The sequence below is a fragment of the Uranotaenia lowii genome, chromosome 1 (genome assembly GCF_029784155.1).
Source record: "Uranotaenia lowii strain MFRU-FL chromosome 1, ASM2978415v1, whole genome shotgun sequence".
NCBI classification, from domain to species: Eukaryota; Metazoa; Arthropoda; class Insecta; order Diptera; family Culicidae; genus Uranotaenia; species Uranotaenia lowii.
The window spans coordinates 68,782,935-68,854,028 of NC_073691.1; the positions used below are offsets into that span (position 1 = coordinate 68,782,935).

General features: G+C 39.8%; 8 protein-coding genes across 8 annotated transcripts; 3 read left to right on the plus strand and 5 right to left on the minus strand.

Moving 5' to 3' along the window:
• Window positions 1–21,543: 21,543 nt before the first annotated feature.
• LOC129740514 (histone H3) lies at window positions 21,544–22,304 on the minus strand. The gene has a single exon (XM_055732211.1). It carries the CDS (start codon window positions 22,281–22,283, stop codon window positions 21,873–21,875), a length of 411 nt encoding a protein of 136 aa, XP_055588186.1. The 5' UTR covers window positions 22,284–22,304; the 3' UTR covers window positions 21,544–21,872.
• Window positions 22,305–22,504: 200 nt separating this feature from the next.
• On the plus strand, window positions 22,505–23,178 carry LOC129740519 (histone H4). Its single transcript, XM_055732217.1, has one exon. It carries the CDS (start codon window positions 22,543–22,545, stop codon window positions 22,852–22,854), a length of 312 nt encoding a protein of 103 aa, XP_055588192.1. The 5' UTR covers window positions 22,505–22,542; the 3' UTR covers window positions 22,855–23,178.
• Window positions 23,179–23,840: 662 nt separating this feature from the next.
• LOC129740515 (histone H2B) lies at window positions 23,841–24,369 on the minus strand. The gene has a single exon (XM_055732212.1). It carries the CDS (start codon window positions 24,317–24,319, stop codon window positions 23,945–23,947), a length of 375 nt encoding a protein of 124 aa, XP_055588187.1. The 5' UTR covers window positions 24,320–24,369; the 3' UTR covers window positions 23,841–23,944.
• A 185-nt stretch (window positions 24,370–24,554) lies between these two features.
• Window positions 24,555–25,135, plus strand: LOC129740517 (histone H2A). The gene has a single exon (XM_055732215.1). It carries the CDS (start codon window positions 24,594–24,596, stop codon window positions 24,966–24,968), a length of 375 nt encoding a protein of 124 aa, XP_055588190.1. The 5' UTR covers window positions 24,555–24,593; the 3' UTR covers window positions 24,969–25,135.
• Window positions 25,136–25,315: 180 nt separating this feature from the next.
• Window positions 25,316–26,166, minus strand: LOC129740520 (histone H4). Its single transcript, XM_055732218.1, has one exon. It carries the CDS (start codon window positions 26,129–26,131, stop codon window positions 25,820–25,822), a length of 312 nt encoding a protein of 103 aa, XP_055588193.1. The 5' UTR covers window positions 26,132–26,166; the 3' UTR covers window positions 25,316–25,819.
• A 1,953-nt stretch (window positions 26,167–28,119) lies between these two features.
• LOC129740518 (histone H2A) lies at window positions 28,120–28,788 on the minus strand. Its single transcript, XM_055732216.1, has one exon. The coding sequence runs from the start codon at window positions 28,750–28,752 to the stop codon at window positions 28,378–28,380; it is 375 nt and encodes a 124-aa protein (XP_055588191.1). The 5' UTR covers window positions 28,753–28,788; the 3' UTR covers window positions 28,120–28,377.
• Window positions 28,789–28,969: 181 nt separating this feature from the next.
• Window positions 28,970–29,476, plus strand: LOC129740516 (histone H2B). The gene has a single exon (XM_055732214.1). It carries the CDS (start codon window positions 29,027–29,029, stop codon window positions 29,399–29,401), a length of 375 nt encoding a protein of 124 aa, XP_055588189.1. The 5' UTR covers window positions 28,970–29,026; the 3' UTR covers window positions 29,402–29,476.
• A 794-nt stretch (window positions 29,477–30,270) lies between these two features.
• Window positions 30,271–30,763, minus strand: LOC129740521 (histone H4). The gene has a single exon (XM_055732219.1). It carries the CDS (start codon window positions 30,728–30,730, stop codon window positions 30,419–30,421), a length of 312 nt encoding a protein of 103 aa, XP_055588194.1. The 5' UTR covers window positions 30,731–30,763; the 3' UTR covers window positions 30,271–30,418.
• Between the last annotated feature and the right edge of the window lie 40,331 nt (window positions 30,764–71,094).

The following is a 71,094-nucleotide window of genomic DNA, read 5'->3' on the forward strand; positions in this document are numbered from 1 at the left end:
GTCGAGAAGTCATGGGACTTTCAGACGAGGAAATTCAAGAAAATCTCGCCGATCAAAAAGTGGTCAAGGTATACCGCTTCATCAAGAAGACCGACGGTAAATCGGTACCCACAAACTCAATGGTCCTCACATTCAGCGGAACTGTGGCCCCGGATTTTGTTTATTTCGGCTATATACGCACCCCCACTCGACCATATTACCCTCGGCCCCTCATCTGCCTCAAGTGCGGAAAATATGGGCATACAAAGGTTAGATGTCAACACTCCGAAGTATGTCTGAACTGCGGTGAATCTCCTGCACACCCAAAATGCGACAAAGACCCTCTTTGCCTCAACTGCGACGGCACCCATCCCGCTATGAGCCGTTTGTGTCCAGTCCAGAGGGAGGAACAGGAGATAGTGAAGATCCGGGTGGACCAAGGAATCTCCCAAGGAGCCGCTGCAAAGGAATACCGTAGTCGTCAAGCCACTTCCCAACAAACAAGCAAAATTCAACAACGCCTCACTATGGCCTCAGCAGAAAATACGAAGGACCAAAGAATTCGACAGCTGGAAGAACAGGTAGCGCAGCTCATTGCCCAACTTCAACTTCTCCAAGCAAACCACGAAACCAATTCAACATCCGAAACCGAGACGGACAACTCAGACACCACCATGGTCACCGAAAGTAGCCATTCCAGCACCACCTCCAAAGCATCGAAACGAAATCGCCGCAACCGAAGGTCCAAAGATGACAAGAAAACAGGTACTCCCAAGAAACAGTGTGTCAATCCGATCAACATTGCGGAACCCTCCAAAGCCAACAACAGCCGTCCCCACCCACAACCACCAATCGGTAAGTCAAAACCAAACCAATCCTAAAATGGCTTCAAGTCCAAACGAAAGCTTTTCCCCGCAAATAGATCTCCCTACAAGCAACATATCCTCAAACCCTAGCTCCCAACTCCCCCCCAACCTCCCCCATCAAAGGAACCCTCCGACTCGCAGAAGCAAAGTCCCCTTAGCCATTCAGTGGAATCTCAACGGCCTAAGAGCGCGCGGCCCGGAACTACAGCTTCTTTCCACCAGATTTTCCCCCATTCTCATCGCACTACAAGAAACGCTAGCACCTCCTCAACTCATCCCTAAAACCTTCATTAAAGATTACAATCTCCACCTCCATCAGACAGGACAAGGCGCCGGCCTTGCTATTAAACTTGGTTTCCCTTACACAACTCTACCCATAAATTCTTCACTTGACGTAATTGCCATTCGCCTTGAATCCCCCGTAAAAATCTCAGCCGTCTCTATCTATATCTCTCCAAAACTATCCTATCAAGTGTACTCTGAAGAACTGGAAAATATTATTGAGCAACTACCCAAGCCAGTCCTTATTATGGGAGATTTTAATGCCCACTCAACAGAATGGGGGGCAAATAAAACCGACAAGAAAGGTTCGTTTTTGGAGAATTTTTCCAACAACAACAGTCTCACCATCTTGAACAACCTCCTCCCCACCAGAATTTGCCCTTCCACTGGTAATCTGTCCGCAATTGATCTCAGTCTTGCGTCCTGGGACATAAGCCCTAAATTGAGTTGGAAAGTAATGGACGACTCCCATGGTAGTGATCATTTCCCCGTCCTAATCACGTTAGAGCACTCCACTCCATCATCCGCCATCAGACCTAGATGGAAATACGAAGAGGCTGATTGGGCTGGATATCAGATAGATATCGAACTCTGCATGCGCAACGATCCACCACAAAACATTGAGTATTTTTCGAAACTGCTGTATAATACAGCGAAAAAGAATATTCCTCGAACAAGTGGCATGCCAGGTAAACCCTCAGTTCCCTGGTGGAATTCCGAGGTTCGCGACATTATCAAATTACGCCGCAAAAAACTACGGCTACTAAGGCGCTTACAAAATGATGACCCCCACAAAGAAGTTGCCCTTAAAGAGTATAAAATAGCACACTCAGCTTCCCGCTCGGCAATAAAAAAGGCCAAAAAAGATAGCTGGAATAAGTTCGTGGAGGAAATAAATCCTTCTACCCCGTCCTCCCTACTATGGGACAAGATAAAACGTCTTAACGGGACAAATAGGCATAGCCGTTTCCACCTGCTCCTTAACCAGGATTACTCAAATGATCCTTCCCTACTAGCTGACTCTTTCTGCCAATTTTTCTCTACAGTCTCATCCCCCGATTCAAACCCCCCTGAAACCCTACCTATAGACTTCTCCACCCAACTCAACCTAGACTATAACAATGACTTTTCCCTCAAAGAACTTGAGAGGGCTCTAGAAAAAGTAAAAGGGCGTTCCGCCGGCTTGGACGAAATAGGCTATCCCTTATTGAAAAACCTCCCTCCGATCGGTAAAACAATCTTTCTCAACATCCTGAACAGAATATGGGATAGCGGTAACATCCCCAGCCAGTGGAAGGAAGGACTTATCATTCCCATCCCTAAACCCCAGCAAAACTTACACCACCTCAACAGTTATCGGCCTATCACGCTCCTGGATTGTTCAGGGAAAATCCTTGAACGGATGGTGAAGCGAAGGTTGGTTTCTATTTTAGAGTCAACAAATCGGCTCAACTGTCGGCAGTTCGGTTTCCGCCCAGGTCTCTCCACCGACGACCGTTTAACTACCTTTGAAGGCATCTTAGATAAAGCTCTATCCCGAAACTGGCACGCAGAAAGTCTCACACTTGATCTATCTAAGGCCTTCGATCGGGTCAGCCGTCACAAAATTTTAGACTCAATTAAAAACTGGGGAATAACGGGTAGAATGGGAAAGTTCATTCAGAGCTTTCTAACTGGCAGAACAGCTAGAGTTTACATTGACGGAGCTTACTCATCTCCCAACGAAATACCTAATGGGGTCCCGCAAGGGTCAGTGATTGCCCCTACTCTCTTTCTGATAGGCCTCCAATCAATGTTTGACATTCTCCCCGATGATATCGACACACTAGCCTACGCTGATGACATTACCCTAATATCCACATCCCCTTTTACTCGTCTCGCCCGCAAAAAGCCCCAAACTGCTGTAAACAAAATTGCTCAATGGGCTCCCACTGTTGGTTTTTCTTTTGCACCGGAAAAGTCAAAATTAATGCACTTTGGTCCCCACAGAAAAAAGCTATTTAAAATGCCCCCACTAATCATGCAGAACAAAACAATCCCCTTAGTACGAAATTCTCGGCTCTTGGGTGTCTGGGTGGACGATCAGCTTAGGTTCTCTTATCATGTTAATCAAACCCGAAAGGCAGCCACCAGAAAGCTCAACATTCTCAAGAAGATCTGCAGCTCCAACGGAGCGGGATCTCGCACATCTCTTTTCCTCTTTCTCCACGGTTGGTTATTGCCAACGATGCTGCACGGCTGTGGACTGTTTAGTCGCGGTTATGAATATACCATCAAAAAACTCGAACCCGCCTATAATCAGGCCGTACGTATCATTAGCGGGGCATTTAAAAGTAGCCCCATAACATCGCTTATGTCGGAAAGTGGCCAATTGCCCTTCAGGTACGTGCTATTCAAAAACATTGCCACAAAAACAGTACGGTGGTTATCCTACGATCGATCCCATGATGTACCTTTAGTTCTACGCACCGAAAGGTTTCTTGAGCAAATCCACGTGTCCTTACCACAAATTGCCACTCGTAACGAACCCAGAATACGAAAATGGAACGAAAGAATTCCCGATATTGATCTTTCCTTGCTTTCCAAATTAAGAGCTGGAGATAATCCATCCAAGGTCCTATCATTATTCCATCACCTAGTCAATAGGAAATACAAGGACATTCCTAAATTCTATACTGACGGTTCTAGAACTCTCGACGGACACGTTGGCTGCGGGATATATAGTAATCACCACAACATATCACTACCCCTTCCCACTATCTGTTCAGTTTTTAGCTCAGAGGCTTTCGCCCTCTTGATAGCAACTCGTGACCACTGTCCCTCGACTCCTTCGGTCATTTTCTCTGATTCCGCCAGCGTCCTAAAAGCGGTCGCTGCCGGAAATGCCAAGCACCCTTGGGTCTCTGAACTCTCTTTAGCATCCCTCAGAAAAAACACCACTTTGTGCTGGATCCCTGGGCACTCAGGAATCCCTGGCAACGAAAGGGCCGATCGCCTTGCTGCGGCTGGCGGACTACGCAATCCCTCAAACCAAGCAGTACCATCCCCCGACGTCACAAAATGGCTAAAAAAGCAAATCATGTTGGCATGGTTCCATGAGTGGAATAATTTACAGAACAATAAGCTGAAAGAAATTAAAAACACCACCGAAGCCTGGAAGGATCGTCCAACATTCCACGAAAGGCGAATACTAACACGCCTGCGTATTGGCCATACCAGGCTTACTCATGGTCACCTAATGGACAGCGAAGACCCACCCATATGTGTATCTTGCAATACCCCCCTAACTATCAAACACATAATTTTATTCTGCCCACAATACCACCTAGCTCGAACAAATTGTGAGATTGCAGACAGCCTTCGTCAGGCCCTTTCAAATTGCCCCTTGGAAGAGGAGAAAATATTTAAGTTCCTCAAGGAAACCAAACTCACAGAACATATTTGAATTACATTAAAAAAAAAAAAAAAGAAAAAATACAAAAAAATACAAAAAAAAAAATACAAAAAAAAATATTAAAAAAAAAAGAAAAAAAAAATTGAAAACATCATACAGTTGAAACGTAGGAAAAGGATGAATTACTCAAAAGAGTAAAAATCCTTGGAAAAAAAAAAAAAAAAAAAAAGCGCGAGCATTATTTGTTACTGGAGCGTCATATCGTTTGGTCGCAGTAAGCGACGGCGGTTGTTCGTGATGTGAAGAAAACTAGCAGCAAAGAAGCAGAGTTTACGAGTTAACCACTATGGAAAACGGAACTAACGCTCTGAAACATCCAGCGCTTTGATAAGTCGGCTTCCTGATACTAAATGGTCTTTTTAAGGGCCACTAATTGTTCCATAAAGAGTCTAGATCAACTGAAGTTTGTCTAAGTACAAAATGCAGGGAATCGTTGTAGAAAATGACTAATATGAGATAAGTGACAAAAATTACAAAAATGAAATGCATAACATAAAGGAAAAAATTACAAACATGGCTGATAAATCCTGAAAAGCTAATTTAAAACATTCTGTTGAAAAAAATAAGAGACCAACCTATCCAACTTAAATTGCCTAGTGTGGATTAGGCTCTGTGCCGAAAAATATAGTACCAACAAATTCTGAGATATTATTTTAAATTTGATACTCTAATTTTGAGTTTTTGAAGTTTTAAGAAAAACTGTTCAAGATTATGGTTGGGTGGACAACATGGCTTAGGAGAAGCAGTATCAGCTTTCGTATCTATGTCAGTCACTTTTTTGGTTGTTTGCCCTCAGACTGCGAGTTTTCTGCGTCAATCAACTATCTGATGGATCTGGATTTCTTTCCATCATATATTCTAGCTTTGCTGCGGCCTCATTCTGGGTTGCTTGGTGTTGGCTGGGGGAGCGGCAGCTGAAGCCGGGACTGCACACACGAAAGACAAGGATCACAGAAATTCTCAATAAAACTGAAGCACGGCTACTTGAAAACTGAAGCTCAGCTACAGCTCCGCTGCTATATTTATAAATTTCCAAACACAAATTCAAATACGAACTCCATTGGTATTGGTGTACCAACACACAGTCGATACAAAATGTTATCTGGTTAAGATGTCTCTGAAAGAGGCGTTTTTCGTGACGCGAGAACCGTTCGCGAATTTCAATTTGCACCCCTATAGTGTTGCCGTAAGACGTAATTCTACGTCAAAATGGGGCTTCAATTTATCATAGAAACATTGCTCGTATCCAAATACCCTCACACGCCAAATATGGTTCCATTTGCTCGATCAGCTCCCCAGTTATACTCAAAATTGTAAGGGAGACCCTTCCCCCTCCTCTTTTCATCCATCTCTTTGAAGGAGTGAGGGTTACCAAATATTCATAGAAGCATTTCTCGTACCCAAATTTCGTTCCATGCCAAATTAGGTTCCATTTGATGTTGTAGTTCTCGAGTTATGTTGTAAAAATTGTATGAAACTCCCCTCCCTCCTTCCTTTCTCCCTGCTGGAAGAAGTAAGGGGTCTCAAACAATCATTAGAACATGTCACGTTCCCAAATACCCACCCATGCGAAGTTTGAATCCATTTGCTTGATTAGTTTTTGTGTTATGTCAAAAATATAAAAGAGGCCCCCTCCCCCTTGATATCTCCCTATTGGAAAGAGGGAGGGGTCTCAAATAATCATAGAAATATTTTTCGTATCCAAATACCTTCCCATGGCAAATTTGGCTCCATTTGCTTTATTAGTTTTTGAACTATGTAAAAAAATATGAAATAGGCCCCCTCCCCCTTTCTAATGGAAAGAGGAAGGGGTCTCAAATAATCATTGAAATATTTTTTGTATCCAAATACCTTCCCATGCCAAATTTGGTTCCAATACCTTGATTAGTTTTCGAGTTATATAAAAAATTGTAAGATAGCCCCCCTCCCCCCTTCCTATCACCTCACTGAGAGGAGGGAGGGGTACCTAATAATCCTAGAAATATTCCTCGTTCCCAAATACCACCCCATGCCAAATTTGATACCATTTACTTGATTGGTTCTCGAGTTATGGAAAAAAATGTATTTTGTTTGTTAGGCCCCTCCCTCCCTTCATGAAAGAGGGAGGGGTCTCAAACCATAATAGAAACCTTCCCCGGCCTCCAATACCCCCACCTGCCAAGTTTCACGCATATCGGCTCAGTAGTTTCCGAGTCTATAGGGAACAGACAGACAGACAGACAGACAGACAGACAGACAGAAATTCATTTTTATATATATAGATAGAAGATAGAAGGTTAGATGAAATGAAAGATGTTGAAAATGAACGGGTAGAATTTATTTAGAAGCATATCATCACATTTTTGTTCCTCATGGGCCTACTACTATGAAGCGGTAGATACAGAGAGAGTTGCATCTACCACCACACATTAGTAGGCCAAGCGTGGTCCGCCCCACAAGGGAAAACTTGCAATGCGGACGAACAAAAAGATGATATGTGATCGCTCAGATATACTCCCTTTAACTCAGAAACGCATCTATCGATGTTTAGTCTTCTCAGTTTGTTATCATCGCACTTTTGTTACATCCGGGGTTTGAATGCGAAACAGTACGGTCGATAGTCTGATAGTGACCTATCATCGATGCTATGATGTCGTGTTTTTTTTTAATTTCTTTTGGCCAAAGTTATTTTAATTTTATGAAGGATTAATCACCGTAATTTATACTTGTAGATTTAATTTATCGGCCTAGTGGTGAAAAGTGATGTCGTTTTTAGTAGGAACATCTAAAGATTATGAAGTGTTTTTATATAGGTTATTAGCTGACCCGGTGTGCTTTGCTACACCTTCCAAAATTCATTGAAATTTGTGGTGCCTAGTTATTTAACTTATCATTTTTTTGCACAAAATTAAATTTAAAAATCATTTAAATGTTTCTTCGAAATAAACTTGCAACTTTTTTATGTTGAAAACTTAATTAATTTTTTTAAATCCGTGTTTTAATCCTTTCTATGACTCTGGATCTCTTTGCTTCAAAAGTCTAAAACGTATGCCAAAATATTTTGTTTATATTTGGAATCTTCGCTGTACTTTTTAATATGGAGTGGGTCTCAAACTATCATAGAACATTTTATGTTTCCAAAAACGTAAATAGACATTTATTTTACCTATTCGTTCTCAAATTATTATACAAATTGTGAGAGTGACCCCCTTGCCCATTCCTATATCTCAAATGGAAGGAAGGGGGTCTCATAGCATCAGAAAAACACTTCTTCTATACAAATACGATTTCATGTCATATATGGCTCCCTTCTCTAAAAGTTCTCGAGATATTCAAAAAATGAAATTCAAATTTTCAAAACCCTCTCTCCATTTTATATCCAGGCGAGATGAGGGGTTCTCAAACCATCGAAGCATCTTCCCACTTTTTATCTTTCTACTGAATGGAGGGAGGGGTGTTAAACCACTGGAGAAACATTTCTTGTGCTTGAATACCCTGTCATGCCCAAACTTCCCATACTAAATTCTTTTCCATTTGCTCGATTGTATGATTGTTCCCAAGTAATATTTGGTTTCATTTGTTAGATAAGTTCTTGATTTATGCAAAACAATGGTATGTCCCGTCTTCCCTAACTGTATCTCCAATGGAAGGATAAGAATTCTCAAAAAAGCAAATAATCATTTTACGTATTCAAATGCTTTCCCATGCCAAGGTTGTTTTCATTTGCTCGATTAGTTCTCGAGTTGTGTGAAAAAATATAAAAGAGCCCCCACCACTCTCCTTCCCATCACCCCACTGGAAGAAGGCAGTAGTTCCAAGTATTCACAGAAACATTCCTTGTGCTTAAATTCCCTCCCAAGCCAAATTTCGTTCCATTTGCTGGGTAAGTCCCGTGTGATGTTAAAAATTGTATGGGATTCTCACGCCAAATTTGGTTCCATTTGCTTAATAAGTTTTACTGTAATGCTGAAAATTTTAAAGGAGCCCCCTCCCCACTTTTTATTACCTCACTGGAAGGAAGGAGGGGTACCAAATATTCATAGAACTATTTATCGTACCCAAATACTCTTCCAAGCCAAATTTGGTTTCATTTGCTCGAATAGTTTTCAAGTTATGCAAATAAAAAGGTATGATAGGTCCCCTCCCTCCTTCTTGTTTCTCCACTGGAAGGAGGGGGGGTCTGAAATAATCATAGAACCATTTCTCGTATTCCACTACCCTCCCATGCCAACATTAGCTTGAATAGTTCTCCAGTTATGTTAAAAATTGTATGGTAGGCCCCCTCCCCCCTTCCTATCTCCCCACTGAAAGGAGGGAGGGGTACCAAATATTTTTCGAAACATTCCTCGTACCCAAGTTTCCACCCATGCCATGTTTGGTTTCATTTGCTTTATCAGTTCTCGAGTTATGAAGACTTATTACTTTTAAATAAGAGACCCCCTCCCCCCTTCCAGGAAAAGGGAGGGGTCCCAAACTATTATAGGAACCTTCCCCGGCCTCCAATACCCTCATCTGCCAAGTTTCTCGCAAATCGGTTCAGTAGTTTTCGAGTCTATAGGGAACAGACAGACAGACAGACAGACAGACAGACAGAAATCCATTTTTATATATATAGATTATTCATTGGACTTACCTGTGTTGTGTGATACCTAAAGAAAGGAGGAAGAGAAATACTTACCATGAACTGCGGGAACCTGAAAAAGAAATTATACTTACCTGGGAATCCGGAACGCGAAGCTGAAAAGAAGTAAGTGCTTAACTGATGCCTGCTATCGACACAGGGTTAAATTTTCTTTTGAGAAATAGTGATTAAAGTTTTTTTTCTAGTCCATTTTATCCAAAACTGATACAACCCTGATTTAAGAAACTTTTTGTCGAAAATTTTGAGTACACAATTGTATCTGCAAAAGATATCTCGTTGATAAAGCTTAGTTCTTTTAGAAATGGGACAGTTACAAATGCCTGTATCTCAAAAACCATTCGTTTGAACGAAATACTTTCTATGAAGGAAAAGTAGGCAATGTTATGATATTTCATGAAAAAATTTGAAAAAAAATATTTACCGTTTTTTGTAAAAGAAATTTCTACTTTATTCTTGGTGTCTCCCATTGGCCGGCGCACACTTTTTTCTGTCATGGTATTGATCAGTTTCTCCAACTTATACTTTGTAAAATCTATATTTTAGGTGGCTTCACCTTCCTTCTTCAATTTCTGATACTTTTTGGTCCAATACTTCTCTGGAAACTGGAAACTGGAAGCATTTTAGTGGATACAGTTGTTTCGAAATGAACAAATTTGGTTATTTTTTATCACATTTTTGAACGTTTTTTTTTCGGTACCGGTTTTACAGCTTAAGAGCTTTGGAACTATCAAAAAATGGCTGTTTGAGGTTGGATTTCAATGAGTCATCACTAGGCAACACTTTCAGCTTATCGGAGAAAATTGTTTTGGACATTTCAGCGATCTACCCTTAGCTTTTCGTTTATTGAAAATTAAAAATGCTGGTATGAGACTTGCATTCCTTGATGATCCTTAACCGTTGTTGCCGATCATCTGCTTCACTCCAATGCTTGATTTGAACTTTGTGGACATTATTGACAGTGTTTGCATACTTATCCACCACATAAACTCAGTAATTCTTTGAATAATCAACGGTTTTTTCAGCTATCAATTTGATAATGACGAATTTTAAAGGAATCTGTGCAAAAATTTTTTTTTCTTTTTCTCAAGCATCGTACATATCTCAAAAACGCGTAAATTTTAAATTTTGAAAAAAATAGGTCGAATAGTACTTTTTACAGGCAACAAAATGCTGTTCAAATTTTTAATATCCAATAACTAGTTAACGAGCTATTAGCAAATGAAAGTGTCCCATTTCTAAAAGAACTAAGCTTTATATGTTAGAGTTATTATTTTGATATGCTCTCCTGATCAGTTAGGCACAAAAATGCTGTTCTTTTCTGTTATTTTAAAAAATTGTTTAAAAAATTGGAAATAATGTGGCCTTTAAGGAATAAAAGTTAATCATAAATGCAATTTTTTTTTACAAATTTGTTACCATTCGAAACGAAAGGTTAAAATGTCAGTTAATACGAATTCAATTTAATAAAAATCTAAAAATATAAAAGAATGAGAGCTTTAAATTCAAGAGCAAATCTATGAAACTAAATTCAACAGAATTTTTAAAAAATATCAGAATTTAATAATCAATTTTAAAATTATAGGTATTAATAGGTCAAAAACTGCAGTAGACCTAGACTACTATTCGAAATATACCTTTATCTTAAATCTATCGATCTTCACGTTTAAATATCTTTCTCCTTTTTTCTTCTTTTTCATCTTCTGTGAAATAATGACTGACAATAAAACTGATTAAATTTTCATTTATTTCCAGCTCGAGTTATTTCGAGTTAGAGTACATTCAAAATATCTATGCATTTCATTGATAATTTGATATAATTAGGAATTGTTTCAAAATTTACATTATGAAATATTAGGTTATTGAAAAATTCAGGCTCGCGCGCTATTCATTCCTTTGAAAAATTAAGGTTATAATCAGCAAAACTTGATACCCGTGCTTGAAATATAGCTTGGAAAATTAGAAAATTTGGCTTCAAAAATTTTATCATTTGGACCATTCGACCAGTTCTGACAGCGATAGTTATCGTTTACACTCGTTTAAACTCGTGTTTTTATAAAAATTTTTAGTCCAGCGTGATTGTTTTATGTTTGTTTCAGTTAAATAAATATTTTTTTGCACAGTGAGCTTGAGAGCGACAGTTGAGCACCCAAAGAGCCGTAGGTTGAAAACCACAGATCTAACGGAACTTTGATTCAAGGTGCCTTGTAATAGAGTGTATAGTCTCAACGGCGATTTTGAATCAATTTTATGCTTCATGGTTGGTCAGTCACTAGATGTCTTCAAGGCTATTAGAAAGAACTATAAAAAAGAAAATTCAGGGTACACAAAAACATATAAAAACATCTAGTCAGTTTTGAACGGGACTAATGAGGTTGTTATTATTGTAATTTTTCTATTACTGAGACACTTAAAAAGATTCGATAAAATTACTGGTGGAATTCCGGAATCGATCTATAATAGATGGATCTTTCTCATTTTTAACAAGAAAGAGCAATTTTATTTATGGAAATAGTTTAAAAAAAAAGGGCACAAAGTTTCAAAGATGCATTAAACTTCTATCCATGGATAGTCTAATTCTAATTCTAATTCTAGTTTTCTTTATATATAGAGGATTTAAACCATTACAGTCATTCGTCCTCTGTCTCCAAAGATAGTGAAAAAAAATGCATCCAGACGCTTTTATTTAGGTATTCAATAGATATTGACTAGGCACCCAATAGAGGGAAACCGCTTGACAGGAAATCGGTACTAAAAATTTAATCTAAATATCTCGGCTCATCACGAAAAAGATAGTAAGATCGGATCAAAAATAGACCGATTTCAACTCAGTTTTTTTTAAATTTTTTGTATCGGTTTTTAGCATAAAAAAAATGCTTAACATCGATAAAAAAAACTGAGCTGAAACCTTCTAAACCAATTCTTGTATATTTACCAAACATTTTTGGATTCAGGAGCTGTGGAAAAAACTAGAAATAACACGAGAGACAATCCCACAACACAACAAAATATTCCTTAACTAAAATTTCAATCAGATTCCATGACATACGTCTTTCAACGAGCTCCATTGCAGCTCTGTTATAAGGTCCAGTAAAACTATTCTGTGTGGAAGTCTTTGAGAAGCGAATAGAATTAGTTTTGTATACGTTGTCAAATCAGGGTCAACTAGTCCAAGTGTTAACTTTAAACTAGTTGTGCTAAAGCATAGAATGCTCACTGGCCTATAAAGAAGCATAATTGAATAGTTTCAAGCGAGCTGCGAAGTTTCGAATATAGTTGAAAATGTTACTTTGGAAATTGCATCCAATGCCAAGTTATGTTCCATTTATTGGATTAGTTGTTCGCTGCCTTCTAACCCGATCATGATCGCTTTTTTGCGTCGCGGTTAAAAAGTGATGTTAACCTGTTGTAAATATGTTTGTTTTTGTGTAGTTTTGGTGGCCCGTGTTAATTTAGACAACAGATTATCGAAATTATCCCGTCTTCGATTAAAAAGCTGCCACAGCTTTAGTAACGTCGTTTGTGAAGTTATAAATAATATTACATTGCATTATAATCTGACAGCCATTGTGGAATTCAACGTGCTATATCTATGTTTTTTCGAGATAACTTAAATTCTTCGATGAGATGATAAGTGAGCTTCTATTTTCATTTAAGTGGGCACAACCATGATGAATGTAGTATGGTGGTCTCACATGCCAAATCGCACGTCCAGCCATATTGAAAAAAAGTTTTGACAGCTGGCTGAAGGGTTGACGAAAAAGGGGTTCGAGGGATGCCAGGTGTTTGAGATACAAAATCAAAGAAAAAAGTCTATGTATGACAGTGCATGTCGTAGATTAAAGATCAATAGATTTGAAATCGAATTGGGTTTAGTTTATTTCCTCAATTACAATACACTCAGCACTTTTCGGATGCTCCGAAATAGCTGAGATTGACCGTGATAATAGAAAGGATCTTTAAAGGGTGCACCAATCAACCATAATCCTAAACCGGATGTTACTTGTCCGATCGATAGCATCAAGGTCGGACTCAGGGTGTTCACCATCGAAGCGGCAGTTGAGGCTACATCATGCACTACGACACTGCCACCGGCTCCCTCGTTCAAAAGGGCCAAAAATTTCATCTGATTTTCCCAAATGATACCCATCAGATCCGGATTACTCGATTGGATCTTCTGGAGCAGCGATAACAACAGACGGGGGTCCTCCTGAAGCAGCTGTTTCATCTCGATAAAGATCTGATGTTCCTGTATGAAGGCCAGCCGCTTCTCGGACGATGGAATGTCATACCTCGCCATGTTTACCATCCAATTCGATGACTTTCTGCTGCTGCTTCCAGACAGCTCTTAGAAGAAAATAGTGCTAAATAAGCATAAATCTGTTATAAGTAATGGATAATCAATGTTATTCACTACTACCGGCAAAATTGGCACCGTCGTCTTTTGGTTCAACGTCTTACAGCTTTGCTTACCAGCCCGGAACTCAGCCGGAAGATTTTTTTTTCGCTTCTATGGATTATATTTGCAAAAATTATGGCGAAATCTTTATCTGAGTAATGTATCGATGATTGGCAAAACTCCGTGTTTTACAAAAATTAGAGCAACTAGCATCCCAGCCAGCCAGCAGCCAAGCCAACAACCAGCTGTCAAATTTCGGCTGCGTTTTGCCCCCACCGCCGCATCCAACCCTCGTCTACTTTTTGCCAAAGTGAGACCACCATATCTAGATTCATCATGGGCACAACTGAAGTCTCTCAATCCGACCCACAAAAGCAAAGTCTTTCCTAAAAATTTTATCAATATAGTTTGTATAGCAAACATCAAATCTCAAATGAGGAAGCAAAAAATGCTTAAGAGCAAGTTCACTGGTGTTGGGAAAAAGTGGTAGAAATTTCGACACTTACGGCACATTTTGAAAATTTTGCCATGCAAAAACATTTTCAAGATCTGTGGCCTTCTAGTTTTTTTACAACACGTGTTTTATTTTCGCATGCTGTGATGCAAAAATAGCAATATTTCTATCACATACGGCTGAAATAGAAACAGTGTTGTAAAAAAATACAACGCCCCAAGATCTTGAAAACATTTTTGCATGGTAAAATTTTCAAAATGTCAAAATATCTACCACTTTTTCCCAACACCAGTGAACTTGCTGTAACAAAGTTATAATATCTTAAATGCCTTATGTGGATGCTAAAATAGCATGCTGATAAAATAAATGATGCAAGGTGTTCTGTGCTGAAATGAATAACTCCAATCACAGAAGGATGTACAGTGAACTATTCACAAGAACTTATCATGTGATCGAGTTCGAGTTTCTCTCTTTGTGGGATTTAGCTGTGAGCTATAAATACTTCAATCCGAGGTAAGTGTATGCAAAATAAGTGTTCTTCGTCTGTTTTGCTCTTCTGCCTTATTCGTGCAATTGTAAAAATTAATAACTTTTTCTAAAAGTCATAATGACGCCTTTATTGAGTAATTGAATTTAGATTGAAGATCGGTTATGAATTTTTTACATATATTTGGTTTTTTGTGAACATGCACCATTTTGAAAAATGTGTCTTAAGATCGTGATCTCCTATAGTCTTCACATGACAAACTGCGACTCGTATGACTCACATTGTTTGAAAAGTTCATCAACCTTTATCAACTGCTTATACCACAAAGGTCGATGAACTATTCATATTATATTGACTGCTTCTATTCTGTGAATATTGTTTCAGGAAAACAATTAGTTCGAGGGCTCAAATGTAGCGACTTTTATGGATCTGGTTACTTTTCGGGGATTGGATGGTACCATGCGACAGAAATGCAGAGTCTAACCTGGCTAAAATACACCCTGACTGAGTTGAAGAAAACTGAAAATATTCCTGATCTGGTCGAGCTCCCATTCTCGCCGGTTCCACCGTTAAGAAGAGCCAGGACTACTGTACCAGGTTGCCCACAGTTGGAAAAGGAAGGTGAAAAGGTTTTTCTCCGAACCATTGCAAGGCAAAACAGCTCCTTGGATGTCCGTTTCTGGAAAGTGCATAAAATTAATCGTAAGATAAATAATCAATACTTTGTAATATTTTCCATGGATGAAAAATCTGTAATGCAATTGAAGGAACAGAGATTGAAAATTTTCTACTTTCTTTCAACAATTTATTTGTGTCGGAAAAACGGTAAACATAATGTTATCTTATTTGGTCGTTATAAAGTCTTAGCCTATTTGTGCATTTTATAATAAAAACTAATAAAAAATGTATTTATTATTATTATTATTTTTTTTAATATCTCGATCAAAACAGATATCTACGTTTGTTATAGTTGAGACTCTTGGGTTTCTTAATGTTATTCATACTATTGCTTCGGGGGTAATAATTAAAACTAAATTATTCTCATCGTAACAGGTAAATGATGAAATTTATCAGATAATAAAAACAAAAACAAAAAGGCTAGAAACAATGTTTCCAAATATAAGGATATACGTGTTGCTTTAAAACCAACCCTTATACTAATACCTGATACCTGAATTAGTGCTTGAGGTTCACAGAAAATACTATGGGAGTCTTCCTCCTCCAACCCCATTCTAAGGTGAAAGAGTTCCTAAAAATTTTTAGGATCACTTCTCGTACCCAAATACTTTCTCATGTCAAATTTGGTTCCTTTTGTTTGATTTGTTCCTGGAGTGTGCAAAAAAATCAAATCAGACTCTTCTCCAATAATGAACTTCCTTGGAGGTGGAATCATTAGTATAAGATTCTTTGCCAGACTGGTATTGTCCTCTTTGATACAGTACAATTTTCAGCGCATTTTCGGCACAGAGATTTATTAAAAAAGCATTGGATTCTTGCAACTTTTTCTATGCGTGTATTCTTCTAATCTACCCAATGGAACAGTAAAGGGGTCCTCCTCATATAGATTTCATATAGATCCTTAAAAGTGAAAAATTTTAAGGAGTCTTCTCTGCATTTTTTTTATTTTTGAAACTTTAATAACTCGTTCGCTCAAGAACTTTTAACTGGTAGCGGACGTTAACGATGCAAGGCTTTGGTAAGGGCAACATTATTGCTACAACACAACAAACCATCGAAAGTGGATCCAATAAGTTTTTCCCTAGAATGGTCACGGCTGTACGTCGACTGCTAAGATTGTTTCTCCCGTTTCAGTTCTCGGTCACTTCTGGACCAAACGCGATGGGAAGGCACGACAATTTTCCCATTCGATTTCAGCTGGGATTTTCAGCATCGGCGCTTCAACAACAGGTTCCGTTTTTTTTTTTTTTGCATCGTCCCAGTTTAGTTGTCGATTGAACTTGTTTGTTCTCTTTCGATCTGTTTTCATTTCTGGGCTGTGTGGGTACTGAAGGAAAAAAAAACCCGGTGGCAAAAATAACAAAAACGGATTACTCCGGTTCCGGTAGGCGAGCTGGCAGCTGCCAATGTCAATGCGGAAGTGGAAAATTTGCATAAAAATATGTCTCTCTGGTGGTCCGCTCGAAAATGCCAGCCCCAGATGATTCGTTTGAACCTCATCGGGTAGAGCGACTTGAAAGGGCTGTTTCGATCGTAACCCGAGTAAAAGAACACTATAGACTTGTCCAATATTTTGTTTCGACTTTAGTAGTGGAATAATCGAAAATTGCCTTATAAGAAGAATGAATTTTCGAAAGCTAAAGTTCTTTTCTACTCGGGTCCCCAGGAAAAAAAACTTCGAATCTTTCCCCAATGCCACCCAATCTATAATACGGAGGGATAGACAATCCATGCAAATTAAGATCCCCATCCGGTGGGACACGAGATGGCAATCGAACGGAAAGAGCTCACCAATTTGCGGAAATGCGGTGCAAAATGCCGGTCCTCCTGAAGTCAGTCAGTGGCCGTCGTCAGTAAGGAGGAAGATTTGCTTGGGAAAATAAACAACCTTTGTTCGGATTAGGAGATTCCATCGTTTCGGTTTCGGGAAAAACGGATCGGTCGAACGAACGAATCAAACCTGGACCCGGAAGGCTTCAAAGCGGAAGGAAATTCAAATTTCGTCCGGTTATCATGGTGATGATGTCACTGGCAAATGGCGATGATGACGTGGGAAGATGATTTTGTTTCGGAAATGGGTTCCACCTCTCCTTTTCCAAGCTTATGATTATTTCGATGAAGCTAACAAGGTGTCGCTGTTAGTAGTTCTTTTTGTGATTATTCTAATCATTCGTCAATGAGAGAACAAAAAGTTGAATTTCCTCTTCATTTATGACGCAATTTTCCAGAAATGGCATTTTCAAGAATTGCAGCCCATTCAAATTTTATCTACTATTTAAAAGTTAAAGTAAAATTCTTTGCTTAAGCCATTTTTTGCCTGTTTGTTTGAGAAAACAATTCATACCTCATAAATTTAGCTGACAATGCATAAATGATAAATTTCTCATCCGATCTAGAAATTTTAAAAATTCAAATTTCTGGGAGTATTAATTTAATAAACCTGACCACTGTTTTTTTTTAATTTCTCACCAAAACTAATCCTGTTTTTTTATTTTTGTCATTTTAATGAAATTTTTGTAATTTTTATAATTTTCGTAATTTTTGTCATTTTTGTCATTTTTGTCATTTTTGTCATTTTTTTCATTTTTGTCATTTTTGTAATTTTTGTAATTTTTGTCATTTTTGTCATTTTTGTAATTTTTGTCATTTTTGTCATTTTCGTAATTTTTGTCATTTTTGTCATTTTTGTCATTTTTGTCATTTTTGTCATTTTTGTCATTTTTGTCATTTTTGTCATTTTTGTCATTTTTGTCATTTTTGTCATTTTTGTCATTTTTGTCATTTTTGTCATTTTTGTCATTTTTGTCATTTTTGTCATTTTTGTCATTTTTGTCATTTTTGTCATTTTTGTCATTTTTGTCATTTTTGTCATTTTTGTCATTTTTGTCATTTTTGTCATTTTTGTCATTTTTGTCATTTTTGTCATTTTTGTCATTTTTGTCATTTTTGTCATTTTTGTCATTTTTGTCATTTTTGTCATTTTTGTCATTTTTGTCATTTTTGTCATTTTTGTCATTTTTGTCATTTTTGTCATTTTTGTCATTTTTGTCATTTTTGTCATTTTTGTCATTTTTGTCATTTTTGTCATTTTTGTCATTTTTGTCATTTTTGTCATTTTTGTCATTTTTGTCATTTTTGTCATTTTTGTCATTTTTGTCATTTTTGTCATTTTTGTCATTTTTGTCATTTTTGTCATTTTTGTCATTTTTGTCATTTTTGTCATTTTTTGTCATTTTTGTCATTTTTTTCATTTTTTTCATTTTTGTCATTTTTGTCATTTTTGTCATTTTTGTCATTTTTGTCATTTTTGTCATTTTTGTCATTTTTGTCATTTTTGTCATTTTTGTCATTTTTGTCATTTTTGTCATTTTTGTCATTTTTGTCATTTTTGTCATTTTCGTCATTTTTGTCATTTTTGTAATTTTTGTCATTTTTGTCATTTTTGTCATTTTTGTAATTTTTGTCATTTTTGTCATTTTTGTCATTTTTGTCATTTTTGTCATTTTTGTCATTTTTGTCATTTTTGTCATTTTTGTCATTTTTGTCATTTTTGTCTTTTTGTCATTTTTGTCATTTTTGTCATTTTTGTCATTTTTGTCATTTTTGTCATTTTTGTCATTTTTGTCATTTTTGTCATTTTTGTCATTTTTGTCATTTTTGTCATTTTTGTCATTTTTGTCATTTTTGTCTTTTTGTCATTTTTGTCATTTTTGTCTTTTTTGTCTTTTTTGTCTTTTTTGTCTTTTTTGTCTTTTTTGTCTTTTTTGTCTTTTTTGTCTTTTTTGTCTTTTTTGTCTTTTTTGTCTTTTTTGTCTTTTTTGTCTTTTTTGTCTTTTTTGTCTTTTTTGTCTTTTTTGTCTTTTTTGTCTTTTTTGTCTTTTTTGTCTTTTTTGTCTTTTTTGTCTTTTTTGTCTTTTTTGTCTTTTTTGTCTTTTTTGTCTTTTTTGTCTTTTTTGTCTTTTTTGTCTTTTTTGTCTTTTTTGTCTTTTTTGTCTTTTTTGTCTTTTTTGTCTTTTTTGTCTTTTTTGTCTTTTTTGTCTTTTTTGTCTTTTTTGTCTTTTTTGTCTTTTTTGTCTTTTTTGTCTTTTTTGTCTTTTTTGTCTTTTTTGTCTTTTTTGTCTTTTTTGTCTTTTTTGTCTTTTTTGTCTTTTTTGTCTTTTTTGTCTTTTTTGTCTTTTTTGTCTTTTTTGTCTTTTTTGTCTTTTTTGTCTTTTTTGTCTTTTTTGTCTTTTTTGTCTTTTTTGTCTTTTTTGTCTTTTTTGTCTTTTTTGTCTTTTTTGTCTTTTTTGTCTTTTTTGTCTTTTTTGTCTTTTTTGTCTTTTTTGTCTTTTTTGTCTTTTTTGTCTTTTTTGTCTTTTTTGTCTTTTTTGTCTTTTTTGTCTTTTTTGTCTTTTTTGTCTTTTTTGTCTTTTTTGTCTTTTTTGTCTTTTTTGTCTTTTTTGTCTTTTTTGTCTTTTTTGTCTTTTTTGTCTTTTTTGTCTTTTTTGTCTTTTTTGTCTTTTTTGTCTTTTTTGTCTTTTTTGTCTTTTTTGTCTTTTTTGTCTTTTTTGTCTTTTTTGTCTTTTTTGTCTTTTTTGTCTTTTTTGTCTTTTTTGTCTTTTTTGTCTTTTTTGTCTTTTTTGTCTTTTTTGTCTTTTTTGTCTTTTTTGTCTTTTTTGTCTTTTTTGTCTTTTTTGTCTTTTTTGTCTTTTTTGTCTTTTTTGTCTTTTTTGTCTTTTTTGTCTTTTTTGTCTTTTTTGTCTTTTTTGTCTTTTTTGTCTTTTTTGTCTTTTTTGTCTTTTTTGTCTTTTTTGTCTTTTTTGTCTTTTTTGTCTTTTTTGTCTTTTTTGTCTTTTTTGTCTTTTTTGTCTTTTTTGTCTTTTTTGTCTTTTTTGTCTTTTTTGTCTTTTTTGTCTTTTTTGTCTTTTTTGTCTTTTTTGTCTTTTTTGTCTTTTTTGTCTTTTTTGTCTTTTTTGTCTTTTTTGTCTTTTTTGTCTTTTTTGTCTTTTTTGTCTTTTTTGTCTTTTTTGTCTTTTTTGTCTTTTTTGTCTTTTTTGTCTTTTTTGTCTTTTTTGTCTTTTTTGTCTTTTTTGTCTTTTTTGTCTTTTTTGTCTTTTTTGTCTTTTTTGTCTTTTTTGTCTTTTTTGTCTTTTTTGTCTTTTTTGTCTTTTTTGTCTTTTTTGTCTTTTTTGTCTTTTTTGTCTTTTTTGTCTTTTTTGTCTTTTTTGTCTTTTTTGTCTTTTTTGTCTTTTTTGTCTTTTTTGTCTTTTTTGTCTTTTTTGTCTTTTTTGTCTTTTTTGTCTTTTTTGTCTTTTTTGTCTTTTTTGTCTTTTTTGTCTTTTTTGTCTTTTTTGTCTTTTTTGTCTTTTTTGTCTTTTTTGTCTTTTTTGTCTTTTTTGTCTTTTTTGTCTTTTTTGTCTTTTTTGTCTTTTTTGTCTTTTTTGTCTTTTTTGTTTTTTTTTGTCTTTTTCGTCTTTTTTGTCTTTTTTGTCTTTTTTGTCTTTTTTGTCTTTTTTGTCTTTTTTGTCTTTTTTGTCTTTTTTGTCTTTTTTGTCTTTTTTGTCTTTTTTGTCTTTTTTGTCTTTTTTGTCTTTTTTGTCTTTTTTGTCTTTTTTGTCTTTTTTGTCTTTTTTTGTCTTTTTTGTCATTTTTGTCTTTTTTGTCTTTTGTCTTTTCCTATACATTCAGACTAAAAACTGGTCGTTAATCGTTAATGGTATTAGCAGTCTTTATTGAATTCCAGCTTTCTTGTGTTACATCACAAGTTTCTGTGCCATGCAAACCTTTGACATAAAATGAATATTAGAAGAACACTAGTGTGATTTACATACTACAATCATCTATCTTCGGTCCTGTTTGACTTGACATACGAAAGACTTTCACTTCAGAAGCATCCTACACATCCGCATCGATCTGCTGTGTTATTCAAGGTCAGATGAACTTTTCCATCACTCGCTCTCCGTAACCAGCAAAAGACTCGAGGTTCTGCCTATCCCAAGACATTTGCCAACAAGCTGTTGCACGCGTTAAGCAAATGTCCATCGATTTCGAAGGAGCAGTCCTCCCTGGGCGAAACGATAAATCACCCATAAATGGAGGCTGTCTATGGCAGATACAAAATTAATTTACTTCTTCTCCGTTCCCATTTGACGACAAATATGCCTAAGTATGCGATCCATTTCTTGGATCGGTTCCAATTCTAGCATTGTTTACAGCATAATTGAGTCAAATCAAGATGCAAACCTATGTACCTACTGAATACTTACCTGCCAGTTTTCCTTCACTGAGATAGGGTCATCCTGCTTGGGTTCAAAAGTCGGTCAATAGGTACATTCGATTCATTAGTCTTCAGTTGCTCGAATCAGTTCAGGTACACAATATTAACGATGAAACGATTTATAGTTTGCCGTTATCTTAGGAAAGACTTTTACACCTTATGCGATTTTATACGTTCAAAAAGTTGTAGAAAAACGATATTTCCCTGCCTAAGTTTATATTTTTTTCATTATCGTTATTTATATAACCTGCACCGTTCCAAAAATGTTTTTTTCAGAGCACCACATTGACTCTCAATAACATTCAGCAAAACTTGATGAAAAGTATTCCAAATAAACTCTATAAAAATAATTGTGGCCCTGAAAAGGGCCGTTTGAACTTTATCTCATTTGAAATCAACTTAAGCACGCTCTCCTCGGATACGACGAGCCAGCTGGATGTCCTTTGGCATAATGGTCACTCGCTTGGCATGGATGGCGCACAGATTGGTGTCCTCGAACAGTCCAACCAGATAGGCCTCGCTGGCTTCCTGCAGGGCCATGACGGCTGAGCTCTGGAAACGCAGATCGGTCTTGAAGTCCTGTGCGATTTCACGAACCAAACGCTGGAAGGGCAATTTGCGGATCAGCAACTCGGTCGATTTTTGATAACGACGGATCTCTCGCAGGGCAACAGTTCCTGGCCGATAGCGATGAGGCTTCTTGACTCCTCCTGTGGCCGGAGCGCTCTTACGGGCAGCCTTGGTGGCCAACTGCTTGCGAGGAGCTTTTCCTCCGGTGGACTTACGAGCGGTCTGCTTGGTACGGGCCATGACGAATGATCACTTCGAACTTCGAACGATAGATTCAGAATAACCTTCGGAAGGAAAGAAGCAGCTTTTTATACCTGAAAATGGAAAAGGCCCCGCCAAAACGAGCATAACCTATGCTCTCTTGCGAAGCGGGCAACATAAAGGAATGCTCGATAGTTTACCACTCTCGAAGAAACATATATAAGCAAGATGCATCGGGTTCGCCAAGCATCAGTTTCGTTTTGGAAGTTCAACATAACAACAACATAAATCTGCAAGAATGACTGGCCGTGGAAAGGGAGGCAAAGGACTCGGAAAGGGAGGCGCCAAGCGTCATCGCAAAGTTCTGCGTGACAACATCCAGGGAATCACCAAGCCCGCTATCCGTCGTCTGGCTCGTCGTGGAGGAGTCAAGCGTATTTCCGGTCTGATCTACGAGGAAACCCGAGGTGTCCTGAAGGTGTTCCTGGAAAACGTGATCCGTGACGCTGTGACTTACACCGAACACGCCAAGCGCAAGACCGTCACTGCCATGGACGTCGTCTACGCCTTGAAGCGACAGGGACGCACTTTGTACGGATTCGGAGGTTAAGATATTCGATCGAAGAGCAAATAGCATCATTCCAACGGCCCTTTTCAGGGTCAACACTTTAATTTGAAAAGAACTGGTCTGAATTCATATCATTAATGATGCCAGATAAGTGCTTGTTTTGGTGTCATTTCGCTTCTAGCCATATGAATGTCCAAAAAAAGTTTATATGTAATCATGATTCAAATGTTCTAAAAAATCATTATTTTTACAAGAATAAGAAAATTATTTTGGTAGATTCGAGGTTTTTAACCTTAGACTGACAGATACTCGGATCGAATTTCTTTTAAATTTAAAAATAATAAAACAAAATAATTTTATTTGAAACCACAGTTTTGCTTTTATTCTTATTTAACTTTTGTAGTACATACAGGCAAATCCCTTTTCTCACTTTTTGAATTGTATGCAATTTGAACGTCGATTGAGGAAAACATTAACTACTTGATACGGTATCACAGAGAAGATTGTGATATTACACTACACGACGTGATCGCATTGTGTACACCGTTTAGATGTATTTTTGCTACAGATATCCTTAACATTACATCATTTCAAGACATTATATCGTCCATCGTAACATTTTGTTGCTGTGTATGCTCTTTGACGATCTCTATTCAAATAAAGAAAAATGGAGAGTTTATAACATCGAGATTCTAAGAGATATCAATTTTTCGGGATGTTCACAAAGGAGAGCTGCGAGCATAGAGTAAAAAATGCACCATTTTGAAGGAATTATTGGATAAGCTAGTAAATGTTTTCATAACAAATTTTAATTTGATCATCGATAAACCTATGAAGATTTATTAAGCTTGAGGTAATAAAGTCTAAAAATATGCGTTTTGATAATTTATCTTAATTATTTCAGTTGGCGATAAAAGAAATCTTTTTCAAACATTTAGCGATTTCAATAAGTTATCGCTAGTTTTGAAATAGTAACCGAATGCAAAGGCACTTTTAACAGAATATTGGTAATTCTCACTGTAAAAATATTCTTAAATGAATATCAATCAAATCTCTTTTCAAACATCATTTGTGGCCCTGAAAAGGGCCGTTTGTAGGAAACTTTCATCCCGCAATCGTAGCCAATATGTTTTTACTTGGAGCTGGTGTACTTGGTGACAGCCTTGGTTCCTTCAGAGACGGCGTGCTTGGCCAATTCTCCCGGAAGCAGCAGACGGACAGCGGTCTGAATTTCGCGGGACGTGATGGTCGAGCGCTTGTTGTAGTGAGCCAGACGCGAAGATTCAGCGGCAATGCGTTCGAAGATATCGTTGACAAAGCTGTTCATGATGCTCATGGCCTTGGACGAGATTCCGGTATCCGGATGGACCTGCTTCAGCACTTTGAAGATGTAGATGGCGTAGCTTTCCTTCCTGCGGACCTTGCGCTTCTTCTTGTCTCCCTTGGCGATGTTCTTCTGAGCCTTGCCGGACTTTTTGGCGGCTTTTCCACTGGTTTTCGGGGCCATTGTTGGTTGAGTTGTTCAGGTTATGTTGCAAACGAAACTGATGCTTTTCGAACGTGGGACGCTATGCTTTTATATGTTTCATCGAGGGTAGATTATCGACCATTCCATTATGTTGCCTCTTTCGGTAGAAAACGAGCATACATAGAATATGCTCACCAGGCGGGATCTTCCCCTCGATTTTCAGGTATAAATATGTGCGTCTTCCTTCCTCGAGCATTATTCGTATCACATCGTGTCGTTCTGTTAACTTCATTCAAACCACCATCTCAACAAAATGTCTGGCCGTGGCAAAGGAGGAAAAGTGAAGGGAAAGGCAAAGTCCCGATCATCCCGTGCCGGACTTCAGTTTCCAGTAGGTCGTATCCATCGTCTGCTCCGCAAGGGCAACTATGCTGAACGTGTTGGAGCAGGAGCTCCCGTCTATCTGGCCGCCGTCATGGAGTATTTGGCTGCTGAAGTGCTGGAATTGGCAGGAAACGCCGCTCGGGACAACAAAAAGACCCGTATCATCCCGCGTCATCTGCAGCTGGCCATCCGTAATGACGAGGAGTTGAACAAACTGCTTTCGGGTGTGACAATCGCTCAGGGAGGTGTTCTGCCCAATATCCAGGCCGTGCTGCTGCCCAAGAAGACTGAGAAGAAGGCTTAAGATGAATTCAACTCTACAACTCAATCAAACCGTCCTTTTCAGGACGACAAAATCAATTTGTCAAAGAGTTAGTTGGAGTTTCATTCGTTATTATAGTAGTAGTAGTATTAGATTTTTTCTTATTTAAATCCATTTTGTTGCTTTACAAAGTTGGTGTTTTAAAAATGTATTCAAACCCATAGAACAAAATAGTTAATTCACGCAAAGCAGTCAGTGATGCAACATTAAAATCGTTATTTTCAAGCCCGAAGAACTCGGTATTCGGTATGTATTTTCCAAACATCGATCATTTTTTTCGAATCTTTATAAACCAAGTTATTGAAAGGATATTGAAAAAAAATGCCACTTTTAAGATATCACGATTTAAAATCGTCATATTTTCTATTTAAGAATCAGTCCACTGCGGCTTAATTTGGTACACATGTGTTATGTTATATGTTTTTTATCTAACCAGATTTACCCGCGTCTTCAAAAAGATTTATTAGGATGTCACTTCGAAATATTTTATGCTTTCAAATCCGATACTGATATTCAAAGAATGCTATTCTCAGGTAAACCGGAATATCTAAGATCTCTTCTTGTACCCCTACGTGGTTCTCGAACAGGACGTTTTGTTATTCCCCGACACAGTTCTGTTTACTGTAGTAATGCGTTTTTCGTGAGAGGTATCGTGAACTGGAACTGGAATTCCTTTCCATGCAACATCTATTCGATCTAGGTCAGATTTCAAAAGGGGTTTATAAGCGGTTAGTTGATTATAAAATGAGTTCAAATCAGTTCCTTTCAAACAAAAGTGTTGGCCCTGAAAAAGGGCCGTTGGAATGACGCTATTTGCTCTTCGATCTAGTATCTTAACCACCGAATCCGTACAGAGTGCGTCCCTGTCGCTTCAAGGCGTAGACGACGTCCATGGCAGTGACGGTCTTGCGCTTGGCGTGTTCGGTGTAAGTCACAGCGTCACGGATCACGTTTTCCAGGAACACTTTCAGGACACCTCGGGTTTCCTCGTAGATCAGACCGGAAATACGCTTGACTCCTCCACGACGAGCCAGACGACGGATAGCGGGCTTGGTGATTCCCTGGATGTTGTCACGCAGAACTTTGCGATGACGCTTGGCGCCTCCCTTTCCGAGTCCTTTGCCTCCCTTGCCACGGCCAGTCATTCTTGCAGATTTATGTTGTTGTTATGTTGAACTTCCAAAACGAAACTGATGCTTGTTGAACCCGATGCATCTTGCTTTTATATTTTTCACCGAGGGTAGACTATCGAGCATTTCCTTATGTTTCCCGCTTCGTAAGAGAGCATAAGTTATGCTCGTTTTGGCGGGAAATTGCTCCTTCGATTTTGAGGTATAAAAAGCTGCTTCTTCCCGGTCCGAGAGTTATTTTGAATCTATAGTTCGAAGTTCAAAGTGATCATTCATCATGGCCCGTACTAAGCAGACCGCTCGTAAATCCACCGGAGGAAAAGCTCCTCGCAAGCAGTTGGCCACCAAGGCTGCCCGTAAGAGCGCTCCGGCCACAGGAGGAGTCAAGAAGCCTCATCGCTATCGGCCAGGAACTGTTGCCCTGCGAGAGATCCGTCGTTATCAAAAATCGACCGAGTTGCTTATCCGCAAACTGCCCTTCCAGCGTTTGGTTCGTGAAATCGCACAGGACTTCAAGACCGATCTGCGTTTCCAGAGCTCAGCCGTCATGGCCCTGCAGGAAGCCAGCGAGGCCTATCTGGTTGGACTGTTCGAGGACACCAATCTGTGCGCCATCCATGCCAAGCGAGTAACCATCATGCCAAAGGACATCCAGCTGGCTCGTCGTATCCGAGGAGAGCGTGCTTAAGTTGATTTCAAATGGGATAAAGTTCAATCGGCCCTTTTCAGGGCCACCAAATATTGATAAGAGTTCGTTTGATGTTCATTTGATATTTCCTTTATAAATTTTGAAGCCTGGTCCAAATGTGAAATCATTGGATCAATTAATGCTAAAAATGGTACGTTTTGTGTTTGGCTGAATCAATATAATACCGCTGTGAGTTTTGTATGAAGAATTTTAAATTCTACACTTTTTACACTTGGAATGGGGAAGCGATTCAAGCAACTTTGAGTTTATACTGTATACTGGATTTTTTTTATATGAAAACATGAACTGTTTTAATAAATCATCGGAGAGGAACTGAAAATCCGATCAGTTTTCAGCTACTTGAACTCTGCTTATTTAGAAGCTGGTTAGGCGTGCTTTGAAAAGGAAACTGCTCAAAACTTTTTTACAAGGCCAACGCGTTTATGTTTTTTTTTTTTAGAAATTTGGCCAACACATTTCGTGGGGGAATTTCGTTAGCAGCAAGCAATAACTGACAATTAAAACAACTTTTCTTCATTCCAAAAATCATAATAACAAAGAAAATTTGGTGTCTCAAATGGCTTAACATTATAAAAGATTGAACATAAATTATTTTTGACCAGATAGTCAAAGATCAGCTTATTTGTAAGAGTATACCATATTTCATTGCGGTTTACTTAACTGTAATTCGATATGGGCTTAATTTTAAGCTTTTCATAGACTTGCATCCCATATATTTGACTTGGTGCGATATTACAACTATAAATGAACAAATCTGGACAATCTCCACTCTTCCGATTACCAAAAACCATTCAAATGGTTCTATTAAGATTTAGACACAATTTTCTTCATTTCTGAAATACTACGATATTTTCCAAATCGGCATTTGCCGACAAGCTCTAAGTAGTTACCATTCCAGTAGGAGACAGAATCATCAGCAAATGTTCCAAAGAGGCCATATTGTAGGCAGATTTTTTTATCATTAATATACAATACGAGTAACAAGGGACCCAGAATGCTTCCTTGTAGGACACTTACATTATTTTCTCGAAATCGCAAAAAATAAGAACCATATTTTGTTCTTTGCACTAGGTTATTTAAGAATTCCTTAAACCAGTTTTGAACCGTTTCGTTGATACCTATATTTTCCAATATCCACCAGCTTTAGCCGATCAATTATTTCAAAAACTCTCTTTAAGTCCAGAAATACTGAACGTTTTGTATACTGATCTTCAAAATTCGATGTATCAAATTATTTTAGACTCCGCTGAATGCTTTCTGAATCCAGATTGCTCTGAAATCAATATTCCTTCTGACTCAATAAAACGTAGAAATTGCTTTTCAATTGCTAACATCAGCATGTTTTCTTGTATTTTCAACATGTTTATTCGACGATATTATTTAGCGTCTCTCGCAATTTTTCCAAATTTGAATAAAAGTCGAACACTTCCAGGTATAAAAAAATATACCTGCATGAAAAATTTATAGAAACGATTTTCCAACCAACTCTTCAACAAATTGATTTTGTCGTCCTGAAAAGGACGGTTTGATAAGGGGGCAGAGTTTATCCATCTTAAGCCTTCTTCTCGGTCTTCTTGGGCAGCAGCACGGCCTGGATGTTGGGCAGAACACCTCCCTGAGCGATTGTCACACCCGAAAGCAGTTTGTTCAACTCCTCGTCATTACGGATGGCCAGCTGCAGATGACGCGGGATGATACGGGTCTTTTTGTTGTCCCGAGCGGCGTTTCCTGCCAATTCCAGCACTTCAGCAGCCAAATACTCCATGACGGCGGCCAGATAGACGGGAGCTCCTGCTCCAACACGTTCAGCATAGTTGCCCTTGCGAAGCAGACGATGGATACGACCTACTGGAAACTGAAGTCCGGCACGGGATGATCGGGACTTTGCCTTTCCCTTCACTTTTCCTCCTTTGCCACGGCCAGACATTTTGTTGAGATGGTGGTTTGAATGAAGTTAACAGAACGACACGATGTGATACGAATAATGCTCGAGGAAGGAAGACGCACATATTTATACCTGAAAATCGAGGGGAAGATCCCGCCTGGTGAGCATATTCTATGTATGCTCGTTTTCTACCGAAAGAGGCAACATAATGGAATGGTCGATAATCTACCCTCGATGAAACATATAAAAGCATAGCGTCCCACGTTCGAAAAGCATCAGTTTCGTTTGCAACATAACCTGAACAACTCAACCAACAATGGCCCCGAAAACCAGTGGAAAAGCCGCCAAAAAGTCCGGCAAGGCTCAGAAGAACATCGCCAAGGGAGACAAGAAGAAGCGCAAGGTCCGCAGGAAGGAAAGCTACGCCATCTACATCTTCAAAGTGCTGAAGCAGGTCCATCCGGATACCGGAATCTCGTCCAAGGCCATGAGCATCATGAACAGCTTTGTCAACGATATCTTCGAACGCATTGCCGCTGAATCTTCGCGTCTGGCTCACTACAACAAGCGCTCGACCATCACGTCCCGCGAAATTCAGACCGCTGTCCGTCTGCTGCTTCCGGGAGAATTGGCCAAGCACGCCGTCTCTGAAGGAACCAAGGCTGTCACCAAGTACACCAGCTCCAAGTAAAAACATATTGGCTACGATTGCGGGATGAAAGTTTCCTACAAACGGCCCTTTTCAGGGCCACAAATGATGTTTGAAAAGAGATTTGATTGATATTCATGTATTCAATTCTGTTAAAATTGCCTTTGCATTTGGTTACAAGTTCAAAGTTGGCGATTAATTTCTGAAATCGCTAAATGTTGGATTAAGGTTAGCGATCTCTAAGCGCTAACTTTACATTTGTAAATAATGAGGTTTATAAAACGTAAATTTTGATTTTGATTAAGTTGTTGAAAAACTAAGCATAATGATGGGTTTTTAACAGTTATAAAAAATGGGAAATAACCCATTTCCAATATTTTGAAACTTGCTTTTTTCACCATCACCATTCGTAAATTTCGTAAACAAACTCCTTTAAGGGTTCCTCGGATCATTAAACTTCATTTTACTAATAAGCAACGATCAACAAGCCAATGCCACAGTTCTATCGAAGATGTGTATTTTTTTTATTCTTTCCTCGTTGCCAGTGAGCATTTTAAGTAGTTGTTATCTTGTAGATCTTGTAGATTTTCCTTTATTTGGAATAAGATCGATAAAGAGCACGAACATGCTTTATCTCTTATATTTTTTTTTATGTATCAAGGAAATTCCCTTGAATCTTAATGCCTTCTCATTCTATTCCCTTGTGTAGCGATAGCAGTTCTCGAGACGCAGATCCTTCTCATGCGGGGAGGTTTGATTGAATTTTTATATATCGTCTCCGATCCTGAATGCCTCAGTGGACAAAATGTGCAATGATTTGAATCGAATAAATCAAAACCTTTTTTCTAATTCCTTGAAAATATAATTATCTTCTAGAATATTTGAATCATTATAACATTCTTTTTGGGACATTTAAATGCTTTGAGTCGGAATGCAACCAAAACTAGCAATCACCTGGCATCAATACTGACATGAGTTCAAACCAGTTCCTTTCAAACTGAAGTGTTGGCCCTGAAAAGGGCCGTTGGAATGACGCTATTTGCTCTTCGATCGAATATCTTAACCTCCGAATCCGTACAAAGTGCGTCCCTGTCGCTTCAAGGCGTAGACGACGTCCATGGCAGTGACGGTCTTGCGCTTGGCGTGTTCGGTGTAAGTCACAGCGTCACGGATCACGTTTTCCAGGAACACTTTCAGGACACCTCGGGTTTCCTCGTAGATCAGACCGGAAATACGCTTGACTCCTCCACGACGAGCCAGACGACGGATAGCGGGCTTGGTGATTCCCTGGATGTTGTCACGCAAAACTTTGCGATGACGCTTGGCGCCTCCCTTTCCGAGTCCTTTTCCTCCCTTGCCACGGCCAGTCATTCTTGCAGAGCTATGTTGTTGTTATGTTGAACTTCCAAAACGAAACTGATGCTTGCCGAATTTTTTTTTTTTTTTTTTTTTTTTTTTTTGGATTTTAAACCAATTGGTTTATTCATCCCCATTGGTGGTATCGTTTCACGTATTTCTGTACTATTTTTTTTTTGTTTTTTGTTTTTTTTTTGTTTTTTTTTCTTTATTTTTTTTTCTTTTTTTTTGTAGGAAAGGAGGGGTTTTTTTTTTTATAGTTTATGAAGGAGTTTTGATTTGTGGAGGAAGGCTATAATTTTCTTTTCTTCTTCAGGGCAGTTGGATAATGCTTGTCGGAGGTTTGGTGAGAGGGAACAGAATATTCTTAGGTTATGGTATTGGAGACAGGAGGTAAGGATATGTTTGATGGAGTTAGGGGTAAGACAGGAATTACAGGTAGGGGGGATATCTTTGGCCATTATGTATTCGTGGGTGAGCCGCGTGTGTCCGATGCGTAGACGAGTTAAGGCTCTTCTTTCGGAAGTGGAGGATCTGTCAGTCCATCTTTGCGTCGAGTTTTTAATCTCGCGCAACTTCGAGCGATTGTTCGTAGCCCATTCGATATCCCAGGCTACCAGTATCTGGTTCTTAATGGTTCGAGTGGCATCGGATTGCGGGATGGGAATCGTGGGGGGAGTAATTTTGGAACCGGCTGAGGCAAGTCGATCGGCTGACTCGTTACCTGGAATGCCGGAGTGGCCCGGTATCCAGCAGAGTGCGATGTTTTTAGTAGGGGCTAGGTGAAAAATAGATTGGATCCAGGGGTGTTTTAGGTTGCCGGCTGCCAGTGCAGAGAGAACACTGGCCGAATCAGAAAAGATGACGGTGTCTGTGGTAGATTTCTGAACGGCATCAAGCATGGCGTAGGCTTCTGAACTGAAGACGGAGCATTGTCCCGGAAGGGGCAGACTTCTATTGCAGATTCCGTCATGTATGCCGCAACCCACCCTTCCATCAGGTGATCTAGAGCCGTCGGTATAGATGTGTAAGGTGTTGGAGTATTTATCTTCGACGAGTTGATGAAAGTGTGGCAGGACGATAGCTGAGGCTTTGCCGGCTTTGATTACTTTGCCTAGGCTCAGATCTACTTTTGGATTAGTATCGTTCCAATATTTAGTTGATGGACCGTTTCTTGTACAGATAGGTGGAAGGGGTTCACCGATGAGCTTGACTAGTAGTGTGTTAGTTCTTTCAACTAGTGGGGTGTCTCTGGAGCCACCGTTAGCGAGTGATCTTATAGCTTTCAGGGAGAGGTGTTTAGTGAGGAGATAGATAAAGGGTAGTTGACCACTTTCGGCCATCAGTGATGGGATTGGACTTGTTCTGAAGACGGAGCTTATGATTCTGACACAATCATTGTACAGTGGTTCCAGCTTTCTTACAACTTCATCTGTGGCTAGACTCACGATTCCGATCCCATGAAGGACTGAGGGGATAAGCCAGCCGTGAAGGAACCGGAAGAGAGAGTCACGATGGGCTAGGCTGGTTTTGTTTGTCAGAATACGGAGGATATTGATTTTGTTGGCGGTATTTTTACGGATATTGTTCAGATGACATAGGAAATTAAGGCGGTCATCGATCCATACGCCTAGTAGGCGGGTGGAACGGGCCAGTGGGATGGTTTCGCTCGACATCGTGAGGGGTAGCAGTTTTTTTATTTTCTTCCTATTGGGGCCGAGGTGAAGAAGGGTTGACTTTTTGGGGGAGAATTGGAAGCCCATTTTGGGAGCCCAATCGGCGACCAGGTCCACCGCTTGTTGGAGTCTTCTTCGTGCCATAATAGGGAAAGGGGAAATGGATAACAAGAGGATGTCGTCGGCGTATATTAGGGTTTTGATGTTGTCGGGTATTGTTTCGAAAAGGGTATTAATGGCGATTAGGAACAAGACTGGTGCTATGACCGAGCCTTGGGGAACGCCGCCCGGAACAGGCCGGATATGAGAGCGCACACCGTTTATAAGGACATGGATGTATCTTTGGTCTAGGAAATTTTTAATGTATAGGTACATTCGGCCGCCAATGTTCCACTTGACTATTTGGTTGAGGATGGCTGTGCGATCGACTCGATCGAAAGCCTTCGATAGGTCGAGGGAAAGGGCCTCAACGTGGTGTTTTTGGTTCAAGGCGGTGGTCAGAATGGATTCGAGATCATCAAAGTAGTCATCTACTGATCTGCCGGCGCGGAAGGCGAACTGTCGTGAGTCGAGGAGCTTTTGTTTGTCCAGGATAGTATTCAGGCGTCGATTGACCATCCTCTCCATTATTTTGCCGGAGCAATCGAGGAGGGTGATGGGTCGGTAGCTATCTACTGAGTGAGGGTTTTGTTGGGGTTTGAGTATCGGGATTACCAGGCCTATCTTCCAACTATCGGGGAGTTCTCCATTTGACCAGATTTGGTTAAGTATTTTTAAAAATGTTTTTTTGGCCATAAGGGAGAGGTTCTTGAGCAGGGGGTAGCCTAACTCATCAGGGCCTGCGGAAAGTCCTTTGACTTTGGAGAGTGCAAACTCCAGCTCTTCATATGTGAATGGGCAGTTGTAGTCCAGGTTATTGTGGTCCGATGTTGAGGGGAAATCGGTAGGTTGGGAATGGGAAGAGGAAGAGACGGAGGAGAAGTGATTGCAGAAGGAGTTGGCTAGGGTTAAAGGATCATTGTTGTATTGATTGTTTAGTAGAAGGTGATAGGGATCTTTTCGAGAGTTGCCATTTAGAGTTTTAATTTTGGACCAGAGTACGCTAGCAGAGGTACTGGGGTGAATTTCACTCGTAAACTGTTGCCAGCAGGCTGCTTTGGCATTTCTAACTTCTCGTTTGGCTAGGGAGTTGGCTGATTTGTATTCATCGAGGGCTGTTGTTTTACTAGGGTGATCAGGGGGAAGACGTTTCAGAGCACGGAGTTTTTTACGACGGAGTTTAATGGCGTCCCTGACCTCTGGACCCCACCATGGGACGGCATTTTTGCCGGGTTTACCACTGGTTCGGGGGATGTGTTTTTTGGCGGATTCGAACAATATTTTGGAGAAGGACGGTATGCAGTTTGGTTGGCGTATGGAAAGTTGGTTGTCTATCTCGAGTTGATATTCAAGCCAGTTGGCTTCTTTGTACTTCCATTTCGGCCTAGTTGCAACTTGAGGGGAGGGGTGTTGGATTTTTATGATTATGGGGAAATGATCACTTCCGTGGGTATCGTCGAGAACGAACCAGTGGAACTTTGGTCCAAGTTCCCAAGAAACGAGGGTGAGATCCAGGGTGGTCATTGCTCCAGTTACTGGGTTGAGACGGGTTGGTTGGGAATTATTTAAGAAGGCAAGGTTGTAGATGGAAGCCAAATTTTCCAAATATAGGCCTTTTTTTGATGTATGAGTATTTCCCCATGAGGTAGAGTGGGCATTGGGGTCTGTCATAATGATGAGGGGTTGGGGTAGTTGGGGGAGCAGATTATCAAGTTCCTCGGCAAATTCAGAGAAGAGAATTTGGGGGTGAATATACAAAGACACGACAGTTATGTCGAACGGGAAATTAAGTCTAGCACATACAACATGCAAGTTTGATGTGACACTAATCATATTGTAAGGGATGTTATTTTTGATGGCTAGCCCCGCTCCTTGACGGGATCTAGGATCTGATGTTGTATGTAGGGTGTATCCTTTGATTAGGTTTTGGGGGATGTTTGTATTGTGGAGTATGTCTTGAATTGCCAGGACAACTGGAGAAAATTTATTCAGTAGCAGCTGGATTTCAGGCAGACGGCACGTTAGGCCGCGTGTATTCCATTGGATGGAGAAATTTAGGGATTTTTTGGGGGTGGGGGATCCTTTGGTTTTCTTACCATTAGAAGGCACATTGTGATTGGAAGTGGGGGGGTTGTTTAATGAGTCAAGAGAAGAATCAGCCATTAAGAATTCAGGGGGGAAATATCGTAAACAGATGGTAAGAATGCTGAGATTGTATTTGTTTTAACTTACCGATTCGGGTTTTGTGGATGAGGGGGTTTACCTTGGGTTATTGGCTTTTTCTTCTTGGTCTGAGTTATTGTTGCGGCAGGGGGGCTTTCGAGGGAACTATCCTGGCGATTCCGTTTCGGGGTAGAGGTGAAGTTTGGAGGACGGGGTGTCATCGTCTGACGGGCAGTGTCGGGTTCCGAGTCATCCGATTCCTGGGTGGTGGTAGAGTTGTCGACAAGAGTGGATTCTTCGCCGGATTGTTTGTAGTTGGCGAGCTCCTTCATCAGCTGAGAGACAAGACCTTCAAGTTCTTGGATTTTCTTGTCTTTTTCAGCTTCGGTTGTGATGACCTGGGACCGTCGAACTACTTCCTCCTGGTTGGTCAAATGGTTCCGGAAAATTCTGGTTGCTTCGGATTGAGAAATGCCGCGATCCACTTTGAGCCGGACGATGGTTTGCTCCTGTTGGTGGATGGGGCATTGTCGACTGATGGCTGAGTGATCGCCACCGCAATTGATACAGTGGGATGGATTTGAGCAGTCTTCGTGGGGGCCGGGCCCACCGCATTCAAGGCAGATTGGGGAGGAGCTGCAACGTTTTTTGGTGTGGCCATACTTGCCACATAGATAGCACATCAATGGGCGAGGGTAGTACGGTCGTGTTTCGGTGCGGATGAATCCAAAAAAGATGTGACGAGGGCGTACGGTGCCTTTAATGGTTAACACCATTGAGTTTGTTGGGATGGTACGCTCGCCAGACTTCTTGAGGAACCGATAAACCTTGACGACGCCTTGGTCGGCGAGGAAGGCTTGAAGGTCTTCATCCTTCATTCCTTCGACATGGTCACAAGAAACAACGCATTGAACAAGGTTTAGGGTGGGATGATACTCGATGTTGATTGGTGTGCCGTCGATCAGCTTGTCCAACTTGAGTAGGGCATTAACTTGGGCAGGGTTGCGGACACGGAGGAGATAATTCTCACCGCCATCAACTGGGTTACCTCCATCAATTTTTCCTACGAGTTTTTCCACCGTTGTGGAAACTAGAAAGGGGTTTTTAGGCAACTTGGTTTTTCCGGAAGGTCGAAGTCGAAGGAATTGGATGTCTCCGAATTCTCCTCGGGGGTCCATCCATGTGGGAACAGTGCGTAGAAGCCGATTGTCAGGTGGCTTTGGCAAGCCGTTCCAGACGGGGGGAGCTTCCCCCATAATGAGGTGGTTTACGCTCTACGGGACGAATTGGGAATGGAATGTCTATTTGATGTCCGTGATTTAGAACACCGATGCACCGGTGGCGCGAGAAAAAAGAATCACTAACACTGGACTGACTAAGAGACGAGAGAGAGTCACGCACGTCTGTTCGGCACGAAAGTCGAAAGTGAACTCAACATGTTTCGATGCTTGCCGAACCCGATGCATCTTGCTTTTATATGTTTCACCGAGGATAGACTATCGAGCATTCCCTTATGTTGCCCGCTTCGTAAGAGAGCATAAGCTATGCTCGTTTTGGCGGGAAATTCCCCCTTCGATTTTCAGGTATAAATAGCTGCTTCTTCCATCCGAAGGTTATTCTGAATCAACCGTTCGAAGTTCAAAGTGATCATTCATCATGGCCCGTACCAAGCAGACCGCTCGTAAGTCCACCGGAGGAAAAGCTCCTCGCAAACAGTTGGCCACCAAGGCTGCCCGTAAGAGCGCTCCGGCCACAGGAGGAGTCAAGAAGCCTCATCGCTATCGGCCAGGAACTGTTGCCCTGCGAGAGATCCGTCGTTATCAAAAATCGACCGAGTTGCTGATCCGCAAATTGCCCTTCCAGCGTTTGGTACGTGAAATCGCACAGGACTTCAAGACCGATCTGCGTTTCCAGAGCTCAGCCGTCATGGCCCTGCAGGAAGCCAGCGAGGCCTATCTGGTTGGACTGTTCGAGGACACCAATCTGTGCGCCATCCATGCCAAGCGAGTAACCATCATGCCAAAGGACATCCAGCTGGCTCGTCGTATCCGAGGAGAACGTGCTTAAGTTGATTTCAAACGGGATAAAGTTTAAACGGCCCTTTTCAGGGCCAACAACTGGTTTGAAAGCAGTTTATAGATTTTTCATTTGAATCCAAGGACTTCGATGAAAAATGACTGTGCCCGTGGTTCTGAATCCAAAATTGAATTTTTCTTAAAGTTCAAAAGGTGACAAAAACATCTTAAAGTTAAAGTTACGTATCATTAACAAAAAACAGGAAAAAAGCACATTTTCACAGAGTTCCTTTTTTTTGTTTCCTGTAACTCATCGATATGAAGATAGGCAAACAATTGATTGGAAACATTTCGGAATGCTTAAAATCCAGCATTATTTTAGTTTCTTTTATTGAAGAACTTACTTCCCCGTTGAAGCTCCTTCTGTTCAGTAAACGATTATGTATCGTCCCATAGACGTGGACAAGTCTGTTTCCCTGCTTGTATTGCAAACTGAAGCACAAATCTGTTACCAGTTGGCTTGCCCATATAGTGGCTCCTGCGAGCAAATCGAAAGACTTCAATGCAGGTCTGTTTTCCTGAAGTCACTACAACGGGAATGAATAGGAAGCAATTCAGCTTAATCGACTCTTCTGGCACTGCACTGGCCAAATGCTATAAGCTTGTTGATACAAACATACATATATGATGGTGCTCGAATTTAAGAGGCCGAAATGGATTTAAATGACTTTGATCAGCAGATGGCACTTAACCCTTATAGGAAGTTGTCAATTTTTTATTCTTCTAAGAACAAAATTGTTATCACAAGACAATTTTTTGTGGGATTTATTCAACACAATCTAACTTTTCTAAATACAAACATTTTTGATTTATTAAAATTTACAAAATAAATAGGAGTATAGAAGGCAAAAAATCCAATTTAAGGAAATGATTAAGGTTAAAAATTTAGGTCATAAATTAATTTCGATTACAGTCTTCCAAATTGATAAACAAATACATAATATCCAGCATCCAGATATCCAGATTAAACTGCGTTCAAAGATCAAATACCGAGATAAAAATGGGAGGTAAATTCAAAGCAATTTGTGTTGTTGTGTGTAAAGATTATTCTTGACGGTGAAAATATAATGATATATTTTGCCGTATCTACGATAATGATATATTTACGCCGTTTTACAAATCTTTTTTTATAAAAATTAATCGAAATTTCAATTGTTTACCAAAATTTCATTTTATAATGATTCGACGATAAAAGTTATAAATTCTTTGGTTAGATACTTAAATTTAAACAAATCGTGATTCCGTTTGATCTATTTGAAGTTAAATTTCTCTGTATTTTCAGGGTTCTTTAACTTTCCAAATCTATTCGCAAAATATCCGTTTCAGGTAAATTTGACTTGAAGTTTGTTGTTATTTCCGTGACTGCAAATCCTGAATTTTACCCTCGTATAACATCACGTCTAACGTCTCACATCTCATGTCCTATGCATCACACCCCAAATCTCGAGTCTCACGTCTCACGTCTCACGTCTCACGTCTCACGTCTCACGTCTCACGTCTCACGTCTCACGTCTCACGTCTCACGTCTCACGTCTCACGTCTCACGTCTCACGTCTCACGTCTCACGTCTCACGTCTCACGTCTCACGTCTCACGTCTCACGTCTCACGTCTCACGTCTCACGTCTCACGTCTCACGTCTCACGTCTCACGTCTCACGTCTCACGTCTCACGTCTCACGTCTCACGTCTCACGTCTCACGTCTCACGTCTCACGTCTTACGTCTTACGTCTCACGTCTCACGACTCACGTCTCACGTCTCATGTCTCACGACTAGCGTCTCATGACTCACGTCTTACGTCTCACGTTTCATGTCTCACGTTTGACGTCTCACATCTCACGTCTCACGTCATACGTCTCACGTCTCACGTCTCACGTCTCACGTCTCACGTCTCACGTCTCACGTCTCACGTCTCTCGTCTCACGTCTCACGTCTCACGTCTCACGTCTCTCGTCTCACGTCTCAAGTCTCACGTCTCACGTCTCACGTCTTACGTCTCACGTCTCACGTCTCACATCTCACGACTCACGTCTCATGTCTCATGTCTCACGACTAGCGTCTCATGACTCACGTCTTACGTCTCACGTTTCATGTCTCACGTTTGACGTCTCACATCTCACGTCTCACGTCTCACGTCTCACGTCTCACGTCTCACGTTTCATGTCTCACGTCTCAAGTCTCACGTCTCAAGTCTCACGTTCCAAGTCTCACGTCTCATGTCTAACGTATCACGTCTCCCGTCTCACGTCTCACGTCACACGTCACACGTCTCACGTCTCACGTCTCACGTCTCACGTCTCACGTCTCACGTCTCACGTCTCACGTTTCACGTCTCACGTCTCACGTCTCATTTTGTTATGTCCCATGACTCACGTCTTTCTTCTCACTTTTAAAGATATGAGATAATTTCATTTTTCACATCTCACTTCGCACTCCTTACATCTTTTCACTCACTTATGACGTAATCAGTTTCACTTTTCATTTCTCACATCTCACTTCTCATTTCATACGTCTCCTTCTCTGGTCTCACGCCTCACGTTTTCAATATTTTTACAGGTGTTTCGAATGAGTCTGAAATTTTTCAACAATGCAATAAATAGCTGACGCTGATATGTTTACAAAAGAAACAAACATTAGGTTGAAAATTAACTACTTTTAAAATTATTATTTCGTAGTGTCATTTTGGAGCTCGCTGGATCTCAAGGGTTAAAGCCGTCTCGAGGAAGCAGGACAACATCAACGTGGCCACTTCCGTCGAAAGCAAATGTGCAACAAACGACAAGGACCTACTTCCAACAACCGAGCCAGTCGATGTTGTGGAATCTCAGCCAACGATCCTTGTAAGATGGCAAGCATTTTCCACTGCATCAGCCAGCAGCCAGCCATGCAACACGGAAAGAAAGCTTTCTTGAATAATTTAACATGTGCTTGATTAGGGATTTTTGATGTTCAATTGATGGTGTTTCGAAGGCAGCCAGATAGGAGTGCCTTTGAATGGCATCCTTTGGCAGTGGATAGCCCTGGGGTTGAAGAGGTCTGAAATGGGGATGGCATACGTACACAGCTGTAGCCATTTCATTGCATTGAAAGTGAATACTTCTTGCGGCATAAACTTCAGGGCAGCGCAGATGTTGTTCCATAAACGTCCGTCGTCGTCGTCGTCGTCGTCACTTGGCTTCGACTTGCATTAACCGGCCGAGATGTTCTAGATTTGCGGTTATACGGCTGCGATGTACTGGACGTTGACCTCTAGCCTGGATAAATTAATTGAAAATGGTCCGGTTTGGATCAGCCATACGTTGTGTTCGGTCGGAAGTCTGAAAAGCAGCTACAAATGCAGGAGGCTTGCACAATTAGGATAACCAGATCAAACATTTGTATCTGGGCTGCTGTTGTTGAAACCTTATGTGGAAGCTAATGAATTAAGGAAGCAGTTTTCTGGGTTTTGCGCTTTTCAATCAAAGAAAAAAATTTTATCGTAGTTTTTTTTAACTAATAACCGTTGTATAAAGAATCATTTTACAATAAATCTTTCGAGTGGAAAAAATGAATCATCTATCTATTTCTTGATTCTTTTTAAAGAAGGATTTTTTTATTGGAATAATCTTGCGCCTTCAAAAATGAATTTTAATTATTCTGTGAACTGTTCTAAATGAGTACTTCACTTATATTATAAAACTCACTGTTTTTTGTTGTTTTTTTTTTCAAGTATGGAGCAACGATGGCATACATTTTTTTTAAAAAAGATTTAGCATTTTTAAACTGTGACCCAAAGATGGGTCTTGACTCAAACATTCAGTCAGCGAAACTTTTTTTGTAAAGAAATGAATCCAACTTAGATGAAATTTCAGGGACTAGAAAGGGAAAATTGATGTTGAAAAACATGCGAAAAAAATTCGCCTTGTCTCCCGGTGAGACTTGAACCCACATCTTGCGCCTCTCCGGGGCCCATGTATTAACATTCTACTACAGGAGACCAACCTGGCGTATGAATATTATACTGGTTGAGTGTCGATGTCTATCGGAATGAAGGGAATAGTTCTCCCATGTGATCATAATCATTTTTCTTGGTCTATTTCTATTCCCATCTTTTCATCTTACGGTAGTTGGACTCAAATTTGGATATTTTAGGCACGGCAAGATTTGCATTGCCTTCTCATATACTGCACGGGTTGTCAGTTATGATGAGAAATGATGCGTTTGCCGTATTTGGATATCCAACCAAATTCGGTGTTTGGCACCGCCTTATTTTCTATTTTTAAACTGTGACCCAAAGATGGGTCTTGACTCAAACATTCAGTCAGCGAAACTTTTTTTGTAAAGAAATGAATCCAACTTAGATGAAATTTCAGGGACTAGAAAGGGAAAATTGATGTTGAAAAACATGCGAAAAAAATTCGCCTTGTCTCCCGGTGAGACTTGAACCCACATCTTGCGCCTCTCCGGGGCCCATGTATTAACATTCTACTACAGGAGACCAACCTGGCGTATGAATATTATACTGGTTGAGTGTCGATGTCTATCGGATTATTTTCCCTTTCTAGTCCCTGAAATTTCATCTAAGTTGGATTCATTTCTTTACAAAAAAAGTTTCGCTGACTGAATGTTTGAGTCAAGACCCATCTTTGGATCACAGTTTAAAAATAGAAAATAAGGCGGTGCCAAACACCGAATTTGGTTGGATATCCAAATACGGCAAACGCATCATTTCTCATCATAACTGACAACCCGTGCAGTATATGAGAAGGCAATGCAAATCTTGCCGTGCCTAAAATATCCAAATTTGAGTCCAACTACCGTAAGATGAAAAGATGGGAATAGAAATAGACCAAGAAAAATGATTATGATCACATGGGAGAACTATTCCCTTCATTCCGATAGACATCGACACTCAACCAGTATAATATTCATACGCCAGGTTGGTCTCCTGTAGTAGAATGTTAATACATGGGCCCCGGAGAGGCGCAAGATGTGGGTTCAAGTCTCACCGGGAGACAAGGCGAATTTTTTTCGCATGTTTTTCAACATCAATTTTCCCTTTCTAGTCCCTGAAATTTCATCTAAGTTGGATTCATTTCTTTACAAAAGATTTAGCATTTTTATGACAACTTAACCTCACCTGTGGGTCTATTTTGAAATTTGTTCAAGAACGTCATAATTGAAAAGCGCTTTTTTCATTGGTTCGACCAATTGGCATTGAAAACCTTAAAATATAAGATTGGTGCGAAATAAATATAGGCGAGCTTTTAGAATTCCTGAAGGTTTTGGAGGGCACTTAGGCGATTTTACTCTGGAACCAACGAATTTGACATTTAAGCTACCGTCAAACGAGGCATCATGATATCACCTGCTAACTTTATTTTGCTTTTATCATCGTATATCAACACTGTTGGTGTAAAAAATATTTTTTGGACAATCACAAAACTTTTAAAAATTTATATTTGAATAATTCAGTTACCAGTCTGGGCAAAAATCCATTAATATACAAATCAAAGATTCACCTTTTAAATCTCGTTTCCATATGCTGGAATATGATTGGTATGAATCACGCGTTTGTTAATTTCAACATTTCATCCATCCAAACATTAATTTTTTATGATTTCAGCTAGTATAACATGTTGTAGTTTTTTAACCCCTAAATATATACAGCGCTCATATGCTTTTTCTTTTAAAACATTTTTGACAGAAAAAAATGTACAATTAAATTCGAACAAAACAAAAAACTTCTGCATTTGGCGCTTTATGCGTTATGGATATTACAAATACAGTTTAACCCCGATTTTGTCTCCCCCTTGCTGCATTTTAGGTTTTCAAGTTTGATTTTGTTTCTAGTAGTAAATAGTAGCACAATCTTTCTGCTTAACGAATTTTAAACCCATGTTCGACTATCCGGGGTTGATGAAGTTGTGCTGGATGATTTTGGTCAAGAAATAAGCACTTTGTACTGCGTGAATGACTTTGAGATTTTAGTTATTTCAATAAGTAAATAACTAGAATTGCTACACACTTCCAAGAAAGTGAATTTTCTTGGATCGGTAACCGGAATTATTTTGTGTTTTCGGATGAAGCTCTCTGGATTATTTGGCTAGCAGTATAACTAATATGACTTGTAATTGCCTTGGAAGTAAAGATAAGCAGAACGTTGGTATTTTCTTGAGCTGAAGATTTTTCAAATCCAGAAAAGTTTTCTTCGACGTGAATTCCAAAAAAACTATGTTGAAAAAGGACGTCGCAATGATTAAGATGGGCTTAAAATAACCCGGCAAATCGTTATTGAGCCTTGTTTTTGTTTTACTTAAAGTGCTGCCATCTACAATTGGAAACGGAAAACAGAGTGGTCAACTAAAAAAAAATCGAAGTTTTTGAATATTCATTGAATGTTCAGATCCAAATTTTAAGCAAATAGATTGTTTCATCTTATACGTCATTTTATCGAAAAAAATTAGCAGTTTGATACAGCATTATATTTAACTCGAATTTCTATTTCGTGAGTGTTAATGAAAAATCTTTAAAAACCCTCTGCAACGTTTTATAGTACGTCTGAAAATTAAGTTTTGTATTCGAATCGTTCGTAGAAGAATTACAATAACCTTTTGCATTGTAAATTCCAAAAAAAATATCTTTTTAAAATGAAAAGTTGTTTTATTTTTGTTTCGCACCATTATCTCATATTTTTGGTCCCCAACGCCAGTTGTTTTTTTTGGGAAAACATTTAACAATTTAAATCAAATCGTAGATGTTAATTTTGAAGATTGTCAATTTATCATTAATTAACAAGCAAAAACTAAGTGGTAGGGTATGGTGGGGTAAAAGTACGACCTTGGTGTTATCCTATTTTTAGAAAAATTTTCAGTTGTTTTTCCGAAAAACCAAGAACAGCATTTGATTCCTAAGACTTTTATCTCTCTTCAAAAAAATTACGAAGATAATCGATCGACACATTTGATAGCAGTAGTGAAAATGCCCAACTGCTGGGGCAAAAGTTCGAATGATGTGGGGTTAAAGTAGGACCATTAGAAATTCCACAATTCTGCATGAAGTCATGAGGAAAATTATTTTATATCAATCTTTGCTTTTACCAGCAGCTTCTGTGTTCGCTTCTGATACAAATCCTACACATGGGCGAACAGCCTGCGCGAATTTGGAGCTATCCACAAATTGTCCATATTCAACAAGTTTACGAAATCCAGTTCTTATCGTATTTGAGCAATTTTTCGCGCGAGCAACTCTTTGTAGGAACAAAAGTATGCGCTGATGTTTCCAGTGCATTTCAAAAAGAAGTTAAAACTTTCCGTTCAGATTCACTTCAGTAGACCCTGTATATCATTCGTACTTTTGCCCCATTTTCAGTTCGTACTTTTGCCCCTTCCAGGTTTCTTGTGATTCACAGTTTATTGTGCAAAACAGAGACATGTTTATTGAATTCTTCCTTCGGCATTTGATAGTGGTTGAAATCAACTAAACAGACACATTAAAACTTTCATTGAAAGCCAGAATTCTGATTGCCCAAACATGTTTGCCGTTATTGTAAATATTACATCATTTAAGCAGAAAAGCTACTTAAACTCATGTTTCGGAGTATTTTCAATTTCTACGAAAAAAAATTATGTCTAGATGTAGGCAGTCCAAATCACTATTAATTCACGCCAGAGTTTTGAATTTTACTGTTCTACATTTGTAATAATCTCAAAACGTACTTTTAGCTTACTCGTACTTTTACCCCACCTTACTCTACTGTTCTTGTTTCGCTCACTGTATTTACACAGCAAAAAATCTGTATCCTGGACCTCACTGAAATTGAAAACCTTTAATATTACATGACGTAGAACGCGATTTATTATGGTAAATTTATAGGTTAAAAAAAATTATGTACTGAATTTTAATGACACATATATTACTTGACACGTAATACAATAAGTTGATGTTAATTCACATCACGTATGATGTAAATAAAAAGAAGCATCACATATGATGAAATTTTCAGTGCGAATTAAATATTACCCGATTTAAATAATTTACTTGCCTTTGCCGTCTGTTGAAGTTTACAGGCGTGTAATATTACACTCGCACTGAAAAATTCGTCATATGTGATGCTTCTGTTTATTTACATCATATGTAATGTAATTGTAAAGATTATTGTTCGTGGTGTGAATGAAACTGAAGTTTTGTAGTATTACATGACATATATGTATAAATGAAATTTAAATATTCCGAAATTACACAACATGGCAGTGATTTCTCTTATGTTAGCTTAAAACATTGATTAATCAGTATGTTACTGTGAACGAGTAAATACACAAAACTTAAGTGTTCTCAATTATTTAAAAAACAATTACTTTTTCTCCATAGTAACTACAACGAGTAACCTAAGCGGAGATCGGGTACCCAACCCCGGTGGATGCTTTGGTCGCATGCAGACTGAGAAGGTGGCCGCACGCGTCTGTTCCCCAGGTCAGGGGCGGCGTGCAACAACAACCGAGCGTCTGTTCTCCAGGTCAGGGGCGGCTCAAACAGCGTCTGTCTTGCAGCAAGCGGCTGAATTTATGAAATGCGGCTCCCGCCAGCTAAGTCCAAGATGGCAGCCCCATCGCGGGATAGGGACTTTAGGCTAACAACCTACTGCTCCCGATTCATAACTTGTTACGGAATCCGAAAGAAATGACCGATCTGGAACTTTGGCGACGACTTTTAGCATGAAAACACGGACACGAATTGGAACTTGGAATGTTTTAACCCTTGCCCAACAAGGCAAACTGGAACAACTTGCTAGAGAGGCTAGCCGCCTCAAGCTTGAAATTCTGGGACTGAGCGAAGTCCGTTGGCCTAATACTGGAGAACACAAGACACAATCCGGGCAAGTCCTGCTTTACTCTGGCATACGAGGAGAACATGCTACTCGGGAACGAGGAGTTGGTTTCCTGTTAAGCCCGCAGGCCTACGCGGCCCTCATTAGATGGGAACCGATAAACGAAAGAATAATCGTAGCCAGATTTAGAACACGGGTTAGAAACCTTACAATGGTCCAGTGTTATGCGCCAACTGACGTTGCCGATTTGCAGGAGAAAGAGCAGTTTTACAGTCAACTGAACAGCGTGGTAGAGAGAATTCCGAAGGGTGACATTCAAATCCATTTGGGCGACTTCAACGCAAAGATTGGCTCCGACAATCAAGACCTTGAGCGCATCATGGGGCGCCATGGCCTAGGACAGATGAGCGAAAACGGAGAGCTGTTTGTAGAATTTTGTGGCAATAACAACATGGTGATCGGTGGATCGCTCTTCCCCCATCGACCAGCACATAAGGTCACTTGGGTATCCCGGGATGGCCGAACAGAAAATCAAATTGACCACATCTGCATCAGCCGAAAATGTAGAAGGAGCTTCTTGATGTCCGCAACAAGCGAAGCGCAGACATTGCATCTGACCATCACCTCGTCCTTGGCGAGATACGACTGAGAGTTGCGCGTGTCCAACGGCGCGAGGAGAAAGTCGGGTGTCGATACGACGTCCGCCGGTTGGAGAATCCAGAGGTGAAAAGGGCATACGTTGAACAGCTAGAATCCCGAGCCTCGGAGCTGCCGACAGACGGAACAGTCGAAGAACAGTGGTGTGGAATCAAGAATGCCTTTATCACGACGAGCCATGGTACTCTCGGTAAAGTTTGTGGAAGAAGAAGTGAATGGATGTCGGATGAAACTTGGAGGATGGTCGATGATCGGAGAAAGGCGAAAGTCGGAATTGAGCAGGCATGTACCGGGTCAGCCAAAGCAGCCGCCCGCTTACGATATGCGGTGCTGGAAAAGGCAGTTAAACGAGCTTGTAGACGAGACAAGAGAGCCTGGACAAACTCCCTAGCCGAAGAGGGGGAAAGAGCCGCCGCCAATGGAGATATCCGATTACTTTATGACATTTCTCGCCGCCTCAGTGGTGCAAGGACTAATGCAAGAATGCCGCTGAAAGACCGAGCAGGTCAGTTATTGACCGATCGAACAGATCAGCTCAAACGATGGACTGAGCACTTCGAACAACTCTTCCGAGTCACGAATAGCGATGGCCAACAGAACCCGCAGCTTGAAGCGCCAACAGTAAGTCGCATAAATGGCGTCAACTCGGAAGCGCCCTCGCTGGCTGAAATAGAAGCGGCAATCGAAAACATGAAATCCAACAAAGCACCTGGGATCGATTGCATCCCTGCTGAAATGCTGAAAGCCGACCCTGCCCTGTCAGCACAAATGTTGCACCGTCTTTTCGCTGACATCTGGGATACTGCAACATTCCCGGCCGACTGGATGCAGGGTATCCTCGTAAAGGTCCCGAAGAAAGGAGACCTGACAGAGTGCGGTAACTGGCGAGGCATAACGTTGATCTGTACAACCCTCAAAGTACTCTGCAAAGTGATCCTGAACAGGATCCAGGAGAAAATCGACGCTACACTCCGACGGCAACAAGCTGGATTCCGATCCGGACGATCATGTGTGGACCACATCACAACGCTACGAATCATACTGGAACAAATCAACGAATTCCAGGACTCTCTTCTGCTGGTGTTCGTTGATTTCGAAAAAGCATTTGACCGACTTAATCATGAAAACATCTGGGCGGCTCTAAGGCGACGAGGGGTCCCAGAGAAACTAGTCCATCTCATCGAAGCACAATACGAGGCATTTTCGTGCAAGGTCTTGCACGATGGTGTCTTGTCCGAACCAATCCCGGTAACTGCTGGAGTGAGACAAGGATGTATCTTATCACCGCTACTTTTCCTCATCGTAATGGATGAGATTCTGACTGGATCGATCGACTGTGCACCGAACCGAGGATTGCCGTGGAATCCTTTAACAATGGAGCAACTGAACGACCTTGACCTGGCTGACGATATTGTTTTGCTCGCCCAAACACAAGCGGACATGCAGAGCAAACTCGACGACCTCACCGAAAGCTCCAAGGCAGCAGGTCTCAAAGTCAATGTCGGAAAGACCAAGTCGATGGAGATCAACACAGGAAATCCCTCCAGTTTCATGGTAGCTGGGCAACAAGTTGAGAAAGTGGAGTGCTTCCAGTATCTTGGTAGCCAGATAACGCCTGATGGTGGTACCAGGAAAGACATAGAAACCCGGATCAGAAAGGCCCGATTTGCGTTTGCGAGTCTCCGAAACATCTGGCGGTCACGCCAGATCTCTCTACGAACAAAAATCCGAATCTTCAACTCTAACGTCAAATCCGTATTGCTGTACGGATGCGAAACTTGGTGCACATATGCGGTGACGACGCGAAAACTGCAAGTATTTGTAAACCGCTGCCTGCGGAACATCATCCGCGCTTGGTGGCCTGGCAACTGGATCTCGAATGAGGAACTACATCGCCGGTGTCATCAAAGGGCGCTAGAAATCGAGATTCGGGAACGTAAGTGGAGATGGATTGGGCACACGCTGCGAAAAGATGAAAACGAGATTTGCAGAGAGGCGCTTGACTGGAATCCAGAAGGTCATCGAAGAAGAGGCAGGCCCAGAAACTCGTGGCGGCGAAGTCTAGCCGCTGAAATCCGAACTGTCGACGAGAATCTTGACTGGGACCAGGTGAAGACGCTGGCTCCGGATCGTCAACAGTGGAGGTCTTTTACCACGGCCCTATGCACCGGAGGATCGGCGCGGGATCATTAAATAAAAAAAAAATAAACTACAACTCTACGTTTCCTAAGCGATCCGTGTGATTTTCCCCCCAGTTTTTGGAATTTAAGTGCAGCGGTACGGCAACGAATGACAGATCAGTTTTGTGCTCTTTAGATGTTTCTGTTGTGTTGAATTTTTTTTTTTACAGGAAATTTGAAATGAAAGAAGTGTTTATTTTAAAAGTTTTTATTTTTCAATTCAAGGTACAATTTGTTCTATTGTCCATTAATGTCCAATCCTAAAACTCTGCTTCAATCAAACAGGTGCAATATCCACTACGCCAAAGCTGCCGTTCCTGTAGCAAGATTCATTATCGGCTCATGAAGTCTGTAAGCAGCTAAGGATCCATCGAGTCCTATTCAAAAGGATAGAAACTGACTGCTGACGAAGGCGTCCCCCGGCCAAGGTATTTTTGGAGGTACAATGGTGGATAGGAAAAGGGATAATTACATTCCTGATTTGTTATTCCAGCAGGCGCGGTATCTCTCTAAGATATCAAGTGAATTTTTTGGCAGAAACTACAGCACAAAGTACGAAAAAGTTTTTAAGAGTTTCTTCTGGAAATTGTTATTTCAGCGAACCAAATATTGAAGATGGAAATGAAATACAGCTTCAAACTGCACCCAAAATTCAACCTCTGTGCCAATGGCGTGTAGTCAATTACATAGCATCATCGGTACAAGAAGATAACGCGACCGGTGCTGATTCGATTTGCTCCCACCGGCATGAACCTCCCAAGTTAACCGAATTGCGTATGTCTGAAAGAAACAAAATAAAAACGAATTCACGTCCCTCCCTATCGCATCACAAGACGAAGAAGGATAGAAATAAATACCGGCCAACACCAGGCAGCCAGCGAACCGAGCACTGTGCGTGTGTAGCAAAAGCAACAACAAACATATTCCTTCAATTCAATCTGCCGGCAAACAACCACGGCTAAGCTGTGCGTGTGTATGTAGCAAAAGCAACAAGAATATATTCCTTCAATTCACCGGCAAACAAGCACCGGCCAAGCTGCCCGGCTTTAGCAGCTGTGTATATGTAGCGTGTGTATGTAATAGCAGGCAGTAAGCAAAGCACAGTTCTCATTCAATGGGTTTCCCGTTTCCCGTTCCCCTTCCCGTTTCCATCCAAAACAAAGGAATACCTTGAAAGGAGGCCAAACGCCGGGAAGCCTCCGTCGTGCGTTATTTTTTTGTGATTTATCGGTGGCAGAAAGCGTATGACAAATAGCCCTCGTCTTGCATGAAGTTCAAATAGTACACTGGTTAAAATGTCGGACTGGCAAGACGATGTTTGGTGATTTGAGTTCGAATCTCCCTACGGCGCTGTGGTTATTATTTTTGTTTTCTTGTTTCTGGGATGGATTATCCAATAGGAACGAAATCCCTTAAAATGTTTTTCTTGTTTCGCTTGAAGCCGAGTCCTTATGCCAGTTACGGTTTTTCAAACATACCGTCTTCGGCACAGTGCACATTTCAGAGCATTATCGGCACAGAGATTTACTAAAAAGGCATTGGATTTCTGCAACCTCTTCTATGGGTGTGCTTACAAACATGAAGTAATTTTCTACACGGTAATTAATCAAATCATTTTATAAATTTTTCATGCTAACTGTTTTTTTTATAACCACTGTAGATTTTGGTACATCATGAAAATGTGTTGTCTTTAGACTTAAGAGAAGCAAAAGGCCGATTCACAAGCCGCTGGAAGTTAATACGGGCCCTTGGTCCTTCTATAAGTTGAAATTCAAGGCACTATCTATGCTGACTCTTAAGTAAAGATAGTACACGTCGTCTGCAGACACTATACAATGGCACCTAAGAAGGCCAAGTTGTCCAAGTCCACCGGAACAAATTCGTTGTCTTTATCGAATACAACCAACTCGAAAAATCCAACGGACCGAATTTTAGAAGTAGGCATCCATCCATCCAATTGTGAAACTGTTGGAACCGCAACGGCAAAATATATGTGGCAATATTTCAACTCACATGGATGATGCTTCTTTTCATTAACATCATATGTGATGTAATTTTCCAGATTTTTTTCCGAAGTGTGTACAGAATGAATCATGCGAGGGACATTTAGTAGGGTAACGGACTTATTTTGGACCAGAGGACCAATTTTGGACCACCTTGTCTAGCTCTCTTATAAAACAAATAATCATGTATTTTTTTAGCAAATATAGTTGGAGCCTGGGCACTTAATGTTTTTATTTTTTTTTAAATTCAAATGAATCTTTATTAAAGGTCTTTTACTTTTACAAGTTTTATTAGACCGAGGGTCAATTATATAAACTAAATGGGGAAGAGTTAGGATTTAGGAAGGGAAGAGGAGTGGGGGTAAACTTTATTGCGATTTGCGCTTCGTGAGCGGGTTAAAATCGAACAGTTGTCGCCAACTGTGTGAAGATGCTGATCTTCCACATTATCGATTGGAACGGAAGGGGGTGATTCTTTTCCTAGGGGGTGATTCTTTTCCTAGGGGGGGAATCAGATTCCAACACAGGGCTTGGAGTTTTGGTGACTGCAGTGAAGTGATCTCTCTTCGGTTGTTGCTTGGTTTTTTCCTGCTGCTGGTGATTATCTTCTTTTTGTTTCGGTTCTTCCTATTGCGGCGCTTGCTGGTTTGGTTGTTTTCTACGGTGCGTATTGTGTTCTTCAATTTGTCGCTTAACGACATCGGCATAAGATGAGTTGGTGCTATTTTCTTCTACTTTTTTGCGTGCGGCTGTCAGCGTTATTCCTTGGTCGGTTTTCAATTTTAGAGCGGTGGATTCAAACATCCATACTGGGCATGACCTATCAGTAGGCGAGTGGTTTTGTTTGCAATTGCGGTAGAATTTTATTTTGGTGGTGCAATTTGCGCTATCGTGATTTGATGAACAAATTGTACAAGCGATCTGATTATGACATCTAATTTTTGGGTGGCCGTAAGTCAAACATTGCCGGCACAACATCGGTTGGGGATAGTAGGTTCTTGTTCTGACTCTCAACAGTCCAAAATTTATAAATTCCGGTACGACGGTACAATTGATCGTTAACACAAGGGTTGATGTGTTAACGATACCAGCTGCTGTCTTCTTCGTTATGCGGCGAACATTTATTATTTTTTGGGGAGCAAGCTCAACCTCAATTTCTTTGTCCTTCATATCATCAACTTCATTGCAAAATACAACGAATTTGCGCGAGTTAAGCTCCGGATGGCGACCAATTTCAATTGGCGTGCCATCTTTTAAAGCGGTTAACGTAAATAGCTTCCTATCTTGGTCCTTGCTTCTAATTTTGATGACGTACCATGCCTTGCGCTTCTCGTAGTAGCCTCCTTCCACCTTTCCAGCGTACTCCTCTACTGATCTCCCAATAACGAAAGGGTTTTTGGGAAGTGTATGGCCTGGTTTAGCACGTAAAATCATGTAATAAAGCCTTCCTCGGGGGTTTTCCGTGTCCATCCATTCGGGAATGGTCCGACCAGGATTGTCTCCTGGAGAAGGATTCATGACTGCTTCACTTTTTCACGCATCCAGTAAAAAAAAACAATTGCTTTTCGATCCGAAACTAGCACACTCTTGAAAATGCGACTGATCGCCTCGAAAGCAGAGAGTGAACTGGACACTTAATGTAATGCAATTTGTTTTTCACAATTAGGTGCTTTATAAGAGAGCTAGACAAGGTGGTCCAAATAGGTCCATTGGTCCAAAATAAGTCCGTTACCCTATACTGCCGCTCATAGCAAGTCCGTCCCATTTGCGTTTTTGTTGAAATGAGAAAAACGGCATTGAAAAATCGTAAAAAGTCCAACGGTAAATCAGCACTTGTATGCGTTTATATACGAAATAATCAACAGAATCTGTCACTGCAACGGCCAATGAAAGATTTTCGCTTTTTAATGATAATTTTTTTGTTTTGATTCTGTTGAAAATCTTTTGCTGGGCCCTTATGGCTGTGGGACTGACATGCTATGATTTATGCCATATGGGACCGACTTGCGATCATTTGTTCAATGGGACAAAATTACTTGAGGTTTTTTTCAATGTTCATCAGAACAAAGTACTGAAAACAAAGTTTTCTCTTGAAACTACAGATAAAATTAACGTGATTCCAGCGATAAACTGAAAAATGATGAAAATGCAAATGGGACGGACTTGCTATGAGCGGCAGTATACGTTATGTACAATCAACAGATTCTTACAGTGTTTTCGTTTATTGGCAGTAGCAACCTAGTTACCCACGAGTTTTGCCCTAACTACTGTTATTATGTTCGGTTATTCATTCAGAAGTCCACTAGTTTTGCCCGAGATTTGAACCTCAAGCAGGCGGTTGCACCCCGTAAAAGTTGTCAGTGTTGGGGGTAAGCATAAGGGTGAGTATAGCAACCATATATTTGCATCGTCCCGGGTAACGATTCTGTTTGTTTAATCAGAAATAAATCAGAGATAAACGAAAACGGCATTGGTCGTTTTCATTGCAGCCTACTGCTTGTAAAATAAGAATCATTGAAAAGTTTTTAAACGAAATGTTTTGTACTTATCCCGCTATAATATTTGATTCATAGACTTACTCTCTGGAGCCACTCGAGTTCTAAGAAGGCATTGCTGGAGTGCGAACGCGTTTTTTCTGTTTTCTTATTGCGCTGCGTTTTAGGGTTTTTTTTTGTAGTATTTATTATTTGCAATGAGAATTAAGATGAAAATGGCAAGAAGTAGAAACAGTTTTATGTGGTGTCGAGATAGGCTGATATGATGAGTGATATTGAAAAGAATCCGACTGAATGGAACCGTTCAGATTCTCTTCTCGTGCGTTGTTGGTTTTATTTTTGTAAAGCTGAGCGTTGAATTAAATTTTATTTTTAAACAACAACTTGAATGGGTATTCCGTATTCTGAAATAACTCTGAATTGTGTGGAATGACTTCGAATGCAGAAAATATTTAGTTGTTTAAGATAAATGGCCAAGGCATTGATCTGGAAAGATTTGCGGAGGAAGAAATAAAATTTTTCTAGAAAACTGCCATTCGTGTGTGTTTTGAGAGAATTGAAAGTGTTTATAGACTTTCTTTAAGCAAATCAGAACTTAATAGTAGCTGAATGCAAAGTTTCAAAACTCTAAACTCTGATGAATCTTATTGCGATTTTAGTGTCGTGCCGTTCAGGTAAGCTTCAGGAACGGCAAACCTTGATGCAACGTGTTTGTAATTAGAAAGATTAGAGAGATTATATGCGCATAGGATATAGAGAGGGAGGAAATTCAGCATTCGTTTATGCTGGACAGTGCTAGCACATCTTCAAGATACGAGACAAACTCTTCATTCCGCTTGACGCGTACAAATGTTGTGTTTGCCCGCGATGTTTTCCGTAAGAATCATGATCTAGTTGAAAGTTGTGAAAATTAAGAAGACTATAATTTCCCGAAAAAGTTAGGTATGATTAAAAACGGGATTTAAGCTAAAGCTGCGGTAGGATTTTAGCTATTTAAAGGTAAAGTTAGTTAATGTAAAGTTAAGATCCGGGATCCATAAGAAGGTACGATTGATTTTTTTAATTTGCATTTTTTTTCATTTAATATCAAATATAAGAACAACCAATCAACTGAGCAGGTATCTAAACGTGTGCGTAATACCTATCATAGATTAATAACATTATTTTTCATTAATTTTATAACGGTTGCGTAAGTGATTGATTTGTTCATACAAATAACACATACATTTACACATACTACATTCATTCAATAACAGTTCATGCGAAGCCATGGTGTCGGGTATAGTGTGATTTGCATTGAAGATTTGCCGAACAAATAATCTAAAAGATGCAAGTTAGCGCATGCGTTGGCGAAACTGCGGTGAATCCGTGCACCCATGGTGGGTTAGTTACATTCATGCATACATACATAGACTTACTCTCTGGAGCCACTAAATTTGATTCAATCATTATTTTCTTGTCACGATTCACATCTAGAAAATGAGCAAATCACATAATGCTGTAGAAATACTTTTTTCACAGAATGGTTGGTATTAGAGAATTGATGATGGATAAAACGATTAAAAAACTCATTTTTTAAAGAAAATTTTGTTGCATCGATGGTTTTTGACTCGATGGATACAATTTAGAAAAAAATATATGTTAACCTTGAATGTCAGTTTAAAACAAAGATTTCTAATGCTTCTTGTTGAAAATTTTAGAAGATATGGATGCTTTACCGTCACAGTAAATTTTGCATTTTTTTATTAAACTTAAAGAACCACAGTTTACAATAGCGTTATTAGTATTATGTTTCATTTTATGCATTGCGTGTAAAACAACCATTTGCAGCCAAAATAAAATCTTTGAACCGCAATAACTTTTTTTGTTTTACGTCCAATCTTATTGCGGTCTTCGAGTAAAATATTTGTCTTGATTTCTACTCCAAGAAAATTATTTATTAAAAGCTATTAGCCAGTAAAAAATAGATTTTATTGAAAAATCTATATTTTGGCTTCTCCCGAGCAAAATACAGTCATTCAGGCTTAAGGCTTAAGTCCACCTCATCCCATAATCAGATCTTACTTAAATTTGGCATGTGACCTTCTAAATAAGCCAATGATCATTTTTAACACAGAACGAGTAAAATTTGTTATGTTTTATTCTTCATGTACTACAATAAGTATCTCTCTTATCCACTGTGGTTCGATAAGATATTTAAAAATGCTAAAATTACTGTTACTGCTAAATAACCATAACTGCAACAATTTTCAACCGATTTCAAGAAATAAACTTTTGTAATCATGGTTTTAAACTGACACTTAGGTTTTTAGAAAATATTATTTTCAATTGTTAGCATCGACTCAAAATCCGTCGATGCAATAAAATGTTCTCTAAAAAATGCGTTTTTGATGCTTTTCTCGATCCCAAATTCACTAACATCAGCAATACTGTTACGTGTACGAAAAATTAAAGTTCAGATTATCGGCAAAAAATTTATTAAGCTCCAATTGGCAAAAAAACACATTTAAAACTAATGTTATGAAGTCCAAGGAATTTAAATCTAAGAATATGTACTTTTATTCTTTTACCGAAATTTACTGTTCTACTGTGATTATTTTTTAATATTGAGTATTTTAAAGTCAACACATAAAAATAAAAAGCCACAAAAAAAAACTTTTTTTGGAGTGTTGCCGAAATCGGATGTTGCAAAAATCGATCGGGTATGTATTTAATTAAAAATGGTTCTAGCAAACCCGTTGTGTATTACTTAAAATGTAGGTTTAAAAATAAATATTTGAAACTCAAATTCAGTATCCAAAAACTGAATTCAGTAAGTAGTAATGAATTAAAAAAAATGGTTATCATTATTTACACTTATTGTTAACATCTGGGATTTCAAATCACAAATGCAAGTATGACAGCATTTTTAAATTTTTATCGATATTAAGAATCGGTAAAAATAAAATTCTAATCTGTACTCAGAATTTAACGTCAAATTGTCATAAAAATATATTTCTTTTTGAAAAAAAAAACTGTTAGGGCACTTCCCAAGTAACAATTTAAGTTTTATGCCAACATTCACAGCTTACTTAAGACTATTTCCCAAAGCTACTTTATAAGCCAAAGCGCATTCCATGATTAAGCACAACTACTTTAAAGATAACATATGGACAAGTCGGCCTTGTTTTGTTAACGTTTAAAGATAATTCTATAAGCAATGATAAACCATCCAACAAAATAGACTTATTCAACCTTATAGACATAGCTTTAAGAAACCCTCCAGAGCTCTCTTAAGACTACCCACAGCTCTTTTAAAACTACGTCATGAAATCTAATAGGAATTTTTCTGTGGGAGATTTTTCGTTTTTTCGCTTGACGTGAGTGCGCTTCATTGAGAAGCATAACTCAAATGTGATTTATTTAAGAAAGAAACTCTATTCTACATAATTGTGTAAAACATTTTCGATGATTTCGAAGAATTTTGTCCAGTCGTTTCTGAGATGGAGAATGACAAGTTTAAGTGTTTTTGGAGCTATGAACTCTTCGCGGTTCTTAATGTGTTAATTTACAAAAATAATACGAACGCAGGAAACCTTAGCAAAGTACCTAAAGGTCTTGAAAAACCAACCTCTTTACTGTACTGCATCTTTGAATCTGAATTATTAAAAAAATCAACGAACTATGAGTTAAATGTAAGAGCAAATCATGATATTTGAAGATTACTACAATTTGAATAAGCGTTTCAAATTGTATTACATTTTCATAGGAAATTTTTGACATATTAAAAATTTTGAAATGTAACCACCTTTTAATGCTATTTTTATTAAAACTGTTTTTTTAGTTGTGCAAATATTTAAAGTTTTACATATAATTTATTTATTAATTTTGCACCCTTCCTAATAAACGAATTTCAAATCAAATCAAGGTTACTAAAATTATAAATTTTGACAAAATTTTTGAAACAGTGATAAATAATTATTCATTTAATGCGAGATGATAACACATGTTTCCATGTGAAACGCTAATTGTTTAAAAATTGATCCCTCAACTTTTTTTTTTATTCATGAAGATATTCTAAGATTTATCTTCCAGTTAAATTCCAAGTTGCCGCCCACAGCAGTGGTGTCCTGGTCTGGAACGAGTTTGATGTGCTGATAGTTATACATAGAACGCAGCAATTTTTTCAAAATTGCCCAGAAAAACATAATTTGCATCGTGATTTTTTCGTTAGGGAATATTAAATCTGTAAACGGGTGTATCTGAAAGAGTGCAAATTATTTTGACTGGCATCAAGTGAAGAATTATAGACACCAGATCGCTAACAGTAAAACTATTTTATTTGATCCCTATCAGGCGCTCGAATTCTATATATGTATGTAAGTTGATGGGAAATCAAGCTTTCAAAATGAATTGTGGAGTTGATCAATCGAGAAAAAGAGTCATACAGTTTTTTTCACCGACAAATTTTTATCTCAATATTTTCAATCTAAGGTGCGCAAAAAATTTCGTTATGAAAATAGCTGCTCACCTGTGTAATCAATAACCTCGTTGCTCATATCAAAGTTTTTCTCTAAACAATGCTTACATCCTTCGATGTTCCGGTTTCCCGTCCATTCGGGGGAAGAAAAAAAAGTTTCCCATTCAACTGAGCATTCGGCCAACAGTTTGCTCTGCTAATAGCGCACATACTACTTCCTCAATAATTCATGGTCTGCTTCGGAAGCGGAAAAGAAGCTCCCAGTTCCAGCTCGAGAGCACTCTTCCAGCAGCCATCATTGGGCGAAAAAGCACTCTCTCACAAATCAAAGACATGCATGATTTGCCACACATGATTGCACCACCAAGTACCCATGTAGAGCGAACGATTCGAGATTTTCCATTGAAAACATTTTCTCAACAGTCGAAAGGAGGAAAAACTCGTTTTTTTGAACCGGGAAAAGAACAAAAATGAATAAGTGAAGCACCAGTAACAAAAAAAAGTGAAAAAAGAAACTTGAAAGCGAACCGCAGAACTTCAAGATTGCTTACGTTCCTTTCAAAATATAATTTAATGATGATTCTGCTGATGTGCTTACATGGGCAGCACTGCGGATGTGCCCGGAATACCCTGGGGCTGTGTGGAATGCAAATGGAGTTTTGCTAAGAAATGAACATATTTTTCTTCTGTAGAAAAAAAAAGTGGATGGCTACCACTACTGAAGGAAGAGACAGCTTTCGAGAAGAGATAGAAAGAGAGCGCCCATCTTGATTGGGATATAATGTGTTTGGCTTGGACAAAAGGCGTAGGGCATTCGAACGGGAAACGGACCGATATGAGAAGAATCATTAAAATGCAACCTTCCGAACGAAATTTGATAGCCATTAGTCTTGGTCCAGAGATTTTTCGGGTCTTTCTTACCCTATGATATTTATACAAGAACGTTGCAGCTTGGTGCTTTTGGAAGACGTATTGGCAAAATTTTTGTTATCGAAGAAAACTTATGATTCAAAACTTAAGTTTTTTTTTCTTTTCAAAATTGATCATCATGGCTTGGTTATCCTTATCCGTTAATCCAACTATTCAAGCATACTCTCAAACTAAGGTTGCCAGTTTTTTTCAGTACGTATCCGAGCCGAACAAATACGGGCAATTTTATCAAAAAACCTTCCGAAAACTGGGCTTTTGATTTCAAAATTGTCAACCAAAGTCCGGGCAGTATTCGGGAAAATTTGGTCAGAACCTAGTGATTAATCATCAAAAATAAAGAAAAAATATATAAAAAAAAATTTCAAAATTTATCACCACATTTAAAATCTCCTTATGGGCTTTACAAAACCTTTCATGATTATGTTTGTAAAAGAACCTCAAAAAATTTCATTTTGGAAGCATAAAGGGTGATACGGTCAAAATTTGGTCAAGGGAAAACGCGTGTAAACCGGTGAAATCGTTTATTCAAAAAATCAAATTAAATTTCTTTTTCAGGTTCAATTAGTATAAAATTCAGGAAAAATATTCAGTTAGGCTTCCGTTTTTTCAAATCCGAATTGCCGGGCCTTACGCTTAACCCCTGCCATCAGATTTTGTACAACCACCTTGTCCACCTTCTTCGCCGCAGAAAGCCAGTTTGCCTTGAACTGCTGCTCGTCCTTTGCAGTTTTTTTGGTCTTCTTTAGGTTCCGCCTGACAATAGCCCAGTATTTCTCAATTGGGCGGAGCTCTGGCGTGTTGGGAGGGTTGTGGTCCTTGGGAACCACCTGCACGTTGTTGGCGGCGTACCACTCCATGGCCTTTTAACCGTATTGGCAAGATGCCAAATCCGGCCAAAACAGTACGGAACAACCGTGTTTCTTCAGGAAAGGCAGCAGACGTTTATTCAAACACTCTTTCACGTAAATTTTTTTGTTGACAGTCCCAGAAGTTATGAAAATGCTGGTTTTCAAGCCACAGGTACAGATGGCTTGCCAAATCAGATATTTCTTCGCGAACTTTGACAGTTTCATGTGCTTGAAAATATCGGCTACCTTTCCCCTTCCTTTTGCCGTGTAAAACTCCTGTCCCGGAAGCTGCTTGTAGTCGGCTTTGACGTAGGTTTCGTCATCCATTACCACGCAGTCAAACTTCGTCAACATCGTCGTGTACAGCCTCCGGAATCACGCTTTGGCCGTCGTATTTTGTTTACCATCGCGATTTGGAGTCACTACCTTCTTGTAAGTCGATAGTTCGGCTCGTTTTTTGGTTCGATGCACGGTTGTAGACGATACACCCAGCTGATTTGCGGCATCCCGGAGAGAGAGGAAACTACCGGCAACTCTCTTTGTCGTCTCAGCGGCTTCCGGTTTTCAATTTCCCCCCGATCCAGACTTCCTGGCTGTCGACAAACATTTCACAAACACTTTAATTACATTTGTAACGGTTGGTTTGGCAACTTTTAGCGATTTTGCCAGCTTTGCGTGCGAGTAGCTCTGATTTTCGCGATGCGCGAGAAAAATTTTGATACGCTGCTCTTCTTCTTTGGACGGCATTTTGACAACTGAAGAGTGAATTCCAAAATCAAAATAGGAGCAACATTTTACACACACACCTTCAAATAGGGGAGTGTTCAGGTTTTTTCAATGCAAAATTGAAAGAAATACGTCAAGTTGATATTGACCAAATTTTGACCGTATCACCCTTTAGAGCCTTTCTGATCCAAACCAAAGATACCGTCACTTCAAGATAAAGAAGTGGGCTTTGCCGCGAACATACATTCTTCTATATGGATATTCGATGTTCGCAACGCCATCTAAAGAGTTGGGGCAACAAAACTCACCCATGTTACTAAGGATACCAAAGTGTGTCTTGGGAAAACAAATCGCATTCAAAGTTATTATGGTTGGCAGTCAGTACAATAGCGACATCTACATGCTTTACAAGCTGAAGAATATTTTTGATTATTTCGTTGAGTTAAGTTATTCTAGTAGCAATTAGAAAGCCTAAATTTGTTTTTGTATTGCTTTAAACAGAACATTATTAATTTACCTTAGTGGGCCTTCTGGGGCTCTCAAAATTCAAACTTCAAACTTTGTAAAAAACATTGATATCAGGGAAAACCATTCAGGTACATACTGTAAATCGTTCTAAGTAAGTGGTTTTCAAGGAAATAAGGATACATTCAAAACGTTAAAATTTTCGAAAATATCTTACCATGGTAGCTTTCGACTTCGCGGGGAATATCATTAGCATCCGGTAAAACTGGTGGAAAATCTTTGGTTTCGAATACGTTTTCAACAATCTTCGGGTCATTAAGTGTTGGTTTCGCATTTTGAATAAGGCTAAAAATCATAAAATGATTGTCCGGTTGTTTCTTCGTACAAAAAAACTACCTACCCTTGGGAATGGTTGGATTTATTAAAAAAATCATCCTCTGAGAAATGATTCTCGCAGATTAAGTGGTGAGGCTTCATGTCTGGATTGCCGCTAAACTTTTTCCAGCACTCAAATGATCTGAAATGTTCGAGATCATTCAATGTAACCGAATCTTATCAATTTTGAAAATGGAACACTTACCTGCCTTTACCAGATGCACGAAAGAATGTTTTCTTTGCTATTCCGGATTTGGAAGCAAAACATCCAACAACTGCACAGTTTTTGCGGCCCATTTTGGTTGAATGACTTCTTGAAATTTATGCTACCAAAACGAATTCAAACAACGGCTACTTTGATTTTTTTTAACCTTTTTTGAAGTTTACGTTATCAAAGACTCGAACTATTAGGTAGTAAAGAGGGTGTACAAGCTATTTTCGCCGCCTGTTATGATACCCCCACTCAGAAGGGAGCAGCACTGAGCTTATAGAAAGGATTTTCGAAAAGTTACATGGATGTGTCCAAACTAAACAATGTCAGCAAGATCAAGGTCGTTTATCTGCTCCATTGTCGAAGGATTCCAAGGCAATCCTTGGTTTAGTCTACAGTGAATCGATCCAGTCAAGATCTTATCCATTACGATGAGAAAAAGCAATGCTGTTGAAATACATCCTTGTGTCACTCCTCTCTCACCGTCCGTGCAATACCTTGCACAAAAATGCCTGGTACTGTGCTTCGAGGAGATGGACAAGTTTTTCTGGGACTCTTTGTCGTCTAAGAGCAGCCCAGAGGTTTTCGAGATTCAGTCGGTCGAATGCTTTTTCCAGCTCGAATGCTGCATCAGCAGAAGTGAATCCTTGAATTCGTTGATTTGTTCCAGTATGATCCGTAGCGTTGTGATGTGGTCCACACATGATCGTCTGGATCGGAATCCAGCGTGTTGCTAACACTACACAATTTTCTCGTGGAGCCTGTTTGGGAGTACACTTTACAGAGTACTTTGAGGGTTATGCAGATGAAAGTTATGCCACGCCAGTTACCGCACTCTGTCAGGTCTCCTTTCTTCGGGACCTTTACGATGATACCCTGCATCCAGTCGGCCGGGAATGTTGCAGTATCCCAGATGTCAGCGAGAAGACGGTGTAAAATTAGTGCTGACAAGGCAGCATTTCAGCGGGGCGGGGGGGAGGGCATTAATACGACCCACTGTTGGCGCTTCGAGCTGCGGGTTCTGTTGGCCATCGTTATTCGTGAAGACACATTTTCCTGAACTTTTAACTTAAAATTCAACATGAGAGAAAAATAATTCGTCCCTTCAAACCCCAGTGTGCAAATATTTACCTTGATCAACAATATCGAAAGTAGTTTATATGGACGACCTGTTATTCCGATTTTTTATTATGAACTTAATACCTGATATCAATTATCCGTCCCCTAAAATATTGCATGTCAATCTGATGCATGGCTACGTAAATATCTCAAAAATAGTGAATTGTTGATTTGGATCACCTCTTTTGCCGATTCTCTACACATAATTTGATTTTTGAAATCGATTGCTCGTCTCTTTAAATCCCTGGGGGTAAATTCATCTTCCTCTTAATCCAATGCATTATATCGTAAACTTCACTTTGGCGCCTCTGCTGCTCTTTGGCCGCCCTACGCCTGGGGCCGATTGGTTGGCACCTTGGTACCTCTGCTGCTATTCGGCAGCCCTACGACCGGGGCCGATCGGCACCTTGGAACCTCTGCTACTCTTTCGTCCACCCGAAGCCTGGGGCCGATTGGATGGCACCTTGATACCACTGTCATTCGGCCGCCCTAAGACCGGGGCCGATTAGATGGCACCTTGATACCTCTACTGCTTTACGGCCGCCCTACGACCGGGTTCGACTGGATGGCACATTGGTACCTCTGCTGCTCTTTCAGCCGCCCTGCGCCTGGGCCGATTGGATGGCACCTTGGTACCTCTGCTGCTATTCGGCCGCCCTACGACCGGGGCCGATTGAATGTCACCTTGTGCCTCTGTCGCTCTTCGACCGCCCTACGCCTGGGCCGATTGGTTGGCACCTTGGTACCTCTGCTGCTATTCGACCGCCCTACGACCGGGGCCGATCGGCACCTCGGAACCTCTGCTGCTCTTTCGGCCGCCCTAAGCCTGGGGCCGATTGGATGGCATCTTGGTACCTCTGCTGCTATTCGGCCGCCCTACGACCGGGGCCGACTGGATGGCACCTTGGTACCGCTGTTGCTATTCCCCCGTCCTACGCCTGGGGCCGATTGGTAGGCACTTTGGTGCCTCTGCTGCTCTTCTGGCCTTCAGCCGCCTTTCACCAGGGGCGCTGATTGGTCTGCAGTATTGGTGCCTCCGGCTACAGGGGGGCTACAGATTTGCCTTAGGCTGATCGGCTCGCGTGCCACTGCCCGAAATTGCCGCGCTGGAAGGCGGTTGAAGATGAGGGGAAGTCGGCTCTTTCCTTTTTCTTTTTCCTTTATAACGCCTCTTCTGGCCGGCTCGTCTCGTTGGATTTCTGTCAAAGTGCAGAAATTTTGTTAGTGAAAAATGGTTGGTGCACTGCAGGGTAGAGCTTACCTTTTTCATTACTCCGCCCAATTCTACGACACTGATTTTGGGAGTCACCTTCCCTTCGGCTTGTCGGGAACACGCTCTGGAGTGGGTTTCTGGACGGTGGAATGAGATAATATTAACGCGCGATGGTTGGTGGATTGCATGGTAGGGCTTACCTGCTTTTTCGGCAATCCACGTGGTCCCCGATAGCTGACACCCTATTCCCGATTCCGGAGGCACTTTTTCCCTCTGTTCACGACGCTGCTCTGAACGAAATGGCGGATCAGTTCCGCGTGGCCCGTTTGACAACTTTAGTTGCACGTTGCGTTTGCTTTCCCTGTTTTTGGGTGCTCTTAACATGAAAATGCACGCTTGGCGCATTTTAACCGATGTTGGTTTAATAATATAAACACGCTTAATTTACTCAGTGTGGGGATGGGTTTTATGTGTTTCTATTGCCATTTGCTCGTATCGTATTATATTTTATGACTAATAATATAACTGTAAACTGAAATGTAACAACTTCATGTGCTACGTAAGCTCAATCAGCAATAGCCTAGAAAAAAGGTTGTCAAGTGGACTCGATTTATATCGAGTGCAAACGTTTTCGATCGCGTCCAGCACAATTTACTTATCAGAAAGTTAAATCGACTTGATTTTCCAACTTGGTCGCTCGAGTGGATCAAGTCGTATCTCACAAATCGCTTTCACAAAAATAAATAGATCACGATCTAGTACATTCGAAACTCTTTCAGAAGTACCCCATGGAAGCCACCTCGGACCGCTTCTTTTCATTACATTTGTAAATGATCTATGTGAAACACTCCATTCTGACAAGCTCCTCTATGCTAACGATCTGAAGCTTTTTAGGAGGATTCAAACTAGTATAGATTGTATGGCACTACAAGCTGATATTGCTATGCTTGAAAGCTGGTGCCGCTTGAACGGAATGCAAGGTAGTGAATTTTACCCGCTCACAAAACATCGCCAATTTTGACTACGGCCTTTCTGAAAGTGTTGTAATATCGAAAATAAAGAACGCAAGATTGTATCGGAAAACAGATATAGTAATCATCTTTATTTAAGTCAAGTGATGTTAAAAGATCAGGTTACAATAGTGATTGATATTGATAAATGGATTATCTGCCATATTGGCAACACTTCTCTATTGGTTTCCGTACTGTTCAACTGGCAATACTTCCAGTGAACACTACGAATTCACTCTTCATCAATTGTTGAAACAATAGCGAATTGACGTTCTCACTTGAGACTCTCTGTTGTTGTTTATATTCGCCACGCGGTCAGTACCGTATAATCGCCGCGGTAAACAGTCGGTCGTTCGTCGGTCGTCGTCGCGAGTTAGTTTCAACACCTCCCCTCAATTCGCACGTTCAATAACTCGAACAGCTTTCGATGCTGTGCCTTGGGAAGCCCCTTGGTGAATGCATCGGCAGGTTGGTCCTCCGAACGGATGTTTTTGATGTGGACCTTCCGAAGCTTAACCAGCTCTCGAATGAACATGTATTTCAGGTCCAAATGTTTCATCCGTTGATGACTCCTAGGTTCTTCTGTGAATTGAATACAAGGGATGTTGTCTTCCATGATTAGAAAAGAATCGGTGTTACCCACACCTAGCTCGCCTAGGAGGTTTGTTAACCACATTCCTTCCTTGGTTGCCATACAGAGTGAAACAAGTTCAGCTTCTGTAGATGACAGACTGACCGTCTGTTGACGTTTCGTTGACCACAAAACCAGATTACCAAATACCTTGAAGGCATGACCAGAAATAGACTTTCTGTCATCGACATCGTTTGCAAAGTCAGCATCGGCATATCCCATTAAAGCAGGGTTCTCTACCCCCTTGGTGTAGACCAGCTATGTCTCCGTCGTACCACGCAGATATCGTAGAATCCGCTTTAGTCCCGCCCAATGCGCATCGGAAGGCGTCGCTTGAAACTTGCTGAGTGCGCTGACCGCGGCACACAGTCCGGCCTCGTTGAAAGAGCCAGATACTGCAAACAACCTAGCAGTTCCTTGAATGAATGATTGGTTGTTTCACCATCCTTCGTCTTCGTCCACTGTACATTCGGATCCATTGGTGTACCTATGGGATTACTATCAAACATGCCAAAACGTTTAAGTATTCTCTCCGTGTAACCCACCTGAGAAATTTCAATTGTTTGTTTTTGATAATCTCTTGAAAAATCCATTCCCAAGAAATGTTTAACTTCTTTAAGATCTTTCATTTGGAATAACCTTCCAAGTTCAGTCTTAGTCCAGACCTGGTTAGCCACCTTTTTGCCAACGATAAGAATATCGTCAACATAGAGAACTAGGGTTAGCTCTCTAGCCCGAGATTGATAGACGCAACAGTCACTTTTCAGCGGAATGAAACCAAGTTTTTTTACAACTTCGTCGAATCGTTGGTTCCACGATCTGCTAGCTTGTTTTAAGCCATACAAGCTTTTCTGCAGTCTGACGAGTTGTGAGTTGCCCATTTCGTCGTTCGGAAGTCTCATATATATCTCTTCCTCCAATTGACCATTGAGGAAGGCTGTTTCTACGTCCATCTGGTGAATGGTTGAACCAGACTGGTTAGCTAAGGACAAAATTGTACGAACGCTCTCCATTTTGACAACGGGGGCAAACGTTTCATCGTAGTCATAACCAGGTCGCTGTGAGCAACCTTTCGCTACTAATCTTGCTTTGTATCTTCCGTCTTCTTTAATCGAAAATACCCATTTCGATGAGATCGATTTTCGTTCTTTGGGTAAGCTCTCGACCTTATTCCAGGTCTTATTTTCGTTCAGGGCTTTTAATTCTTCGCTGATGGCAATTTTCCACTTTGGCCAGTCATCCCTCGTCTTCAACTGGTCAACAGTTTGTGGAACGTCGCTATTATCTGTTGCTATCTTGGCAGTGTAAAATTCTGGCGCCCTTCTATCGCGCGTGCTACGTCTGATCGGCGAACTACAAGCGGGAACCGGTTGTGACCCAACCTCCCCTTCGCCGTCAGTGTGACTGTCAAGATCTTGTGCGCTATCATAATCAGATTCATCAACGTTACCCATGTGATGTTCTTGAATTGATTCTTCATCGTCAACCACGATGACTTCGGCTTCGTCTTCAACATTCTCATTACCCACGAGATGCTCATCTTCGTTACCCACGAAGTTCTCAGATGCATCTGAACTTTTTGCTGGAGGTTCGGATTCTATAACTGGCGTATTTTGGCTTGTTGGTTGCGAAATTGTAGAATGAAGAAGATCATTTCGACGATCTAGCAATTCTTGCTCATCAAAGACTACGCTACGGTGTATCTCTACTGTACGTGAGGACTTGTTGTATAACCTGTAGCCGTTGTTTGCGTAACCCGCAAAGATAAGTTTCTTTGTCTTTGGATCCAATTTTTGCCTCTTCTCTTTAGGTACTAGAGCATACGCATTGCAGCCAAAAATGCGTAAATTGCTCAAGTCAGGCTTCTTGCCATACCACATTTCGAATGGCGTCTTGTTGTCCACAAGAGCTCGTGTGGGCGATCGATTTGTGAGATAAGCTGCGCAGAACACAGCTTCTCCCCATCGGAAGATCGCATTCGTAGAGCATTGCTCGTACTTTTTCCATCAACGTTCTGTTAATTCTTTCGCTCACGCCATTCTGTTGAGGAGTATATGGTACCGTTAGAACTAATTGGACGCCTTTTGCCTTGCAAAATTCTTGAAAATCTCGTCCAACGTACTCACGGCCGTTATCGCATCTAAGTTTAGCCAACTTTCGATTAAAATGCGCTGTTGCCATCGCTTCGAACTCTTTAAACTTCTCAAAAACCTCGCTCTTGCGTTTCATCAGGTAGATAACGGTGAAATGTGAATAGTCATCTGTGAATGTCAAGAAATATCGATGACCATCAAACGTTGTTTCTTCCATATATCCGCAAACGTCAGAGTGAACTAGTTCAAGTGGCCTACTCGACCTCGGTATCTGCAGACTCTTGAACTTTTTGCTTGACTGTTTTCCAGCTAAACAGCTTTCGCAAACTTCGTTTTTGTTGGAAGTCTCGATACAAAAATCTACTCCTTCTACCATTTTCTTTGTTATCAGTGTGGTTACGCCAGTATTGCTTAGATGACCAAGTCTTCTATGCCATGTATCAAAACCTAACCGGTTCTTTCCAAGCAAAGCCTTGGAGTATTTAAGATCCGAAACCAATTCCAGGGAATACAAACCATCAATTACTGTCCCTTGAGAAATGACCTCCCCCAAGTCTGTAATTGAGACCTTACCATCAGAAAAAGTAACCCTTTTATTCTTAGTGGTAGCCTTTCTAACCGAAAGGAGATTTGTCTCTAGTTCAGGAATAATAAGAACATTATACAATTTAATCTTATTTATTTTACCATTAACCATGGTCTTAAGCGATACAGTGCCCTTTTTATACGCCTTAATCGACTCACCAGTTTTGGCTGTTGAAAGCTCGATCGGTGTGGCCAGCTTCGAGATATTCTCCACCAACCTCTCATCACATACCATGTGATGAGTCGCTCCGGAATCCACCACAAAGCGAACACGCCTTTCGCTCTTCGTAGTGGCCTTGGTGGCAACCTTCGCCTGACCGATGGCCTTCTTCTGGGTTCTGCTAACCTGCGGAGAAGCCAACTTTAGTATTCCGCCAGCCTGCGGAGGTGCGACCTTCGAAGTTGGGCTCGCCTTCTGAATTCCGTTCGAATGCGGGGCTGCCACGCCTGCAACTGTTACTCCCAGCTGCTTGCGACCTGCATCAGATGCTTCGCCAGGATTGGCGACAACGCGCCGCACCGATCTTGCCGCTGATCCGCGTTCGGCAGCTGCACTAATGGGACCAATAGTGCTAACCGCCCTAACGCACGCCTCTTCTGCCAACTTGCGCTTCACGCGGGCCAACATTGCGTGAGCACTCACCTTGTCACGCCTGGAACCGTTTTTCTTGGCCGCCTTCAGTTTGGGACAGCACGACTTGAAGTGACCCGTCTCGCCGCACCCGAAGCCCCGACTGTCACCTTTCTTCAACGCGGTTCGCAATGCGTGGTTAGCTACCGCTGGCTCACCTCGTGGTTGAATAGATGATGCGCTGGTGTTTTGGAGGAGCTCTGAATCAAGGAACAATCGCTTGATGTCGACGATTGACCTTGAGCTCAACTCCTCTGGCGGCAGAACAGCCAGCGCACCCTGGATGTGACTGTAGCCTGGCGGTTTGCCAGCAGCAACGAGTGGACTTTCTCGCCTCTGCTCAGGTTCGCTCCCATCAACGCCGAAAAATGCAAGTGTACCAGCTTTTTTAGAACCAGAACCTCCGTGGTCTTCGAACACGCTTTTGGTGGCACTCCGCTTGAAAGAGTTGTCACCATAAAGGATCTAGGAGTAACCTTCGATCAAAAGCTCTCGTTTAATCAGCATATAGTAGTTTCTCGATTTTATCACTATTCGATTTTATCAATACTCGCCAAATTCACGCTCGATTTTATCACGGTTATTGTTTCGATTTTATCACGCTTTTAAGAAATCATTCAGAAACCATTTCCAGGTCCTTAATTTTCATTAAAAAGCATAGAGCGTCTTTGTTTATGATATTTTTTATGGTTTATGTTATAGTAATAGGTATCCTATAATATGAAAATGCCATTGAACTGCTTATTTTATCTTTATAGTGTTTAAAATCGTCATTTGGATTTTAAAAACGTTTGTAATAATCGACACATGTATTTTAACGTCACGCTGATGCTAGTGTTGTTACTTGTGTTGGTTAGTCGCTTTAAAAAATTTAACTTTTTTGGTTATGCGAATCATAAAAAAATGTGGGTGAATTTAAGCGTTTTTGAAAAGAGATAAGTGTCTCTGAATTCTTTGTTGAACTTGTTTATTTTAAAGGGTGGCGTGCGTAATCTATATTGGATAGCCTTTAGTATTGTCTGAATGGATAATTTTGGAAGACCAAAATGAAATTCTGCTAGCTTTGTCTGCAAATATGACTAAGATATCTGTTTTTCTACACATAAAGACAAAAGATTATCTGCTCATATAGCAAGTTTCGAGAAACACACTGTAAAAGTCTAAGTTGAGCAAATTTTAAAATATTTTTTGAATAAATATACTTTTCAGATCATCAAAGGTGTTAAGATTAAAATATTGAAATTTGAAATTAGCAGAAAAAAAATGTTGATGCAAATTTCTTTGAACTTTTTTTCAAAATCGAAATAAGAGATAACTGTTAAATTTCCATCAAAACAAAATAATTCACTTTAATTGGATATAGACTATTAAATGAATATAACACATGGTTTTATTTCAAGAAAAAACCTAAAAATTTGCTTTAGAGAAGGATAATCTAATATATAAAGATGAGTTGGACTATATATGTTTGTTTGTTTGTATGCACCTTATACAAATCCACACTGCTTAACCGATCAGCCTGAAATTTGGTACAGTTATGTATTTGAACCATGGTAAGGTTTTAGTAATAGTTTTGAGCCCCTCCCATCTAAGAAAAGGGACCCTCCCATACAACTTTCGGTTTTATTCACACGAACCAAAAGTCATGGCACCCGTTTTGGCAACCCCTTTTTTTCCTTTGGCGGGGTTGTTTTCACCATCACCATGGGCCGGGCATAAGAAACGACCGTCCAGGAGTTCACGTGTACTGGAAAGCAAATCAAAGCTTGCTCAGCATTAAACATTTGAACGGTAAAATTTTGGCGGGTGTTTTTCCCTTCTACTGTTCAAAGAACGTGGTACCGGTGCGAGGCATTTGATTGCAATAATGAGCCTTCATTTAGGATTTAAAATAAAACTACTCGCCTGTTAGAAATATATCGAGAAGAACAGTGGTTGAGAATCTACTAGAACATGCAGTGTGTAAAGTATGGATACATTAATTTATGTTCATTATCAATTGACTTCTTCAGTTGAATAACTATTTGGACTGAAAACTAATGTTCCAGCTTTTAGGAACCAACCATTTTCATATTTTCGGAACTTCTCATAGGGAAACAATTCATAATACTGAAGGTTGTGTTGTAAGTTCAAGGCTGCGATCTCACCACTTTGATTGCCGTATAGGAATTTAGTTTACAATAGGAATTAGACAATTAAACGTTCATTTTATGCAACCAAATCCAACGCACGAGACTTTTAGTAATTTAATCTGAAGTTTTTATTTTTGTACAATTCAATTTCATTTAAAAATTTTTTAATTTTAAGTTATTATTTATCATCATGTGCATTATTCTACCATCCAATTTGGCTGGAACAAATGTCAATTTCTTCTTTTGTCACCCCCCCCCCCTTTCGAAATTTCAAAAAATTCCGAAGGGGGAAATAAATAAAGTTTGAAGTAATTTATATAAATTTTGATAAAAAATTCCAATATCTGAAAGATTACAAGACCAAAAACAAATTTAAGAAGATGGGAATTATTTCATCTTTTGTTTTCTTCATTTCATTGAATTATTCGATAAAAAAATTACTTGATTTATAGGTTTTGCGCAACGATATAGTATGTAATGTTGTTGCATACAAGCTTCCGTGCAATTTATTCCAATTTATTTGTTTTTCGCATTTTTTTTTATTGTCCCCCCCTCGCGATGTTCCAATTCCGAGTGACAAAAGAAGGATTTGAAATTTGTTCCGGCCTTATAAGAAAACTCAAAAATCACATTGAAAACATACAGAGGAAGTCTTTTATAAGGTTTCAGCGGAAATCAATTTTTTAATTTCTAAGTACAATATAAAACATAAATAGGTATTCCATTCTAAGGGTAGATCTTGAAAAGATGTCGTTAACATTTGTTTACAAGCTTAAAACATTGGATTTTCACTAGATA

What these genes read in the sequence shown, in the direction of transcription:
- LOC129740514 (XM_055732211.1), bottom strand. Translation starts at nt 22,283, where the DNA reads ATGGCCCGTACCAAGCAGACCGCTCGTAAGTCCACCGGAGGAAAAGCT.
- LOC129740517 (XM_055732215.1), top strand. Translation starts at nt 24,594, where the DNA reads ATGTCTGGCCGTGGCAAAGGAGGAAAAGTGAAGGGAAAGGCAAAGTCC.
- LOC129740518 (XM_055732216.1), bottom strand. Translation starts at nt 28,752, where the DNA reads ATGTCTGGCCGTGGCAAAGGAGGAAAAGTGAAGGGAAAGGCAAAGTCC.
- LOC129740519 (XM_055732217.1), top strand. Translation starts at nt 22,543, where the DNA reads ATGACTGGCCGTGGAAAGGGAGGCAAAGGACTCGGAAAGGGAGGCGCC.
- LOC129740520 (XM_055732218.1), bottom strand. Translation starts at nt 26,131, where the DNA reads ATGACTGGCCGTGGCAAGGGAGGCAAAGGACTCGGAAAGGGAGGCGCC.
- LOC129740521 (XM_055732219.1), bottom strand. Translation starts at nt 30,730, where the DNA reads ATGACTGGCCGTGGCAAGGGAGGAAAAGGACTCGGAAAGGGAGGCGCC.
- LOC129740515 (XM_055732212.1), bottom strand. Translation starts at nt 24,319, where the DNA reads ATGGCCCCGAAAACCAGTGGAAAAGCCGCCAAAAAGTCCGGCAAGGCT.
- LOC129740516 (XM_055732214.1), top strand. Translation starts at nt 29,027, where the DNA reads ATGGCCCCGAAAACCAGTGGAAAAGCCGCCAAAAAGTCCGGCAAGGCT.